The sequence below is a fragment of the Pagrus pagrus genome (assembly GCF_965226575.1).
Source record: "Pagrus pagrus genome assembly, chromosome: 9".
Taxonomy (NCBI): Eukaryota; Metazoa; Chordata; class Actinopteri; order Spariformes; family Sparidae; genus Pagrus; species Pagrus pagrus.
The window spans coordinates 19,513,679-19,584,213 of NC_140193.1; the positions used below are offsets into that span (position 1 = coordinate 19,513,679).

Consider the following 70,535-nt stretch of genomic DNA (forward strand, 5'->3'; position numbering starts at 1 on the left):
AAAATGCCTCATTGACTGCCATTCAAACCACATTTTTTAATCTCACTGCCATTACAGTATAAAACCATGCATTATCTAATGTCAGCATTTCATTTTGAAGAAAAGTAGTGATATTTCACATTTTTACTGTTCCACCAGATTCAGCCATTTTCCCATTGTAGGCCGAGGCATGAAATTCTTGTATTTTTGCCAGTTATATTATGGAGCCGTGTGACTACCAGGGGGCCCCAAGAGTGATTGTTTTTTGTGTGTGTGTGTGTGTGTTTAGTTCATTTCCAGCAGCAGACCAGCAGGTCCTGCAGCATGTGACCTGGTGCTCTCCACCTGGTGTGTGTGTGTGTGTGTGTGTGTGTGTGTGTGTGTGTGTGTGTGTGTGTGTGTGTGTGTGTGTGTGTGTGTGTGTGTGTTTAGTTAATTTCCAGCAGCAGACCAGCAGGTCCTGCAGCATGTGACCTGGTGCTCTCTACCTGGTGTGTGTGTGTGTGTGTGTGTGTGTGTGTGTGTGTGTGTGTGTGTGTGTGTGTGTGTGTGTGTGTGCGCACGCGCATGCTTGTGTGTGTGAGATAGTGTGTTTGAATCTGTAAGCACACACTGATCATTTCAGGGGTGAAAAAATGGCATCTTTTGAGGGATGTGTTTTTCATGTGTCTTTGAAGAGGTGCTTGAGTAAAAACATGGCCTCCTGCCTTTGCTGTACTCAAAAACAAAGCAAAAACAACTGTTAGTGTGTTTATGCACCTGCCTGCTTTCAAAGCCAAAGATAAACATGCAGCTTGGCTGAGGGGTCATTTCATTAGTGAGCAGAGAAGGAGAAAGACCTGCAGCCTTTATCTGCCAGCGAGCTGCAGGACTCACCTGAAGAAGACACAAGCTTCGAGGGGGAGTCTGACACGGAAAGCTCACTGGAGTCTAAAACTGAAATATTGATACCAGCATCAGCTACAAAATCCACGTGGTGTGCCATAATTTAAATGTTTTTCATATGATGTGAAACAGGCCTATATTGCTGCTTGACTGCTTAGCTATGCCTAATTTAATGTGTATTGAAAGTGAGGGTATTTTGTACATTACATAATAATAAGCTCTTAATTACATATTATATATATTTGACTTTTTATTTGCAGTAAATAAATAAATAAATAAAAAGCTATGGCTGTTCATTAAGTTGCTGTCTGTGTGATTGCAATATTGTGAACTATCTAGCAGTGAGGTGAGAGGTTTGTAAACACAGTACATCCTGGACTGTACCAAAGCCTGAGGGCAGTGAGTTGACAGTGAGGTCTTAATCTCTACTTTAACGCTGTTTGGTGAAAAACTGGTTTCTTTTTCGCCCTCGGTGAAAAATCAGCTTAAGCGATTCTTGTATTGACTTTTTTGACAACAGTTTGAAGACAAACAGCCCCTTTTCCAGCTTCAGATACCCCCGCCCCACCCCTTCTCTAACCAGGAAGTGAACCGCCCGGCTGCGTTCGGCTCTGAATCAGCTGAGTTTAAGGATCCCGCCCCGTCAGGACTGTCTCTCCTAAGTGGGGATGTTTAGTGACACACTCATCTTCAGGACAAATTACACGTTTGCTACTTATTTTCTTTGAGCCACGGAAGAAGCACCATGAGGACGAGGCTGTCGCTTCTTCGAGTCGGACTGCTTTGAAGCGAGTGTTCTCGGGCGCATCTTGGGCTTGTTTCGCAGTCGGTGAGTCATTGATGCACCTGATAGCTAGCTAATATTGTTTACTGCGGTGGTGTTAGCTCTAACGGACACGTTATATGTTGTCTACTTATAGCGTAGAGTATAATTATATTATTTCTTCCAAAAAAAAACTAAACCATGACGTTTCAATATCACGCTTACGGTTCGTTTGAAATGCATAGCTAGCAATATCACCGAATTCCCCTTGTTCAATCTTAGTATTGGCGAAAATGTGTTTAAGCTAGCTGTACAAAAACATATTTGATAAGCCAACGTGCTGTAAAAAATATCTTACGTGCTGTAAAAATATCTTACGCCTGGTCTCGGAGGCGATGATGTTATCATCCAGTCGGTGGTCTGAGGACGTGTTACATAAGTAGGCTCTACTGATGCCACGATATGTTTACAGGCCAAAAGCTGCAGTAGCCAACTGTCATTTGGCCACAGGTTATGTATTAAGTCTCCTCATCTGCTTTCTCACAGCTAAAACACTGCCACATTAAAGCCTGTGATGGTGGTGTCAGTCAGGTGACTCGTTGTGTGCCATAGTGCGTGTGTCCACCCTCAAAGCACACACTCCTCTGTCTGACAGCAGCCTATAGAAATGCATGATTTTATCACACTTGCTGTTTTGCTGATACATACAATGAGGAAGTGAGAATGTATATTTAGTTCTGCTTCGCCTACACCATTTGATTATCTGGCTGTCACCTGTGATTAAGCTCTTTTTTATGGATCTTCATTTGCTTGTACAAATAAGGTTGCACACATAAGATGAGTCCTTGCAGAAAGAATTGTGGTCCATCTGAGCAGGATCTGTGAGGAATACCATCACCTGAAGCAGGGGTAGGCTGCTGTGTAGTGTGACTTTGTTTTTACACACTCTGCCTTTAACCAGTCTAATATCAAGGCAGTCAATGGGGAAGAAAAGGGTGGATAGTTTAATCCTCTGGTGAGAGGGTTGTAGCCGGGATTTTACAAATACTGCTGTCACGAGTCCTGCATGTGGCTTTTGTGGATTAGATGTTTTTGATGTCTTTAGTCTGGTTTGGTTAGAGGTGGCTAACCAGTTGGCATACATGTTTACTAATTGATGACAGCAATGACACATGTTTTTAAAAGGGTCATGGTAGTATTATTATCAAAATATCTAAACTACAGAAGCTGCAATTTTCTGATGAAGGTAAAATGTTTGACAGAGCAGCATTTTAATGGAAAACTGTAGTGCTGGAGAGATGCTCCGGCCCACAGTTCTTGTTCTCCAGGTATAAGATAACATGCTTTTGGTAGAGACCTCAACAAATGTCACAGCAACCTGATATTAATAGGGTTTTTTCAGTGGACATGAAAATACTGATGCAAAAATGATCATTCCCACTTATCACAACTCATATCACAATCTTAATATCTGTCAAAATTATTATAATACGATTTACCGTATTGTGCAGCCCGAGGTAAGGGTGAGGGTACAGGTGGCAGGAGTCTTTTTTTTCTTCTTGCAGCTCTCTTACATATTTGTGATGTTGTTGTTGTTGTTGTTTATCCTGAGTACTGGTACAAATTCAATTTCCAGGCCACTAAAATGTGTTATTATTAGAGACTGATAGATACTCAATTTTTTGAGGGGCGATGCTGATACCAATATTAGGAAGTAAAATATTTTGATATTGATATATCGACTGATAAGCACACATTTCTGCGACGATTCCTCAAATCATGCATTTGTGACAAAGATAGGAAACGGGATGTTTTACATTTTACATTTGTCTAAAATGACAATCGGTGCACTCAAACAGTAATTTTACTGGGAATTAAATAATTCTAAATTATCCTAAGCATATTCTTCTGCACTCTTTATAAAACACGTTTTCATATATCAGGCAACATATACACTGATACCGATGTATCAGCTATATATTGGTTGGGCACTAGATATTTTGTTAAATTTGCTGTTTGTGTTGTGTTTTTGAGGTTAATCAATAAGCTGCCAAATGTCCTGTTCAGCACATTTAATTGTGTCTATAGTACAGGAGTGTAATTAGTTCATGGAAGGGCTTTGGGAATGACTGCTGAGGTGTACCTGCTGACAGTGTTAAAGGCTGATCCAGATGAATGAGCTACCTCTCCAGTTTTGTCTAACTCACTGACCGTCTTACCTTTTATTTTTCCCCCCACAAGAACTAAACCCAGCTCTTCTTCTGCATCATTTCTGTGGGTCAAGATCTGGGTTAGGCTTTGTTCCCACTTAATTATCCCATTAAAGATGTGCTGAGGCAGCATGATGCTGCAACTATCGCTGTTATTATTTTCATTGTGGTTTTAACTTTAACATATTCATTGTTTTGACGTTTATTTATTACTTGTTTAGTCTGTAAAATGACCACAACAAGTTACAGTGACTGAAGTGATGTCCTCACATTGCTTATCATTTTAACTGAGCAACAAAAAAAGCACAGTATTCAGTATTTAACGGTATTAGAGTACATCAGAAGATTTTACACATTTTTAAAACATAAACCGGCAAATGTTGAGTATTTGTGTTTCATAAATGACTCAAAAGATTAATCTGTGATTGAATTGATTATTTTTCTGTCAATAGACTGATCATTTCTCCAGTAACATAAAGCTGCTCTCAGCACGTGTTGTTGGGTTTGTCCACGATGGTAAAGCCCCTCTCAGCTCAGGCACGAGGAGTCCAGATGTCTGTGCTCCTCTAATCCTGCCCTCTTACTCCCCCCATCTCTCTGTTCAGCTTCATACAAATGAACTGCATGTACACACAGACAGACACACACACAAACACATCACCACTGCCCATGCCATGTGCTTGAAAGCAAGAAAGCTACTCTTTCTAGATCGAAGGAGATTGGTGCCTGTATTGTCTAAAAGTTTTTCTTACCTGTAATTTCTCCTCTGGACATTTTTAAAAGCTGCACGAATCAATATTGTTATAAATCAAATCAAATGACGAGACTAATGTGAAAGTGAGTGCTCGTAGTTCAAACCTACAGAGAATTATCACCCGCCTGCAACCTAACTGTTGGTTTCAGTCTCACTTCTTTAATTTACCTTGTTTCCAGCCACAGTAGGCAGCTGTTTTCAGAAAAGAAAAAAACTGTACACTGTATGCTCGGCACCAAACAGCAGACAGACCAACATTTCCCTCAGGAGTTGGTGGACACCAAAACAGAGCTAAAAGAGGAGGATTATTTCACTTATATCCATCAGATAGCCTAAAACACAACTCCAGATGAATGATAAGGTTGTAATGTGCCTGCTCTCCTGTGCCCATGTGCTATGACCACACTATAAGGTGATCTCGTGTCAATATTGCCCTAGATTTGTCCAAAAAAACTCATTAATGCTGCTTAAAATTTCAATGTGTCGACAAGAGAGACACAAACTAAATCTCTCTTTTCTGCGTGTTTGTGCCCAGCCCATAACTTGTTTTTCTGCAGGGCCAAAGCGTCACTCTTCAGGCTGAGAGACAGGTCAATCGGCCAAACACTGACCAGTTATGAATGAGGACATTTGTCTCCACAGCCTCAGAGCGTGTGTGTATCGGTGAACAGAGCTAATAGGCTAATTCTATTTGCCATAAACAAGCCTCAGAGGCAGAGAAATGTCCGACAGGTTGCAGACAGACAGATACTATCGTGGAGCTAATTGCTCTTGTGAGTTTGATCAGTGTATTTTCTCTTTCCTCAACACATCTCGTTTGGTCTCGCCTCTTTTCCAGAAATATTGTGCTGAACATGCTGCAATCAGACTGATGTATCATGGATCCCGAGGAGTTAGAACTGCAGAATGACTACCGTTACCGTAGCTATGCAGCGGTCATTGAGAAGGCGCTGCGAAACTTTGAGTCTTCGAGCGAGTGGGCAGATCTCATCTCCTCACTGGGCAAACTCAATAAGGTACGGTATGATGCACAGAGTGGAGTTGATTCAATAGAGATGCTGTAACTGCATGTTTACTTGTTTATTTTTTGGGGTTGATATTTAGTGAGTGTCAACTTCACAGCTGGTTTGTGTGTGTCAGTTATCTGTACTTATGAGGAAGTTCTTGTTCGGTGAGTCTCTCTCTCGCTATTGCTCAACTTTACTGCTTCTGGCCGTTTATTTTGGACAATAAATGTGCCACTTTTATTTCCACTTGCAGAGCAGATATTTACTTTGGAGTGTCTCTGTGTGTTAACGAAGCAAAATTGGCCCTTAAAGTACACAGAGGATACGAGAGAAAGAAAAATGTCATCTGTTTAAGCATGACACTGTACTACAAAATCTTTTCTAATGTGTCAGAAGAGTTTGTGTTTCATTGGATAGTTCTGCCAAGTTCTCATATAAAATGTTGGCAAAACCATTCTTTTTCTTTCTTTTGTCTCATTCTTTCAGGCCCTGCAGAGTAACCTCCGCTACTCCCTCCTGCCCAAGAGGTTGATCATAGGGAAGCGTCTCGCCCAGTGTCTGCACCCGGCTTTGCCGAGCGGAGTACACCTCAAGGCTCTGGAGACCTACGAGATCATTTTCAAAATCATTGGTACAAAATGGCTGGCCAAGGATCTGTTCATTTACAGGTAAAGTCGTAGGAAGAAGTCTGAAAGACTGCTTGCTTCAAAAAAGAGAGCTGGTTGGTCACGTGTGCAGCTTTTTATATTTGTGTGTGTTTTACTTGTTTTCAGCTCAGGATTGTTCCCGCTGTTGGGCCATGCAGCCATGGCAGTGAAGCCTGTGCTGCTGACACTTTACGAGCGTTACTATCTCCCGCTGCAGAGGGCTCTGCTGCCTAGTCTTCAGGCCTTCATAACTGGACTACTGCCAGGCCTGGAAGAGGGACTGGAGGTTTATGACAGGTATATGGCACATACTGTTGACATGTCCCTTCATGATGGGGAACATAGGCACTGTCATTTATTTTGAGTCGATCCCGCATGCACCGTTCTGCTGCTGTTAATGCTCACTAGATTACCAGATGTGTATTAATCCACAGCTGATAATCATCCCCCCATAAAATGTCCACTATTAACTCCTGCTTTAGTAACAGTCGTGGAAAACAACAGGACCTGGTTGTTTGAGAAAATCTATTAAGCCCTTTTTGTAAATGAAAATATACATTAGTGAGTCGTTATATAAGGAACAAAAGGGCTCTGAGCTGTGAACAACAGACAGAGAAGGAGAGTGGGAATCCATTAAGAGCTGGACAGTCATTGACTTTTTCCATAAGAATAAAATCCATAATCTGTTGATCTTTAACTATTTATGTATCGCTAGCTTACACAGTACAAGTGCAAGTAGACAGGAGGCTGCAACTTTGTATTAAAGAGTAAATCAGGAAGTGCAAAACCAGAGACCAAGGTATCATTCAAAATATATGAGGAAGACGCAGCTGAACATGAGTTTGAATTTACAACTTCCTAAAGATGTGTCAGTAATAGATTGGGCCACTAATGTACTGACAAAGACTAACACTGGCTGAGTCAGTCGACCTCTTGTCAGTACTTTTATACTGAAACAATCGATTGTTTCGACAGAATTGATTGGTATGACATCACTAACCCCAAGGTCAGACTGCCACTCAGAAATATAGATTCATTAGTGGATGTGTTGTTGAACACAGTCAGTTTCATTCAATCCATTATATCCTCTGTCCAGGACTGATGCGTTGCTGCTCAAGTTGTCCCTGCTGGTGGGTCAGCAGGTCTTCTATGGCGCCTTGTGGGGCACTATGCTGGTCAGCCCTATGGTGCGACTGCCCGCCTCCGTCTTTATAGTCACACATTTTGATCGCATGACGTCCCTGCGGCAGCAGACACACATGCTAGGCTACGACCATAGACTGGTGGTGAGTTACTCTGTTTGTCCTATGGTATGAATCATGTCTAATGATTAAGATCGTAGGGGGAAATATTTGTATTGTGGACACACTTCAGGCATGTTTCAGTTAAGTTACCCTCTGCTCCATCACCATCTTTTGTCATCTGTCTGAACTCCTTCTGAGCTTCTCGGTTTGTCTGTCTTCAGGTGAAGTCAGTGTGTCTTTCTCTACAAGATTCAAATGTCCTGGTGCAAAGGAACATGCTTGAAATCCTGCTCTACTTCTTCCCCTTTGCTGAATGCCTGGTAGGTACACACAAGAACACACTTCCTTTCTGTCTTTTAGGGTTTGATATGCCTTCTGTGATGAGATGGAGGACTCAGGGACAAAATCTTATCAAATGTGGGTCTGTGGTCTAATTTGTGTCAGTTTAGGCATCATGACATGAAAAAGTTTGAGGACCACTGATCTAATTGAAGTGTTTCTCTTCTGTGCAAACTGCTGTTGCTGCTTGAAAACATTGTGTATTGCTGTTGCGAGTTGTCCCCAATTCTACCATCCAGATTCCAAAAAAGTCTGGACTAACAAACAAAATGCAATGATTTGCAAATCCTTTTTTGACCTATATTTAATTAAATGCAGTACCAAGACAAGGTATTTATGGTTCAAACTATAAAATAGTTTTTTGTAAAAGTACTATCATTATATACCTGCAATATGCAAAGGGAGAAGAACCATATTGTCCCAACGTCCTGTTATTACACTCGCCATCTTTCCTGTTATTTCTCAGCCAACTGTTACTCTCTCTTTTGTGTTATTAGGACCCAGTGGAGTCCAGTATTGCCATGAGTGTCAAAGAGGTGATCACAGTGGTGTCTGCAGCCTCACTCACACTGCTGCGCAGAGACATGTCCCTCAACAGACGCCTCTACGCTTGGCTTCTAGGTGCTGATCATTAAAATACACTTCTGTATTGAACTAGCCATTCAGTTTCTCTGTTAACTCAGTGTTGTTTGCCTCTGGATATGTATTTTCAGGGACCGACATAAAAGGAGGAATGGTGGCACCACATCCCACCCTCTCATCTAGCACAGAGGATCATACATCCTACTACTTCACCACCTACTCTAGAGATTGTCTTGTGCAGGTAACTCACTCATGTGTTAACATTCAGCACCAGTGTATCCATTATCCGGTGATTAGCATTTTTTTACCTGGAAAATCTGTTGAAGTCGGTCATGTGGACATATCAATCACTTTGGTCATAATGTCCGGTGAAAAAATAATTTTCTTCTGCTCGTAACAAACATGAAGCAAATTTTTCATGTGGTGCGATTACATACAGAGTAAATTCAAATAAAGCCAGCGCCGACCTCCACTTCCAGCCATTCCCTGTAATGTACTGTAATTAGTCTCTGTTTGTTCTTGATGACTGCTGACATGAGGGGAAATGTACTTCATTAACATAGATTGAGAGTAGAGACTGCAGGAAAATAGCTCGGGCTGAACCGAACACAAACAGACACTCAGACCAAGTCGTCGGAATGAGACTCAACACTTCTATTCGCAGGTTGTCACATACTGACACTTTGGGTTGGTGTTGCAAGACATCAGCGTTCTCCGTGAAGTGTTTTTAAGCTTCATAAACACAAGGATTTCTCCCATTTGTCCAGGACATTGAGAACTTCCCAGGACATGTGAACCTTAAAAAAACATAAATACATGCATATTTTTAGTATAACCTGACAATGTTGTTAAAGAAAAAGAAAGCTTGATGTTTGGAAAAATGCTTATTCCCTTTCCTGTCAAGAGTTAAAGGTGAGAAGATCGATAGCATCAACATGTGTGTAGAAAGTTAGCTTAGCTAAGCATAAAGACTAGAAACGGGGAATTACTAGCTTGGCTCTGTCCTAAGGTAACAAAATCCATCTAGAAGCTCCTCTAAGCAAAGTGTGAAAATGACAAGTTGTGGCTTTATGGGGGGTTGTGCGTGGGACAATTCTCACAAACTCACATTTCATATCTCGGTCAGGTGTGTCTGTTTGAACTGTGCACCACTGTATGTTTGTCACCTGTTCTCATATTCTCATGTTCTTTTCCGTCACTTCAGGCTCTGATTAACATCCTCAAACAGAAAGATGTGGAGAAAGCCCCGGAGAATGTAATTGGATACCTCAGGCCCTTTCGTATCATCATGAGCCTGCTGGATAAACCTGAGATAGGTAGGCAGCACTGAGCTGTACATTACACAAATATGTCAAACAGCTGAAGAACATGATCCACTTAGTTATGATTCAGCTTTATTCTCAGCATCTTTTACTGTCACATTGACCATTTTTCTGTTCAGGCCCGGTGGTCTTGAGCAGTGTCTTGTTGGAGGTGGTCCGAGCCTTCCACAGCTACTGTCGAGAGATGCTGGGGGAGGAAAACATCACCAGCTCAGGGCTCTCAGGCAACCAGCTTGCAAGGTGAGAGCAATAGATCTCTGTTCACTGCTGAATACATATTTAACTGAGCATGTGACACAATTGGAACTGAAAAGTAGAAAAACAGACGATGCTTTCTTGTGTTTTCTTCTTCAACAGTAAGATAAAAGAGAATAAGAATGCATCAGAGATCATAAAGACGGTGAATATGCTCGTGAGCTCCATGAACAGCGAATACCTGTGGGAGTACATGACCCGACGCTTCTGCACTTCTCTCAGGTGAGGCACAATGACAGTCCACTCTAAAACTTCAACCTATCAGGTGTTGACGACATAAACTAAAAAAAATCCATGGAGGCACAATTTTCTTTTGGGCTGTCCATCCCATTCTTGTGAACCCAATATCTCAAGAAGGCATTGAGGGAATTTCATTAAATATAATACAAATGTCTGCTTGGACTCAAGGATGAACTTATTAGAAGTTAGTGGCCAGTTCTGACATTTTATATCCCAAAGGTCAGAGGTTAAATGCACTGCGGCATACATCACAAGGCGGTAATTCGAGTTATCTGTGTACAGAAGTACATGTGTAAAAACCAATATGGCCAAAAGATGTTGGTCCCCTAAAAACAGTAGTAGGCAAAATGTTTTTGAATACTCTGCCCCTTCTTCCTGGAATATTCTATAGAAAGACCTGAGATTCAGAGTTGATTACAACAGGAGAATTGAAGTCATTTTTTAGAGATTGCGCAATGTATTTGCTCTTAAATTTCACTGAAATTGTTTGAGAAATTGCACTTCCTTATGTATGAGAAGTGTCTTTTTTTGTATTGCATTTTGGCTGAATATTATGTTGACTCATTTGTAGTGTGTTACAGTAAATCTTGTGTTCGCATTGTCTTCGTTGTTGTAATGATGTTCATGTTGCCCTCCTGGCCAGGTCCCTCTTGAAAAAGAGACTTAAGTCTCGATGAGGCTTTTACCTGGTTAGATAAAGCATATATATGTATATATTTTGGGAAAGGTCAGCATTTACATAGTAAACAGCATTACAGGATTAAAAAAATTATGTTTTTTAAAAAAAAGGCCAAACTCAAAACTTGGCTTTTTATTTCTGTCTGTGCTCTGTAGTGACAAAGATGACCCACCAACGCCTCCTTGGCAGGACCGCAGTCACCCTGCTCCTTCTGTCGCAGAGATGTCCAATCTCATCATTTTCCTGCTTGACGTTCTCCCTCTGGTAAACAACTCATACTGTTGCTCACAATTGGTTCACTCAGTTGTGAAAAACATTTTTTTGGACACGGACCCGAAACACATATTTGGGAATAATTCAAAATATTTAGATTGACCTGTAAACCAGAATGCTGGAGAGTTACATTTTAGCAAAGCTTAACAAATACTACAAATTTAGAGAAAGAATAAAAAATAATGAGCTTTTTTTTTGTTAGCTCTGGTACTTTTAGTCACAGTTAGGTTAAAACAAATATTGACTATAATTCACCACTAGTTGACCCAATTCTGACTCCACACACACCTACAGAAATGTCTATCCACAAACAGTGTCTTGTACATGTTTGTGTTGTTCCCACAGGAGCTCCATGCTGACATCCAGTCCCAGTTCCTCCCTGATATGCTGAGCACCATGCTGCGGACTCTGCGCAGCCACATGGAAACAGTTAGCCTGGAAGATATCACACATGGTCTACGTGCCTGCTTCAAAGTCCTGAGTAAAATCCAGATGCCTGTGGCTTATATGGACATTGAGGCAGGGGCACACACAGAGGACATTGCGTTACAGTCACCAGAGGAGGAAAGCAAAAAGACTCAGGTTAGGGATTTTACAATTTCTGCCAATGCGTTTTCTTTTTAAATTACATTTTTGATGTTCGTCTGTGCCTCATCATGTCAATTATACTCTATCTAGGATCTAGAGATAGAGGGAAAGAAAGATGGTGGGCAGGTAAATGGTCACCATGGAGATGAAGAGCTGAACAGGGACGGAGGGGACGAGGCAGAGCCTGCAGATGGTGTTTACCCGACACTCCGGTCTGAAGACAGTGGACTGGGCATCAGCGCCTCACCATCAGAGCAGCATCTCCCACCAGGGATCGGCCAGACGGCTGAAGGAAATGGAGTTTTCAAAGAAGACGAGGGAGTGTGGAGGAGGGGAGGGAGTGTAGACACCATGACGCAGTGTCTGCAGGACATCCTTGCCTTCATAACCACAAGGTAAACTACTGAGTCTTTACTAAGTGCTATATCGTTGGCAGCTGGACTTGTATCAGCTCTGAGTGCTGTATTGTCCAGTTGCCTACGTGTGGCACTTAGAATTACCATGACCTGCATGACTGAGAACCTTTATCTACTGAGTCTTTATTAGATTATCTGTAACTTGCATTGGATCTTTTTTATTAACTGTGATTTCCAAATATTGTTTTCCCTCCTACTGTGTTTCAGATACCTGCTAGTGCAGGTGGAGGATGTGAGAGCACCAGAGGAAGTACCCCAGCCTGACCTAACTGCTGCCTCACTGGATCAAAAGACTCTGTTAACGGGCAGAGGGGGACGGGAAATAAAAGACAAACTGACTGAACTGTTCACCCCAAACAAACTTAAACCCCGCTCTACATCTGATGCCCAGCTCCCAGCAGCCCCCACGGAGAAGAAGAAGGGGCCTATGGGCTGTCTGGACTGGGCAGCTGGCTACATGCCCCGCGGCAGGGCAGAGATCTCTGATGCTTGTCGACAGGCCTTCACTGCTACCTGCCACCTGCTGCTGGAGTGCACCACCTTCCCTGTCTACCTAAGCGAAGAGGAGACTCTGGCTCTCCATGCAGACATGTTTGGACACACAGGTCAGCACACAGTTGGATTAGATTATTTTCTTACATTTTCGAAAGCTTCCTCCAGAGCCAGAGAAGACATGAAAAACAGACTGTTTAACAGAAGTGCTCCTCGTGACGATTTAAATGACCTTTATGTGTAAAATCAGTGGATTGCCCCTGTAACCCACAAAAAGGTAATAAATATTCGAATGTTTTGTTTTCCATAGGCAGTGACATGGACAGCCTGCCGGTGTGGTTGACGTCCTTGATGACGCTGTGTTGCCTGTCCAGGGACTACAACATCCAGCACACTGCAGTGGCCTCCCTGTTGGAGCTCATCAACCACTCCCAGTCCTTAGCACTGGTCATCCAGGACAAGCACAGACGCTACCAGACATCTGACTTTAACCCTCTGAGTGGGCGGCTGCAGATGGTCACCGTGCCGCCCATCTACCCTGCTCTGCTTCGTGTCATAGAGGAGCGCACAGATTTCTATAAGGTAAAGTTATAGAATAGAAATATGTTGTTTTTACTTGAAGCTGTAGTTTAAATGTGGTATTTTAAGGGTTTGTCTTTCTTTTGCTGTGTCTCAGAGGGTGTCCCAGGTTCTGTGGAGCCAGCTGGATACAGAGCGGAGAGAGCAGCACATTTCCTGTGTGGAGCTCTTCTACAGACTTCACTGTTTGGCTCCATCAGCATCCATCTGTGAGGACATCATCTGCCAGGCGCTTTTGCACAAAGACAAGGTGAATATACCCGCACACATGCTGAACCACAAGTTGTTTCACACATTTAAATGTTCTTCCCAGCATTTTCTAGATGTGTCACTCTAACTGGGACACACAGACCTACTGAGAAATGTGAGAAAGCCAAAGGTTTGCCTTGTGTTTGTCTGCCCCAGGCTGTTCGGCTGGAAGCACTACACCGCTTCACAGTTCTGTGGCACCTGACCCGGGAGATCCAGTCCAACAGGACCATGTCTCTGAATCGCTCCTTTGACCGGTTAGTACGCAGTGGAAAAGTGGTCAGACAGTAAACATGTCCAAGAACTGTAGCTTGATTATGACCATGAGACACAGCCTTGCTTCTTTGTATCTGTAACCCATTATGAGAAACTTTAAGTGAGTTCAACAGTTTGAAGTTATTTTGACGAGGGCATGATTTTATTTTTGGTTTGGGATCCTTTATTTAGGTTTTGTGACAACTTAATTCCCACCAGACTTAGCTTAAAGGGGCTCTTTGTAACAATTTGTAGTAATTTATAAATCACTTTTTGATTGGCCAAATGTGAGTGGATTGTAACATGTTGTCTCTCTTGGTTGCCTACAAGCCTGTGGACAATGTGTTTAAGATGTTTAGTGCTGCTGGACTGTGGATTTCTTTCTTTCTGGTCGGATTGTCTGCGACAGACCAAAGGATGTGACTTAATGTGTTCTTGAGTGCCTCGTCTCAGTGCCTCTCTCCGCTCTGCTAACAGAGAGCATTTGTTTAGAAATGGAGTCCGCTAACATAAACTAGCGACCGGCTTCCAGCACAACACAGAAGTTCTACAGAGCCCCTTTAAGTTTGGGATGAATGCGAACATTAAGCATGTTAACATGCCAAAGGTGCCAAATTTGTGTTGTTGTGTCCACTAGTGTTGAGAATTTAAGGACTGGTCTCTTCCTTTTTTATTTTCCAGTTTGTATAAGCATTACAGCCTCATAGGGTCAGACTATGAGTTCTCACTGCTGGCACTCATTTGATCCCCATTGAGCTTACTCTGACAAAGTGAAATTGTTCACAACTTGCTGTAAAAATAAAGAATGAAAACACTACAAGAAGAACAGTCACCTTACTTTTTAAGAATTACTTTTCCTTCTTCACTAAATCTGAGTCCGCATGTCTCTCTCTCAGGTGTCTGTGCGTTGTGGTGGACAGTCTGAGCTGTACAGATGGCTCTATTAGTGCAGCAGCTCAGTGCTGGCTGGTCCGGGCTCTTTCCCTCAGTGATGTGATTCGGATCCTGGAGCCTATTTTGTTGTTGCTGCTTCACCCTGCCACTCAGCGCTGCTCCATTCAGAGCGTTAAACAAAATGTTACTGCTGGTAAGTGTTGTGTAAATGATTTAAATTATAATTGGATGAACTTCTTCTGTTTGGCTGAACGTGTGTTTTGCTTCTTGAAGGTGCCCTGAGAGTTCTCAGCAGCAGAAGTCGAAGCTCCACCAAATCTTCTGGAACATCTACGGATGCCATGGCAACAGAGGTCACCACCTTAAATCTCATGAACATTGTGGACCGGGAATCCCTGTGGGCCGAGTTAGACAGTGGTGCGGATTCGGCCAAACTGCCGGACACTTTAGTGTTATCAAGGAGTGAGAGTGAAGAGACAGAAGAAGAGGAGGAAAGAGAGGAAGAGGAGGAGGAGGGTGAGAGTGAACACACTGAGTCAGCTGACACCAGTGGTGCCCAGGCGTCCACTGAGAACTCCAGCTCAGGCTCTGTACCCTTCCGTAGCATCGAGGAAGGAGGTGTACTCAACGGCCTGCGGCGGGCTGAGTCCGAGCACACGCAGGCATCTGATTCACTGTCGAGTGAGGATGAGGAAGATTTGGAGCTGGAGGCCATGGCCAGGTCTCGCCTGCTGAAACAGGAGCGTGAGAAGAGAGAGGCCATCGACTCTCTCTTCCGCCACGTGCTGCTGTATCCTGTGGCGGGCGGCTGGCGCCATCTGCTCCAAGGCTTGGCACTGCTAGACAGCCTGCTGAGGAGCAGTGCTGAGTGCCCTCTGGTGGATGCACTCTCCTCCACCTCTCTGGACACGAGCTCTGCTGCACATTTAAACCTAGTCTCCAACCTCCTGCAGCGCCACCAACAGGCTCAGGATGGTCAGGGCTTCTACGGATGCCTGCTCTCCCCGTCCTCCTCCCCCTCTGTGCCTCCATCCCTACTCATTGAACTGCTGGTGTCCGTGTGTCTGCGGTTCCTGCGCTCTCATTACCCTTCCTATCTGAGCTTGGGTCCTCTTGACCTGCAGGGGAACAGGGAGGTACAGGTGAAGAGTGTGGAGGTGCTGACCCGGATGGTGAACCAGCTTGGCTGCGTGGCACGGGGACAAGAGGGCAATGGGGCCAGTCTGGAGCCAATTCGCAGACTCCTCTCAGGATGTAAAGTGCAGCAGTATGCTCTGCTTACACTCTCTGCATCCATGTATGTCAGCCAGAGGGGAATGGACAAGGGAGCAGCCAAGGGTGCGGAGCTGCTGGAGGAGCAGGGAGGCCTGTCAGAGGAGAGTCTGGTGAATCTCGGAGCAGGAGGGGGTCCGGAACAGTACCCCTTACAAATAGAATTACTGAAACTCCTCCAGGCTCTCATCGTCCTTGAGTACCATGTGTGGCCCGGCGGGGCTGTCTCAGCCGCTAGCCAGGAGCCTCGTGAATCCCCGACTGCCAGCACCCCACTGGCTCGTGAGTGGCAAACTGCAATTCTTTTTCAGCAGTCCATCAAGGCAGCACAGTACGTCCAAAGCCACCCCATCACAGCCCAGGGGATGTTTGTTTCAGCCGCAGCCAGGGCTCTGCAGCCACAGTACGGCTACTCCATGCACCCCCACTGGGTGTCGCTGCTGTGCTCCTCCCTGCCTTACCTGGGTCGCTCATTAAGCATCATCGTGGCGCCGCTTATCAATCAGATCTGCAGGAACTTAGACGAGCTGGTCAAACTTTACGAGCATGATGGAGGAAAGACAAATCAGAGGTAGACTCGTCTAACATATCTTTGCAAACTACGATTTCGCAGCTTTAAGTTTGTCCTTTTTATTGTGTAGGGTCGCTCTCCTGACATGTAAGAATTTAAGTCAACAATAGCCAAACCTACAAAGGGACAATGTTAAAAACCTATATGTAAAAGTAAAGAAAGACAAGAAAACAAATTAAAAGAAGAACATTTTCTAATCAGTGTACGTGGGCATGTGTGCCAGTGTGTATCACTGTAAATGTTTAAGAGCCAGCAGCAGCCATCAGTATATTATTGCCAAAGAAGGAAAACAAAACAATAGTCTCTAAATGTTGGTAAAGGGTAACTCTACTCTAAAGAGTTCTACTGCATATGTGAAAAAAAGTAACATAAGGCCTTTTGTGGCTCCAGAGGAAGCTGCATGTAATCTGATGAATTTCATCCAGTGATTCAGTAGTGATTTCAGTCAGGGGCTAAATTGCATTGTGGGTAATTAATCTCCTTGTTTTGTTTTAGTTTTAAAAAGCTCTCCCCTGGTCTAGCATTGCAGTTATAAATTTGGTATAAATGATCAAAGTCCATGCAGCAAAACGAGAGATATCGCCTTTTTTTAGTCCACACTTTCTTCTTCCCATTCAAAACCTGGCGCCTTCATTACCCACAATGCAACTGCATTGTACTGGAGGCAGTTTATCAGATTGCATGCAGAGGTTCCTCTGGAGCCACAAAGGGCTTTATACTACATATGCAGCAGTACTCTCTGAGACCTGTACACATTTTACTGTGAAAAATTGGTTTAGTTGTGGAACACAGCCACTCACATATTGTGTCTTTACAGCTGGAAGCTAATTTCACATTATCAAAAATACAGTTAAAACATTTTTGTTTTTTAAATGTTTGACCCGTGTTTTTGTCTTCTGATCAGCCTGAGTGGTAGGAGGGAGAACATTGCTCCTGACTACCCTCTGACTCTGCTTGAAGGCCTGACCACCATTACACACTATTGTCTACTGGACAACAAGAGGGTTAGGAACAAAACACACACACATGCACTCAAAAATGCACCTCTTATATCTATGACAATTAAAAACTATTTTTCTCTCTCTTTCTTGGCCAGTCTTTGGTTGCCTGTGATCCTGTGGATGTCCGTAACGCACGCAGCGCTGTGATCGAGGCACTGCCGCACATGCTCAGTAGTATGGCGCTGTTATGGGGGGTGGTCATGAGGGAAGAGTTTCAGAGACGTGGACCTGACTCTGCCCAAAGCAGCAGACACTCGTCTACCTCTGTTTACTTTAAAAGCACCAAGGTGTGTGTTACATACTGAATTTCTTATGCCAGCAAAAATGTGTTTGTTGATCCTGTAATGTTCTTACTTAAATTCAAATATTTATACATGTGCATGTATATTTACGGAGTGCTTCATCCATTCACGGTGTGTGCGTGTTCAGATCTTGCGCCAGCGGATCCTGGAGTTCCTGCTCCCTCTAACTGGGCAGTATGGGGTTAATCTCATGGCTTCACTGGGAGAAGTGTGGAGCAGAAGAAAGAGTAAAAGACGACACAAAAACAAAGTAAGAGCTGCAGTGAGTCCAGAAACAAAGAAAGGACACAGTCACTCCTTCATCTGTCTCACTGACAGGCTTGTTGTCCTCTTTAGGTTTTACCTGTGGCCAGCGAGGCTCGTCTAACCATCGTGGATCTGGTGAAATCTTTGCACACCTTGCACACAGATACCATCCTGCACTTGGTCAAAGAGGTGGTGAAAAAGCCGCACCAGATCAAAGGAGAACAGGTACACAAACATACATACATGCATGAAAAAACTTGTACTCTGGAGGATTATAAATTAAACTGTTCCTTCGTTTTCATATTCTTTTATCTCCATCAGAAATCCAGCCTGGTGGATGTTCCCATGTTACAGTTCAGCTACTCCTATGCCCAGAGGTACGTAGGAAAATTCACTGCAAGTTCCCACCTCAGGTTTTAGAAGACCATCCTATATATGCTCATGTTTGTATAACCTCTTTTTTCTGTGTAAAGTATTTCAGCTCAGGCTCTGCAGGAAAACATTGCTTCTCTCCTCGGTCTGTTGCGGGAGTCTGTTCAACTCAACCTCGCCCCGCCTGGGCACTTCTTACTGCTGGGGTACTTATTCCGTACTCTTATTAGTACTTGTGCTTTACAAAATACTCCTAGGCAGTGCTTACACAGACAGTATCAGGGCATACACACCACAATTGCTCATAAATGCACTGACAAACAACCACAAGGGTCATATTTCATGTTATGAGACTGACAATTATTGACCTGCACATTTCATTACTAATTTCCTTTTGGAAAATATTATATTCATCAGCGATTTCTCTCTCGCAGCATTCTCAATGACTTCGTCAATAGGCTCCCCAACCTGGACAATAAGAAGGACACAAGAGATCTACAGGTATGAGATGCTTGATTTATTGCTATATTTTTGATTGAGATAGCCAGTGAGTGCATGTGAAACACTGTGGTGATATTGATGGTGACATCGTCGTGCAGGAGGTGACTCAGCGGATCCTGGAGGCGGTGGGTGGGATCGCAGGGTCGTCTCTGGAGCAGACCAGCTGGCTCAGCCGCAGCCTGGAGGTCAAAGTTCAGCCTCAGGTGTGCGCTGAAGCAGACGAACCTGATGACGTGGACGCGGACGGTGACCATGGTAACTTAAAATACCTCTGACGCATACATGCATGATGTCATCTGCCATTCTCAGCCACAAGTGGAGAAATTAACCCAGGATATCAAGATAGCCCCCCCTCTCTCAGATTGGACCAAGTAGAGCTTACAAATCTCTATTGTTGCCATGGAAACACTTCTCTTTCTATAGTACATTTAGTATTCAAGGACGGACACAGCTTTTTTTACTTTTCATCCAAATTTTACCTGAGAGAATAGACATGCACCTACATCCATGGAAACCCAGTAGCCCCAGCTAGGACCTGGAAGCAGCGTTGACAAGTGGTAACTCTGGTAGAGGGATCCTGCCTAAGAGGGAAGGATAACTTTAAATCAGCTCAGAGTAACTCTGAGTGATCACTTTTATTCTGTGATAAAAACGTCACAAGCTTGTTACAGTAACAGGTAAACTCAATCTTCTTTCTCTCCTCATCTTGTCAGAGTCAATGGCCCAAGCTAGCACCATGGTCTCCTCTTCAGCTCCCTCAGTTTACAGCGTGCAAGCTCTTGTACTCCTGGCTGAGGTAGGTTTTTTCTTAGGTTTTATATATAGTAAGGGAATGAATATGTGGTCTGTTGTGAGTTGGCATTGTTTAACACATTGTCTCGTTGTTTAGATCTTGGCACCACTTCTGGACATGGTTTACCGCAGCGATGAGAAGGAGAAAGCTGTTCCTCTCATTTCTCGGCTCATGTACTATGTTTTCCCCTACCTGAAGAACCACAGGTAAGTACTGTAGCTGGGCCAACTAAAGCTAACAGCTTTGGTCTTAAAAGACTTCTTCTAACGTGTGCTCTCTTTCCTCTAGTGCCTACAACATGCCCAGCTTTGAAGCGGGTGCTCAGCTGCTGAGCAGTCTGAGTGGGTATGCCTACACCAAAAGAGCCTGGAGGAAAGAGGTCTTTGAGCTCTTCATGGACCCCCTCTTCTTCACCATGGATGCCTCCTGTGCTCCAAGGTCAGTATGTTTCTTTGTTAGATAGGACTTTATTCACAAGCAATTATTTACCACTCTTCTACAACTAGGGAAGGAAAGATAAAAGATACATGATATTTTCATCTCATCCCATGCCTACACACATACAAAGGAGTCATAAAAAGTCACACAAAATAGCTTATCTATATATTTTAGCATTAAATAATAAATAGATGTTATTTATGGAAGTGAGCAGTGGAAGATGACAACATAAAAAGCCCCAGAGAGCTTGATGCTTATGAAAACACACAGAAATGGACAACACAAAAACATATTAAACAGGTATCTTCACCACTTTGGAAAAAAACATGTGCATTGCTGATTTCAGTCAATGCAGGTTTATTTGCACTAAAGAATTGAATACAAACAAACCAAGCTGTCCCAGATTTAGCTTCTTAGGCATGCAGAGTGAGTCTATTTTGGCGTTCAGTTGGAACCTCAGACGGACCCCCTGGGACTTTGCAGACATCTCTGTAATTGCAATGACATATCCCATAACATAGCAGAGCATTCATTCAGTTATTTACCTCTATTCCTTTGGGAAGCAGCTTGGCACAAGTGAATTTTTGCAATTTTATACATGTTAATTATACATAAAGACTATGAGTTACATTTAAATTAAAGCGCTGTCTCCACTGCCACAGTGAGAAGGCTTCCCCACTGCACCTCACAGTCTTGAACCAGATGCATACTCTTCTTTTTAGGTTCTCCCCAGGGTCGTACTTCCATGTCCGGGCTTTTGTCCAGCATTTCCCCATTAACCTTATCTGGACCCAGCTCATCTGCTTGGTGCATCTGGTGTTATCCTTTCACTCACGAGGAGAAGCACTCTCACTGCCACACGCGGTTCTTAGATCTTATTTGGCAAAAACATATTGTTTAAGTTTCTCAGAGTTATAAATCTTACATTTGCGTATTTCCCCTGGATGTTTACCCTTTATTCAGCGATACTCTGAAACCATTAAATCATTATGCTTTCCCAGTGCATAGGCTATAATGTTTAATGACTGAAACCAATAACTAAAATAAGGTACAGTTTACACAATTGCAAGACAAACTTCACCTTACAAAGACGCTAGCAAACATTAATAAAGACATGATCAAATATGTACAAAGTATACTTTTCCCTTCATCAACTGTTTCTCAGTGACACTAAAAAAGTTGTGCACACCCGAAAACACATGTGGACCAAAGAAAAACCAAACGTTTTAGTTCTTTTTCCGACATAACTTACAGAAAACTGACTTCAGTAAGTCACAAATCATGGGAACAACGAGAATTATTTGCCGGTTTTTGTCACTTTTTAGCATCCCCTGGAACAGTTTCCATTTTTATCTGTGCTGCGTACAGTGTTTCTGTGTTTGGTTTGATTTCTGTATTTTTGGTATTTCTCTAAATGCTGTATATGTGTTTTCCTAAGTTGTAATGTTGAACTCTGAAGGTTGCTAGAGAGAAGGTCATTGGTGACCATAGTGGTTAATTTGTCAAACAAATCCAGAGGTTGGCAGGGCTCAAGGTTGAAATTGGTAGAGAGAAGTTTGTGTGAGTAACCATATGACTCCTGAACCATAGCATGCTCAAACCAGTTATGGATTTGGGCTTGACGGGGAGGTGGTGACCTTTTTATTTGTAATGGTGGACATTCTGACCAGTGATTATTTTAAAAGTCTTTCAGAAATTAAAATTTGATATCAAGCACTGTATGCCATGGCCTGTTTAGTCCAGTATAGTTAAAATAGTGATAACTTCTGTGATAAATAAAACAGTTGAAGCTATTAGAGCTATTATTGTAGAGAGTGCATACCATGTATAAACTTATCTCACTGTATGTTTATAAAGATGTATTTTGTCTGTCAGGTGCATTTTGTGTTACTACACGGATGAAATTGAGACCACTAATGTCCTCTGCTCGACTGCCTTTTGTTCTCTTTAGTTGGAAATCCATTATTGACCACCTGTTGACCCATGAGAAGACCATGTTCAAAGACCTCATGAGTGAGTACAGCCTCTAGGAAATGTTTGTGGTGCTGTAAATATACAATGTTCATCTAAATGTGAGAGATAATCTGTGACACAGAAGGTTAATCATGGAGGTTGTTAAAATAATCAGTTAATTAAAAAGAGAATAGAGTTGAACATTGTCGGTTATCCAAAGATCGACAGGCAAAGTGGATCGAAATACCGTGTGCAGTTGAACTGTCACTTCTGGAGGATCAGATTCAAATAACAGAGACATTGATGACTGATTTATTGAGTATTGCTGTGTTTGGTTTTGCTGTAGGCATGCAGAGCAGCTCCCTGAAACTGTTTGCTAGTGTAGACCAGAAACCCATGCTGCTGAAGCGCCAGGCGTTTGCCATGTTCAGTGGAGAACTCGACCAGTATCATCTCTATCTGCCCCTCATCCAAGGTATGCTCCTGGATATCAATGTCAATTTTTATGTTCAGTGTAGTGGTACAAACAAACATTCAAACTGACTGTGTTCACTTCTGTCCCCGTCTTTTCAGAGCGTCTCACCGAGGCTTTGCGTATGAACCCTAGCGCTGCTGTTTCAGCCCAGATATTCCTGATGTTTCGTGTTCTCCTGCTGCGAATTTCATCACAGCACCTCACATCTCTTTGGCCAATCATGGTCACCGAGCTGGTAAGATCTCATCCTCTGAGAGCCTGGCCTATTACACAGGGTCAATTCTGTACAAGTCTCTGTTTTGATTATTTTAATGGAAACGTCTTGTTTTCCAGATTCGCATATTTGCACGTCTAGAGAAAGCTCTGCAGCCAGATAAAGACGTCTCAAAGTGAGTTCATTATCTTATTCATATTTCATTAACACGCTGCTGATGCTGTCTGTAAATACTCAACTTTCTTTTCTTGTGTTTTTGTACCACCTAGGTTGGCTAAAGTGGTGCGCGGAGCCCTCGACAGAAATGGACCAGTGAATTTCTCTCAGGCAGAGTTGGACATGTACCTGTCAGCCTGCAAGTTTCTGGACACCTCCCTGGCTTTTCCTCCAGAGCAGATACCTCTCTTTCAGATGTAAGAGAGCAATTCAGGACATATGAACTACAAAAACTCTTCATAAGTTGTAGTGTTGCATTAGCTGTTTTGAGTATTATTTCCTATCTTACCTTTTTACTGTGTAACTATCTGTTCCGTGTACAGGTATCGTTGGGCATTTGTCCCTGAGGTGGACGTGAACCGCTACAGCGGCCCAGAGACTGCACTGATAGAAGGCGAGCAGGAATGTATACCCCATGTTGTCAGAGTGCTGGAAGGCATACAGCAGCGATATGGGGTAAGAATTAAATTTGAATTTTAAACTTACATTCTTTGCTATTTAAAAGTCGACACTCTTGAATGTTCATCTTGTTGAGAAAAATAAAAATAACTGCTATAATGTTATAATATACACAAGTTTTATTGATAAATAAAACTACACACAGGAGGAAAAATATGTAATTTTTTGATTTTTGAACTGTTCCTTGGAGTCATTGTTTAACCATTCGAAATCACTACAGGATATGATAATGTAACTGACTGTGAAATGAGCACCATATTGCAATATGATGTGTTTAGATATACTGTAGAATATAAAGGGCATAAGTAATTTCCACGGTTAAGCAGTGTGGCATTCTTCCCTTCAACTCTTGTCAATTTCTTAAGCTGGGACACTTGGTCATACATGGTCATCATTTTCGATGATGATGTCATGCAAATCTGGGTCAAATTTTGGTGCAGGAGACTCTTTTTGGCATCATTTTAGTAAATATTCCATGTCCACACAACTTTGTTTATATTGTCTTACAAATGAACACACTGTCCAAAAGTCATGTTCATTGAGGTTTTGTTTTGTAAAAAGACCACATCTCACTCTGATTATCATATCCCGTCCTGTTGTTCCAGACGCTTAACGGGCTGAGTGAGGAATCTTCCACCGAGCGCTTGGAGTTCCCCCTCCTCACTCAGCGCTCCCTGTCCTCCATCACCCAGCTGTTGCCTTTCCTTCGCACCCTTTGCTGTTCCTTCCAGGGCCCTCCCCCTTACAGCAACCCTATGACCCACTTCCCAGTAGCAGACTACCCAGCAGCCAGTTCAGAAGCAGTCCTGAAGAAGCTGGAGTGCATCACTGAAGACGAGTTCCTGGACTCCATGGAGAATTAGAGCTCGAGCATTAAGCTTTCATAACTCGTCTCAAGCTTTTTGACCTGCAGCCATACGAGTGGGATACCTGAAAATAGGCACAACCGGTGATAATGTTGTATTGTGAACTTGGGGGGGGGGAGAAGTTTTAAATTTTGTTTTTTAATGTTTTAACTTGTCTGATCTCTTCATACGTTCATGTAAATTCATGTACCTCTAAGGTGCTCTCACACTGAATCTGTATGTTGTTATTTCAGTGGGCTTTTTGGATATCTGGAAAATCCTGGTCGACGTAATAATGACAAACTCTTGTAGATTAACTCTTCATCTCTCAAGGATCTCAGTTGCTGAACATTCACACATTTAGGTTGTGTCAAACTCTTTGCTTTAGATGGTCTCAGATGGTTTTACCACTAAAAACATTAATAATCTGAACCAATTCCAAATAATTACCTATTGTTATTATTATGCGTGCAGCTTATAATATCAGTAGTTCCAGTTGATATTTTTAGTTTGACACCGAATAACAGATTTCACTGTGAAGAACCTTATTAAGTATTGTGAATATGTTCTTTTGAATCATTCATAACCTCTGGTTAACCACACTCTCTGGTACGTTCATACGTATGTCTGACTGAGAATGTAAAGACTACAGTACATGTCTGTTGTAGAGGTACTTTGTTTTTCGTTGTTATTGGATTCATCACTATGGGACCTCAAAAGATTCTGGCTAAGATTTATGTTCAAGTAAGTTACTGAATGTGATTTGTGTACATCAAGAAAATCTGTTGAAACATTATTGGGTGTACCTCACTGAAATACGTACATGCTTGCCGTTTACTGGTGTTAAAGGGAAATCAGCCTTTCTTTGTGGTTGTTCATCGATACATTTGCCTCTTGTCTTTTTTCCAAAGTGCTGAATGCTTGAGTAATTTATTTTGGATGTTTAAAGGACCATGTCGAGTTTTGACTTAACACGAAGAAGACTCATTCAATAAAATGCTGAAAATGCTTAAATGCGGTGTTTTCACTTTACAGCTTTAGCTTGTTTTTCTGCATTTGGGTTGAGATAAAAATCTCAGGGTTGGAGGTACGAACCCTGGCTCCTCCTGCCCACATGTAGACATGTCCTTTTGACAAGACACTGAAGACTAACCCCTCCTTCCTCGCATTAGGGCTTGCTCCCATTGCTGCGTAGTTGTATGCTATTATAGTGTCTCTTTATATCTTACTTAAAGAACGATGCCCTTAGAGGAGGTAACCGCCAAAATCTTGAAACGCTGCAACTCACCAAAGCCTTTCAAACCATCCTCCTACTTTCCCTCCATTATTTGTCTATTAATTGCTCTTGGCTCTCTCAATACCTGACATATCACATACAAATGACAAATGACGTGATATTTGATATCACTGTACACAAATATGTTAATGCTTCCGTCTGTCCGTAAGTCCCATCCTTGTGGACGCAATATCAGAAGAACAGGTCGCAATGATTCATATGAGGATTTCGACATCCTTTAGCACAAATGTCTAGTAGGATAACATGGTTAGTGTGAGTTATAAAGTGTCGTATCCAAAAAGCCGAAGGTCAACTTCAGTGTGACATCATAATATTATACAAAATAGGTTTTTCCATTATTTAATGCCATTGCTCAGGAACAGCAACAACACAGAGGTACACAACCACAAGGCGGTAATTCTAGTTTGACTATGCTTCAACGAACACCAGAGGGCCAAAACAAGTCTTCCATATTAGTTTTCTCAAACTACAAATGTTGCAACAACATAAAAAATCTCTCAAGAGGATCTAGAGAATGTGGCTGCAAAGAAGGAAGTATGGACAACCTAGCTTAATCAGCTGCCATAACAAAGACATGTGAAATGACTCGACGCTGTCGTGTAACAACTTCTTATTCTTTGTTTGTTCAGAAGGTTTTTCAGAGTTTCAAAAGTTACCAAAACAAAATCATCAGGAGTCTTCCAAGCTGAGTGCAATATGTTTTATTGCAGTAAAACATGAGATCATACGGACAAAAGCCCATGAAAAAATGCAGCACAAAATGTTCTCCTTATATTCACTAATTCTCGCTTTGTGTATCAGTCTATGCATCAATCTTGATTCCACTGATAGGTGCTCATTCAATCAACTGGTGCAGAATAACACACATTTCATCCATCTATCATTATTTCTTCACAGAAATTATTGTCAATAACTACTTATAAAGGCTATATTACTCTACAACACATTAAGTAAAAATGTATGTGTTAATCTAGTTTTGCAAGAGATCAGATCAGGGAAAAAATATACTTGGTTGTTTATTGTAGCTGAAACTGCATCATTTTCACAAAGCTGTAAAAGCTTTTTAATGGCTCTGAGTTAATTTTATGTACTTACTCTTCCTGTCCCTCTGAAGGAGAGGGAGAGTGTCTGGGAAGACCCTACTCACAAGACTGTCTGAGCTGATTTGCATTGGCACACGACTGTTTCAAGGCAAAAGGTTAATTGAATACTTGGCTTACTGGGTAAAAAAGATCACAACTTAGTGTTAGACAGATGACTATTGTAATGAAGAAAGGCTAAGAGGACGAGCTTCTGGTGTGACTCCTCACAATATAAGAAAAGATTAAAGGTATCACATTGCTTTTGACAACATTGTGTGAAAATAGTTATTACCACAGAAAATGTGTGCTTTTATTTTGGAAAATGTAGAACCGGGAGCCATGTTAACTCAACATTTACTAGCAGCTTAAAAACAAAAATAGATAATATTACTATGACATTATTGTAATAACAACAACAAATATCTATAGTCCATATCAGTGATATTCATAGGAAAACTGAGCAAACAATGTAAAGAGAAAAGATGAGCAGACAGGAAGTTGCACTGGACAGTTAACTTACTTTATTTAGTTACATTTTTTACATATGGTAGAGTAAAAAATAATCAGTGAAGCCAATACTTTGTTAAAGGGGGGTCACTTTTATGCTAAAGAGTTGCATAATCATCTATTTCCCGCAACAGTTTCGGTTTCCCTTCGCCCACGTGACCTCACATCCTCCCTACCGTCATCCGTATTTGCGCCAAGATGGCCGCGCAAGCAGACCGCGGTGTCCCGCTCAGCACGGTGAGTCCAGTTTCCTCATCTGTTTTGTGACATGTTTATACTGTGACGTGAACAGTCAATGCACGGATAAAGTCGACTAACGTGGTTAAATATATCGGACGCGTGCTGTTTGAAATGGCATGCTGGTAGCGAGTCTGCGGAGGTCTGTGGTCTCCTCTGCTGCGTTAGCTAGGAAGTGAGTACCGGGCTGCACCACTCATCCTCCGGCTGCGGAGAGGAGAGCCTGTGAGCCGCTCTGCTCTTCCTTCACATTCGTGTTTACTCCACGACACATGGCAGTGTGTTATTATGTGTTTGTAAACAGTCCAATGAGGTGTGGGAGGTGATGACGGAGCTCCTTAAACGGCACGATACATTCACTTCTCCTGCGTATTATCATAACTTGACTTGAGATGTGAAGCTACATCTGTGTGAACCTCTAAAGAAGCACATTTCAAATGTTTCTGGGTAAATACATAAATACAGTACATTTATACATATATTTTTATGTGTATAGATTACACGTATAGATATACACTGTATACCTTTATTGACAATAATTCTCTTGGTCAATGTTTTTTGAAGTAAATCTAATCATTCAGTGGGGATTAAAGGTGCACTATGTGTTACAATGAAGTCATAAACTGAGTCAACAAACTGACCCTAAAGGATAACACAGTTTCATATTGTTGTAGTTTGTTTATATGTGGCGGACCCTGCCACCTTTCTAGCTTCAAACTGTGTTCTGGGACCTTATTTTCCTTTGAGAACAGCTTTTTTATTCAGTTGTGGGGAAAAAAGTATTTCTGAGTTTGTATTATTACCTCATATAGATATTGAATTTATTCTTCAACACTAAATGGTGCCCCTTTAATACATTGACCAACACTGTGCTTATATGTTCTAAAGAAATATCATATAAAAATGTATTTTCAAATGGTGCTTGTTTCTTAAATATTTCACTTAACAAATGTTGTGAAACTATCAGATTTTCCTTGGAAGAAGAGGGTAACAGTGACAATTGTATTTCTTGATACATCATCAGAGAGAACAAGTCAAAAACCGTCATGATGATGACGTCTGTGGTTTTTTCAACATGTATCACCCAGTGTCCTCCTGTTAATCTAAACATGTACCCGCTGACTGTTTATAATCATATGGATGCTGTTGTAATGTATTGTGATTTAGATCCTGACCCATCATACATCCTCCTGGAGAGTGACAAAGTTACGTGTTTGGCTCCAAAGTACATGTTTACATAATCGGCATCAGTAAACAGGACGCTGTCTGATACTGTCAGTCGCGGGGAGGGATGCTGTTTTTTGGGGGAAAGTTCACTGAAGTCTCGGTCAGGAGGGCTGACCGTTGCAGTGATTTTTTTCAAGACAGTAACTACAACAACACAATAGTGGAAGGCGAAAAACACATGGTGAGTTAAAGTTTTTTGGGGCAGAAGAGTCGGTAGGATAGACAGGATGACGCTTCTCCACGCTTTGCTGTTGAGGTGTGAGAAGTTGAGGGTGGGAAGGCGCATTACTTCGTAGGCGTTGTGTGTGATTCTGATTGAATTCCTTTATCATGGTGAAGAACTATAGAGGAGAGTTAATGAAGTTATCCTTTTGTGGAGCAGCAACAGACGCAGGGTGCTTTGAGTTAACAGGTAGCAGAGAGTCTTTTTTGGCAGCATCTGTGGGTGTCAGTGGTGTGTTGTTTAAAGCTCAGTTCATTGCCGAGATAAGTGAAGCACTCTATCGTCTCAACTGTTTCATTAGTCATACAGGTTTGGTTGTGGTTGGAGTGTGGTGGGCTTTAGTGTTTATTATCATTTCTTTCAAATCTATCACCGCTCATAGCAGCACTGTCTGCCTGTGAATCACTTCAAATCATGGGGTTTATTAAGGCCAACGTTAGCCTCTGGTTTGCTAGTTAACTACTGATGTCACTCTTGTTACTCCACTTAAAGGATAAGTTTAGCTTAAAATTAAAACTCTCATTATTGTGAGGGAAATTCCCAAATGTTTGTTATTCTGATATCTTATTCTTGCATATGAAACTTAACAAGTTAGGAAGATGTGTTAGGAGTGAAAACATTGTGTCTATGGGCCTCCCATGGTTTATGTCATGTGACAGTTTTATGGTTTCAGAGTGTATGTGATAGAGGGTTGAAAAGCCTCTATCACATCAGTCATCCTGAGGAGTATTTTGTAACCTTTCTGTGTAACCTCTCCTGGAAATATGTGTTCTGAGAATGGTTGATATATGAAATATAAACTATGGGATGTACGTGTATGTTAAATTTATGTTAACCAGTGGAGATAATGGGAGTGTTATTCTAAGTGGTCCAGATGTAACCTTGTGACCTCTACAATTGTGCATATTGGATTTCTACTACTATAAAAGCTGAAGAAAGACTGCCTCTCTTCAGTCAACATCTATGTGCTGCTGATGTGTGACTCTTGCTTGCAAGCATGAAAAGAACAACTTCTAGAAAATAAATATTGTGTCAAACTTGTTGTTTGACCAACTCTTATCTGCACTAGACAAGCGACGGGTTTTCAGTTGCCACGACATTATCTTCTTACCCTCGTGCCGATAGAAAGTTGGATGTTTTGTCATCCACTTCAGGAGCTTTATAGCCGAACAGCGTTACAGCATTCTCCTGAACAACTGAAAAAAGGTGAAAGAACGAATGAGTAAAAGGATGAAATGGCTCCATAAAGTTAATCGGGGGTAATCCAAGTCTCCATGTGCCCCGAGATCCCAGTCTGCTCCTGGACTAGCTTTATGGGACCGTTTTATGTTTTTGGTTTGTTGTTATTTTTGTGTAGGTTGTTTTTATACACAATCTACTTCAGTTGTTTAGGGAAATGCTGCAATGCTGTTTTGCTGTAAGGTGCCAGATATTTTTGTGGACTACGACACCTCACCTGACTTTCCATTGTAAGGGAAATTCTCCTTGTTGAAGTAGAGAGTTGCTAATTCTCTGAAGAATTTTAGCCTCAGTGAGATGAATCAGATCTTTGATGTTTTAGTGGACAGCAAATGTCATCCTATCTACCGTCCTGTTAACACCTCAGGCGAGGAGAACCGCCCCTCATGTGACTTCCTGACCTGTTCTAATACTAACAAACCTCCACACCTTAGGTGAAGGACAATCTCCCCTCCTCTCACATTCTGATGCGTTCTCTACCAAGTAATGATTTCTGAATTCAAAACTATTTAATTCCCACACCATCTGCAGGAGCCCGAGTAGAAAATGACTGTAACTGTACTATTTTTGCAGTTTATATTTAAGAAAAAAAATGTCTTGACATGTGCCAACAAACTTAAATCAAACTGCATTTTGAAAACACTAACTGCAACAAAACAAATATATAATTTAACTTTTCTGCAAAATGTTCTACTTTTTCATGTTTGTGTCCTCTATTTCCATTGGTTATTACACTGTGGGACAAAAAGTCTCGACACCACATCACATAAGTGTCAACAACAACAACATTTGTGAAAACAAAAAGATTTCACTGTTTCTCTGTCCAGACAACACAAGACATGAGCTTGTGTGTATTCAGCATTCAGAGTATAATTTTGTCGGGGGCATCGTCTGACAGGGAACCTTTTGTTGCATGTCATCCCACTCTCATTCTCTTTCCCCCCACATTTCCCGTCTCTCTTTACCATGAAATGTCAAATAAAAGCAAAAATAAGAAGACCACATAATGCATTAATTATTACACTTTAGGTCTATGAGATACAGTGATTGTTATTTTAGTTTTAGTTCAATTAGTGACAGCACAACACTGTATAAGAAAAAAATGACATGATTATTATTCTAAAGTGTAAACCTTTGAGAAGATGTTTAGTTTTTTGGTAGATCCCACAATGCTCATTCTGTTTTTGAACAATGACACATGTCTTTATTCATAGAAAAGTACTTGAGAGGAAATCATAAATCCTCTGCCTGTGTAAGGCACATGCAGCTGTTGGTGACTAATAGCCTAACTATGTATCTTCACCATTAAAAATGTTTGTGGCCTCAAAATGTTGATGCACTTAAGGCTAAAGACATCTTGATTTAATTTAAATAGACTGGGTTATGAAATTAGGTTTGAAAACCATATGTAACTATTGAGTCATTTTTTATTTGTTCCTCTTGCAGCTCTGTCCCAAGTTTCTTCATACAAATTCCACCAGCCACACCTGGCCCTTCAGTGCTATAGCTGAGCTCATAGGTGAGTCATCATCACATGGTTGTATATTCACGATAAACAGGCTGCTTAAGTTTCGATTTGACTACCATGTCCTCGGGTGATCTGCATCATTAACACTATTGGATTACATAATGATTCCGTGACTTCTGGATGTGCTGTTTATTTTTGTGAATAAATCCAGCTATGTTTAAGTACGTTAAAATGCAATTGGGATGCATTTTCTCAGTCACTGGGACAGATATCTGTGGAGTGCTTCCTCTGTAATTGTTTTGAAGCAGTGGTGGCAGGAGTTAATTATTGGTAATTGTTCCAAGTCCATGGCTGTTGGTCCTAGCTGTGGTTCTAGTTATTTTACCATGATTAAAGGTCTACTTCTATCCTGTGGACCTTATACTTATTTGTGTTTTTTTAATAATATATTTTCCATTTCATCTACCTGTGGTGTTAATGTTCTTGGTGGTACATCCACTCCTGAATGAAGGTAGAGGCAGCACTGTAAAACAAAACTGAAACTGAAAACAGACATTGTATTTGCATTAACTTGCAGCAAACATTTGAATTTAACGTTTCTCTTATAACACCAGACCCCATGTTTACCTGATAGCATCAACATTACAATGGCCTAATTCAAATAATAACATGTAAAGTGTATGGTCATTGATGAAATGCTGTTATAAGAACAGTCAGCTTACCACTTAAAAGATTTTCCAAACGTGAAACAATTTGTTAGTATATATATTTTTTAAGGAATTAGTTATACTGTGTTTTCAGTTGTCACCAATTTAATCTAAATAAATTGTCCTGTTATTTGTAAAAATCTACTTCAGAACTAAATCAAAACCAAAAATGCTGCTCTGATCTTTGTTCCTTGGTGTGTTTGCTGTAGTCTTATCCCTTATTAATGTATGCTTAAGTCACTTCTCTCACTGGTCTGTGAAAGCTTTTTAAATAGTGATGACCTCAGCTGGAGAGTGAGCTGATGTCTCACTTGAATGCTGAGGTAAAAGCAGCCACAACATGTTGTATCAAAAGAGTGCAGTGGTCAGTCAGTAGTTCAAATTCAAGTATGGTATATTCAGTTGGTACTTTGCTATCTGTTATCTGGTTTATTATCTGATAACTATTGAGGTGTAAATCTATTGAGGTGTGAATCTTCACTGGCCTCATGATTCAATTCAGTTACGATTCAGCTGTCAACGATTCGAATGCAAAGCGCTTCTCGATGCATCTCCGTGTATGGCATCCTCAATGATTTATATTACTGCACATGGCGACTTTTTCATCACTTAAATTCCCCTTTTATTTATAAAGTCTTTCCAATAATCATACTACAGCAGTCCTCAATATAAAAGCTGGATCTTTTCAATATATAAACATTGCAAAAACAAAACATTGATCCATCTGCAGTGACTTACACATTTGTTGTAATAATAATAATAGTAATATTGTTTTCACATGGCAGCTTTAAGATAAGGCATCTATTGACTCTGCTGCACACACCTCTCTCAGAGTTGGACAGCAAAGAGATATGCCTTGCAAGCAGTCGCTGAAACTGCGTGGCAAAACTCATTCTGCCCTGATAAGGCTGTTTTTTTATGTTACCATTTACATCTTACTGCACCCAAAAATCCTGGGAAAATATCAGTCGGTCCTCTGTACAGTTTTAGATCAGTGCAGTGTGAGAGCTTTAAACGCGGGAGATTTAGATTTTCATGTGAATTTAAGTTGCCCTTAAAAATGTTTTCATTTTTCAGACAATGCCTATGACCCAGATGTCAGTGCCAAACAGTTCTGGATTGATAAGACTGTGGTTCAAGAACAAGAATGCCTCACCTTTATGGATAATGGAAATGGACTGGATCATGAAACGATGCATAAGATGCTCAGGTAAGGACACTGCTGCTTGATACTTCATGTAAAATCATGGACAAAGCTGTGTTACCTTATACTAACAAATATTCATTTTGCTAACAATTGAATGTGGATATTTGTTGTTTGTTGTAGAATTTAATGATCCACTTGATTTTTACATTGCACTGACATACCTCATAATGACTACTGAAACCCTTTAAAAACAAATTCTATATGTGATGCTTTATTTATGTATGAACAATGATACGATTCATATACTCACTAAACCACATTTTTCCCCCTCAAGCTTTGGGTACAGTGACAAGACTGCTATAAATGGTCTAGAGCCAATTGGTATCTATGGCAACGGTTTCAAGTCTGGATCCATGCGTCTGGGCAAAGACGCCATCGTCTTCTCCAAATCAAAGAATACCTCGTGTGTCGGGATGCTCTCTCAGACTTACCTAGAGGAGATTGATGCTAAGCAAATAATCGTACCTATCGTCTGCTTTGAGAAGGGAGAAAGAAACCAGTATATCCTTTACCTACTGCGGTAAGACATATTGCGTCATCTAAATAAATGAAGTGTAAATGTATATGTCGTCCTGATTGATTGCCATTTTTAAACAATCATGTGTTGGCTGGTTGGCGGCCTTCTCCTGTTTATAATTACCCTGTTCTGATTCACCTTTTAAAGTCCTCCATGTTTGTTTGTGGTTGCCTTCATGCAAATTTCCTGCCTGCATTTGTGCATTGTGGAGGAATGCAAAGCATCATCCAAATGACGGCCCTACCAGGCAATCTTTTTTCCATTTGTCCAAGTGCTGTTGCAAGTTGTCCTTAACTTCAGCTTACTCAGGGTAAGAGAGGAGCACAAAGCCAGTCTGCAGGACATCCTGTGCTACTCTCCTTACAAGACACAAGCAGAACTGCTCCAAGAGATCAGTGCCATCAGTTCCTCCTGGTCCTCAGGGACAACCGGCACACGGATCATCATCTGGAATCTCCGCAGGTCTGTCTTCAGTCCACACCTACAAAGATGTTTACTTCTTCCTGGAACAACAAGATTTGATTTTCTGTTTTCCCTTTTTGCAATAGAACATCTACCGATACAACAGAGTTTGATTTTACGAGTGACCGTTATGATATCCGAATTCCATCTGACATCTACGAGGCAATGAACGACAAATCTCCACATCCAGGGGTGACGTCACACACTCCTGAGAGTGTTTACTCACTGCGGGTGAGGAACAGTAATACATGTTTCAACATTTCCTAATCATATCATTTATATGCTACATCCACACACAGTCACGACACCAAATTCTTTTTTTAACTTCCTGTGTCTTTAATGACTGCAGGCGTATTGCAGTATTCTCTACCTGAAGCCTCGGATGCAGGTCGTCATACGTGGTCAAAAGGTGAAATCTCAGCTCATTGCAAAGAGTCTGGCCTTCATCCAAAAGGACCACTACAAGCCCACTTTCCTGGTATCCTTTCATCACAGGTCCTCTTGTGCTGTGCCTTTTTTTTTTGACAATTCTCCCTCTAGTTTAAAATGTACGCTGAGTGTTTATAAATGTGTTTATTTGGAAAAATTATATATGTGAACCCCTCTATGCTCTTGAGTTTTCCTTAATGTTATTTCAGACCAGACGTGTTCCTATCACTTTTGGTTATAACACCAAAAGTAAAGACCAGTATGGCGTTATGATGTATCACAAGAATCGGCTCATCAAAGGGTATGAACGTGTGGGCTGCCAGCTCAAGGTGAGTGTTGTTTTGGTAAGTTACACACATTTCCAAGTGCTTCGTAATGTCATCATGCAGTGTTCTTATGAATCTTTGCCCTCTCCAGGCCAACAACATGGGTGTTGGGGTCATTGGAGTCATAGAGTGTAACTTTCTGGATCCTACCCACAACAAACAGAGTTTTGATCAGACAGATAAGTACAGGTAAGGGCACTGGTGCCATACTGAGTTTTGCTCACATTGGTGTGATTATATTCCAAATGCATTTCTGTGAGTTTGGATTTTCCACACAAAAGTTAAGTTATCTATGTTTTGGTTCAGGAAAACTATAACCACTTTGGGGACCAAACTGGAGGAGTACTGGAAAGAAATCCGCCACAAGAGAATAAAAGAGAATCCCAACTGCCTCCCAGTGGAAGATACCATGTCAGTACATTTTGAAATGACCGCATGAATTCTACACCTACATTTTTCTCACCATGTTGTCTACATGCTCTGATATTTACCTCTTTCTGTGTCCTCAGGAAGCGACCAGATCAAAACTGGGCACAGTGTGATAAGTGTTTGAAATGGCGCAAACTCCCTGATGGGATCGACTGCAGCAGGCTGCCAGAAAAATGGTACTGCGCTTTGAACCCTGATCCTCAGTTCAGGTAAGCAGAGCATTATCCAACAATCTGCTGCAATAACCACAGTGTGGTGTGCATGGTTCAAACAGGTTCTGGAAATACTTGAAAGTGTATGAATTTTAATGTGGTGTATTCCAGGTCTGAAAAGTGCTTGGACTTTTGGTAAAGTCCTTGAAAATGCTTGAAATTGTAACTGCATTACTTTCATGAAAATCCCTACCCGGCTGAACTGTTACATTTGTAGAAAAAGGAACGCTAATAAAAGCAAACAACAGACTGGCCCGGGCTCACGCTGCTCTCCCTTTCTGGATCAGCTAGTGATAGAAAACTGATCAAAACTGAGTTTTAGGTTGCGCCCAACAAATGCTAGATATCTATTTATGATACAGGATACTTTATTTTATAACTAAAAATGCAGGTTCACAGCAAAATGCATTGTATTACATCCTAAGGTGCTGGAAAAACTTGAAAATGCTTAAAAACTGCTAAAACTTGAGTCTTGAAAAGTGTAGGAACCCTGGATGTGATCAAATAAACAATTACAAGATTTTCCTATATACAAATCTGCTCTTCTGTAGAATAATTTCTAGATCTGCACATACATTTGTAACTGTTCTGTAATCAGCAATTTAGTTAAATTTTGGGCCTATCTTTGGTGACACTGCGACTAAATTACTTGAGCTAGGAGCACCTGTGCAACACCAGGAGTAATATTTCTGCTGATAATGTTTTGGCCTGGCCGCCACTGCAATAAAAAAAACGTAAAAAATCAAGAAAGTAAACAAAACATTGCATTGCAGTCAATCAGCTGATCCACTTCCTCAATATATACACAGTTATTACGGTTTGTTACTTTGCCCGTAAGGCCTGTGCTACCTTCTTCTCCCCCAAGGACAGGATGAGGTGACCCATGACCAGATTTTAATAGTAAATGATAACACAGCATTGTGAGGATACAGCCATTTCATACACAAGACGTCGCCTAGAAAAGGTGGATCTACTGTGATCAGCTGTGACTCTGTCTGTCTGTTATAGTGTGTAGTGTTCTCCAAGGGGCATGATTCATGAAAAGGTTCCCATACCAAAGAGTTATACAGTGATAGTAAAGTACTGAGCTGGCAATGGTATTCTAGTGGCAGTCTAACCCAAACATAGCTCGGACTCAGTGGATGTTTACTTATGTTTTCAATGTGCTAATTCTCTAATTTGCCCTCCCAGGAGCTGCGGGGTAGAAGAGGAGCCCGAGGACTCAGATGATGAGCAGCCTTCATACCGCAAGACCTACAAACTACAGTGAGTCCTGCTTCAGTGAAAAACACTGCCACAACATTTGCCCAAAATTGAATTGAATAATTAGACTCGATAAGAATAGCACATCTTTGTTTTAAACGTTTTAACAGGTTAACTGGGCATTAGAAATGATAATAACTAATAAAAAAGTGATTTATTTTTTAACAGGGAGCGGGAAGAAAAAAAGAATAAAGAGATGCAAAGACAAAGGGTAAGGACACATCGTCTGCTGTAAATCGTCTGCCACTTTTCTGCCTTCTGTTACCTCCTTGTGATTTGTATTAAGTAGTTTCTGATATTAGTGATTTTTGATTCCATAAATGTTAAAATGTGATTAATAGCACTTGGGGATTGTTTTTATAGGAAGCGGAGGAACTGAAGCGCAAAGAAGAGCAGTCGCTGGCTGAACTCAAGAGGCAAAACCAGGCCCTGAAACGGCAGCTGCGTCAAACTGTATGTTTCCCATCTGATACCAAAGGAATAACACTGACACTAATGATAATGATTGTGTTAACAAAATGTTCTCATTGGAGAAGTGGGTGTGGTTTAGGAATATTAATTATCACAAATGAAAAAAACCTGTCTTCTTTTTGTTGTTCTCCTCAACAGCCGACCGTTTCCCCCGTCACCCCCACTACCCCAAGGAGCAGAGTTAACACTCAGTTACCAAGAGGGGGTGCTGTAAGAGCTGAATCCTCCACCATTTCTCAAGCTGGTATGAAAACTTGCTCTTAGTGTGTATGAGAAAGAGAGAACGTTTGACAGAATAACAAATGTCTTTTTTTCTTCTTTTCTAGCTTGCAGCCCCTCCAGTAACAGTGGCCTTCCAGTAATTTCTAATGTGTGCTCACTGTCAGCAAGCATCCCAAGGTATGTTTTTGTGTTTGTGATCTTAAGCATACCAAAAGGAAGGTTTAAACAGTCTCAGTGTGCTTTAAATATATACATTTTAATGTGTTTAAGAGTCATATTAACTGTGCTTTGTGTGCACTGCAGGGGGAAAAGAACACAGCCTTCTACTCCGCAGAGAACACCCAAAAGACCAAAAGTTAATGGACGTCTTTTCGGCACCCCTAGTACGTCCAAATCAGTGGATGTGAGCCCAATGAGCTCGCCATCAGTGCCTGTTGATAATGACGGTGATGATACTGATGATGATATTTTCATCTTGGAGACTGACAGTACCCCCAAGCCAAAAAAGCCAGGCTTTGATTTGACTAAAGTGAAGGCAGAGAAGGAGCAAAGTGAGGTCGGCATGTTGTTGGAGTGCAGTGATGATGCTGCTCTGGATGACCCCTCAGAGACGAACGCCGCAGGTACGGGCTCTGCAGTGTCGGTGACAGCTGTGGGAACCAGTCCGTCCCCCCCAGCACCACCTGCAGAGGTGGCCAGCATCACCACCCAGACAGATCTAGCCAAAGTGAAGAAGGAGGAGGAAGACCTAAATCAGACTCAAGGGGAGGAGATAGCAGGGCAGAGCGACACTCGCGATGAGAATCAAGGAAAGCAGACTTTGCTGAAAGGAGAGACAGATCATCTTCGTCGCGAGGACGATGCTGGACCTTCTTCTGCAGATGTCAGTGACAGGAGAGACTCTCCACTTCACTACCCCAATATGATAGAAGTACAGGAACAGCAAAACCAGCTCTTAGATCTCATGGAGGCTACAGCTCTGGAAAGAGACGACTTTAAAGAGCAGGTCCGAGCACTTACCTGCCAACTGCAAGACGCTCAGAGCAGACTACAAGAGCTGACTCAGGTCAAGAAGGAGTGCTCTCATCAGGCCAGCCAGACAGAGGAAACGGAGGGAGGGAAGGACTACAAAAGTCTGTTCGAGAAGGCCAAACAGAAAGTCAATGAACTGATTAAGGACAAAGAATCTTTACTGGCAACTGCTGAGATCAAACCCTGTCCTGCGCAAGAGATGGAAAAGGACATTGACGAGATCACACTACAAGTTGACCGTCTGATACGGGAACTGGATCAGAGGAACAAGGAGAGGGATGAAATGCGCTCACAGGTCAGTGTTCCAGCTGTATTATGCGCTCAAGGTAGAAGACTGGCAATACTTCTTCTACTGTATTTTTCTTAAAGAAGTATTTAAAGCACCATTATGTAACTTGTTTCCTTTAAAATAACTTCAAAATCATGTTGATGGTATAGTGTCACATAATAGGGTGAATGGTGTCTCTGTCTCAGCCACTCTGCCACCCTATCTCTTGTTTCTGCACTGTGTAACTTCAGTGAGAGGTTAGGATCACAGCGTTACATACATGTTTACTTCAGCGTACAAGTTTTCAACACATAACGAATGATGGCCCTTGCATAAAACTGGGCTATCCATGCAGTTGAAAGGTACAAATAATTTTAGATTACTACTACATGAAAGAGAAAACAGAGAAAAAGGGCTGTGGTAGGTGGTTGGTTTTTGCCCGTTGTTCATCGTCTTTTTTTTAAGCCTCTGTTTTCACAGTACAGAAACAATAAGGCTGCCACATCCAGTTCACAAACTTTCTCTATTGCAGATAAACAGTCATTATGTTTCTAAGTATTTATGGTAGTGAGACAGTGTATATGGGATTGACTCCAAATAAACTACAGTACCCATGTTGGCTGTAATGAAGGAGCTTGTCACAAAGTAAAACAATGTGGCTCACTGATGTGTTTGCCATAGTTTTCAGACAAAATGGAAAACCAACAGACTTATCTTGTAATGCATGATATTTCCTTTATTCTATCAGATAATGAATACAGCAGGGAAATGCTGCATGAAAGCTTGAGTGTGAAGTTTGATTCTTGACCTTCGGGAACATTTAACTGAAATGAGTAATCGATTAGTTGTGAACTATTAAATATTTGCCAACTATGTGATACTTGATTAATCTGTTTGAGTCATTTAAGGAAAAAAAGTAGATTCTCTGATTCCAGCTTCTTAAATGTGAATATCTTCTAGTTTCTTTTCTCCTCTATGACAGCAAACTGAATAACTTTGGGTTGAGGATAAAACAGGGCATTCAACAAATCAATTAATGTAGAAAACAATAGATTAATAGACATTGAGAATGATCATTAATTGCAGCTCTGTGTTAAACGCTTGTTAGTCCACTTCCTAGCTTTTCTGAGCTGTTGTTGCACATTCCTCCTTTGCACTTCATGTAAAATAAAGGTAACTATAAAAAAGGAGTTATGTAAGATGCCACAGTTATATATGATCATTGTCTTTTGCATTTGTTCTTTCTCTATACACTTTGTTTGCTAGACCATGTAGGTTTTTGTCAACCTGTTTTATTGATGTTGACCTGCTCGCCCTTCCTCTTTTATTCATTTTCTTTTCTCCTGGGGTTCATTGTTTGCTGCGCCACCAGTTGGACAGTCTGGAGGAGGAAAGGGCAAACCTGGCATCCCGGTGTGAAGAGCTCAGGCTGAGCCTGCAGCAGGAGAGAGAGAAAGCACAAGAGGCACACAGAGCCACTGATTCTTCTGCTCAAACAAATCAAGAGGAGTCGGGAGGAACAGCATCAGCCTCTGGCACAGATTCAAGCTCAGATACATTCAGAAGGTTGGATTGTTTGAACATTTCTTGTCTTTCATGTTGTATGAATTACCACTAATTGACAAAGCCATGTATGAATGGAACAGCAGAACAACATTGTAAATGTTTTTTCTGTTATTTTACGCCTTGTGTTTCTCTTTTTGCCCACAGTTTGAAGGAGCTTCGGTACAACATCGGCCGCCTTCTCATAAACCGTGTGCCTGCACTGGACCTGAACCAAGTGAACTACGAGTGTAATGTAATCGATGAGATCCTTGAACAGATTCTCTCCAGTGAAGAGTCTTTCATGTCAGTAGGGACGTAGGACAGAGCAATAAATGAATAAACAAATCATATACAGTAACCCTGGATGCAAGTCTGCCACTCCACCTGTAAATAAGAATACAGACTCTTATGAGTCTGGGACATTAAGTCAAGTTTATTTTAAGGTGTTAAACAACCATATTGAATGCATTTAAAAGTTAAACAAATATGAAAGACAGAGACATGGGTGATGCCATATTTGATCCATAAAATGGAGAAGTGCAACTAAGGGCTGGTACTTGAAGGAACAGTTCAGTTGCTGTTTTATAGTCCACAAAACATTTCTAGAGCTTCACAGCAAAACAGTGTTGCAGCATTCTCCTTAACAACTAAAGTAGACTGGGACTTGCTTTAAAACGTAAACAAACAACACAAAAAAACCCAAATGGCTCCATACAGCCTGTGTCAGGCGTGATCCAAGTCTCCTGAAGATCTGAGATCCAGAATTAATTTGAAAAAAAATTATTTACACCATTAACAGGGTGCGTGCTAACAATTTTAGCTTAGCATCAACAGATTTCGACTGAAAGGGTTTAAAAGGGTCTTTTCAAATCAATTCAGGGTCTCTGGGCTTTGTTTTTTTAAAGCAAGTCCCCATCTACTTGAGTCTTCTTAGGAGAACGCTTTCCATCAGCATGGGGATGAGTAGATAATGACTGATTTTCATGTTAAAGTTGAAGTTTAAAAAAGCCTAAACCTGGAATGTGCCTATCTGATGTGGCATAATTTCAAAAGCCTGAAAAAAGCTACAAGATACATTATAATAAAAACCTCTATGAAACAACATAAATGAGAGTAATAAAGTTGTTCTATATATGCTTTACAATAGTTGCTTCTCCGTGCCCCTTGGAAGTAGTCTTGAAGTCTTGCCCTTAAACTCCAACTCTGAGGTGTGCACATGTGTACAGATTATGTATAGATACAGTAAATGCAGCACACTGAGAGCTAATTTGCACTATTTATTCATCTTGAAAGATGACAGTTGGAGAAAAAAACATGTAAAAATACAATGACAGCATACATAAATGAATGTTATAATAATCCATTTACTTGTCAGCTGCTTGATGTGTTACTGATCATTTAATTCTAGTCATGGTGTTGACTTGTGCTTTAAATAATGTTATCATGTTTATATTGGAAAACTCCTGATGCTTCATCTGATTCTGTTTCACAATGACAGCTGACTGTTTCCTCTTTGGTTTGTATTTAAGCATATTTTGTATTGATCCTGTCAGATATATTTTTATATTTGCCGACTTTGCTCTGTGATTAAATGCTCTAAATTCTTTGTGGGACATTGTCATTGGTATCCTTGGGAATCCTCCTGATAGGAGAAACACTATTGACGATAGGTCCGGTAATGAGCCTTACCGTATGTTTCTGAGTGATACAAAGTGAAACTTAACTGAAAGGGTTATGAACTTCCTTCTAGATTCTTAAATTGGCTGTGCTTGCTTGAGCAATTTTTAATAGGCAGCCATGATAGAGAATTGAATCTACATGTTGTAGCTGCAGGAAAATAATTCTTTAAAATCATCTAATGTTCACAAGCTTCTTCACTGTCAACTAAGAATGTTGAATATCTTTGCAACGTATGTAGCAGTGCTGTACACTGTAAATACATCCCATTTTATATATTAAATAGGATGGTTGAATTGTTCTTGAATGTACCAGCTTTTTAGTTAAATAAGACTGTGAGGGACATTGAACCAAACAGTTGGTGTGGGACTGACCTGGAAGAATACATTTCATCACACGTTAAAATTGTTAACTAATGCATTCATCTTGTGAAAATGTCTCCCCAATGTGAGTTCAAATAATTTACTGTAAAGAACATATCTCAGATTGACAGGTAAAAGCAAATGTTTGTATTATGTAATCACATTTGATTTTTGAATAAAACATTTGCATGAGGGCATAAGTTTAGGTAGTTTTCTATGTGACTGTTACGTAACTAAACAGTTTCTTAAAAGGTAGATAAGGGTAAACTGCCACCAGTGATGACGTTTAGGTTTGTTGAGAAGCTGGTGCCAAACTGAATGGTTGGTGTTAAATTTGAAGTTGCGTTTGAAGAGTATGAAGCGTCATAATAGTGGGGTGAGAACGAAGGATTCAAAATGTATTATAAGCTGTGAGCCAAACTTCAACGCTGAGTTCAATTTGTGTCAAGAAGCAACTGATGGAGTATGAAGAGATGTTACTGTGGTAATGTGTCATAAACTATGAATGGGACTGAAATTTAGAATAAATCTCATAATGTGTGTGTGTGTGTATGTGTCTGCACGCACTTGTGGGTGCGTGCTTAAATACATGTATTTCCCTGTGTTGGTATGTGTTTGTGTATGTGGTCATGTATGCACACTCACGTGTGTGTTTCAGACTGCACTGATGAGCAAATCTGTCTGAATATCTGAACAAACCCAAAAATATATGAAAAATGTGGAATATTTTAAGGTTTGTTGAAAATGTAGCTAAAAAAAAATGCATGTTTGAACTGTGGCTGTGCAAAAAATATGATGGTTATGAAAACGTTGAGTTGATGTGAGAAAGTCTGAATCTTTGTGAATATTTCAAAGTTTCAAGGTGAATGTATGAAGGGGTAAGAAGAGTTTGAAAATGAGCGGGTTTGAAGTGATTTCTTATTGACTTCCATTATAACTAAGCTTAAAAGAAAGTTGAATATTTTTAACGGTTCAAATGGGATTTGAAAGATGTATTATAGCTTGATAGCTTGAATGTAGACCATTTTAGGGATATTTCAAAGTCTGAATGGAGTTTCTAGCTGGAAGAAGTGATAAGAATGAGTAGACGTGTTTAGAAAAAGCTTGAAAAGGTGTCAAAATGTGGGGTTTTTGATCATTCTGTCCATATACATGAGTGGGTAAAACTGTTTAAATATCTCTGAAATTGTGAATGATATCATTAAGAAAAGTAATGGCACACCATTCTCAACTGAGCTGAATATTTTGATGTTTGAATGGAGTGAATATGTTGAAAAATGTGGAATGAGTTAACGATCAGAGGCTTTGATCAGAGACTATCTCATCTAGTTTGTTTTTTAACCATCCATAATGAATCCAACAGTGTCATTGGACTGCATTTCACTGCAATGGACTGCTTTTCAGAACCTACATCACCCACAAACTTAAAATTGGTGATATTTTCACCACTCTAACACTTCTGGAGTTCAGATATCGAGAAGGTTGGATGGTAGCACGCAGCAGATGGTCACCTCCCTCTTCCGCGTTTTCGTCCAATCAGTGCAGCCTACTCGACCGGAAGTTTTGAACGAAGCGTACGCGGGAAATTACAGTTCGCTCCAGTAGGACAACAGAGGAGGTAAGACGCTGTGAAATACTTCGAGATAACTCCATTTTAACGAATAAACAGAAAAAAACGAATTGTGTTTATAGCAAACATATCTGTTAACTACGAGTAAGTTGTGTTTGCACGAGCCTGGCTGTGTCGTTTCTCAATAACGACAGCCACAAATCATCCCAACAATCCCGCTAAGTTTATTGCTAACGGTGTTAGCTGGTTGTCGTAGCCGGTTCCTGTGACTGTGAAATCAAATTATTTTCTTCTATATCCCGTATTAAAGGTTTCATATTGTACAGCAGGTAGAGTTAGCAGTCTGTGTTTGCTGCTAAGGCCAGTGTCGGCCTTGTTTTGTCCGAAGCTTTAAATGTACATGTTTTTTCTCTCTCTTAAGGTCGGTGTTAAATATACAATATGAAGGTGGTAACGTGTGAGATTGCATGGCACAACAAGGAGCCAGTCTACAGTCTGGACTTCCAGCACAGCTCGGATGGACGCATCCATCGGCTGGCCACAGCTGGAGTGGACACCACAGTCAGAGTGAGTGCAGAGGAAACAGTCAAGATATCAATACACCTGGTTAATGCAGTGATGAACCAACATGCCTTTGTCAGGGAAAGGAGCAGTGTGACACACAAAGCAAATGTGACTTTACTCACTATATGCATGAATTCTCACAGGAAAGCAGACTCAGTGGTTGTAAGGGTAAATGTGCTGGCGAAAGAAGTGGGATTCACGCTTTCTGTTGAAGAAAAAGTAATCTAACATCAATAATGATATCTTACAGAAACAAATGTAGCATTTTCAGATTTTGGATTAACAGGAAATTATCACGGCCATTTTTTCCAGGGCCTAAATTGGTTGAATGTGTCACATACAGGCAATGATGGAATGAAACTAAGTACATGTAATCAAGTACTGTAATTAAGTACCTGTTTGAACTTGAGCATGTACTTTACTTTAGTGTTTTTTAGCTACTTTATACTTCCACTCCACTACACTCTTGGAGGCAAATATTTTACATTTTACTCATTATATTAATTTGATAACTTGCAATATGTAAGAATTGGCCACCTGTTTAATTCATATTCAAAACAAGTAGGAGGCAGTATATCACCAGAGTAACTACTAATTGCAGCTTACTCTAGCTGCTGAAAGCTAGTTAGCTCAGTTAGCCGTGCTGCTAGCGGTCTGGACTGTGAGAGTGATTACACTGGAGTTTTGGACTGGGATGGACTGAGGCTGCTGGTCAGCATGTCAGCTTCAGTAGAAATCCCTCCAACATAATACACAGACATAATTATGTCAACTGTTATTTCTTCATAGTCTGTTGATGATTTTTGTTAATTTTTGAATGTTTTCAACTAAAATCCTTACATATTGCAGATTGCATGCTACATCAGAGCAAAAGCAGCACATTTTAAAATTGATTTATACAATACAATGGAGCCCTGGTGGAAGAGTGAATAACTTGCAATACACACCATATAGAAGTTTGCAAAATATTATATTGAGTAAAAATGTAACTGTGTAAACATGTTTTAAACGGTGTGTATATTCCTGCAGCTGTGGTATATAAGTTGTTCAAAATGTACGCATTTACTGACTTTTTGTGCTGATGTTGATGCAGCTGTGGCGGGTGGACACGGGCCCTGATGGGAAGGCAGTGGTGGAGTTTCTGTCTAATCTGGCTCGACACACTAAGGCTGTCAACGTAGTGCGCTTCAGCCCTAATGGAGAGCTGCTTGCCTCAGGAGGAGATGGTACGTGAGACATAATACACGGATACAAGGCAGTGGTGGTGATGTTATTCCGAACAGATATTTTAACATACAGTGGCCTTTAGTAATGCTTTGATTTCTATTTGGTACAGATGCAGCGATTCTGCTGTGGAAGCTCAATGACTCTAAGGAGCCTGAGCAGGCCCCCATGTTCCAGGAGGATGAAGATGCTCAGCTCAACAAGGAGAGCTGGTCTGTGGTCAAGACACTCAGGTACACAACTCTGCCAGCTTCAATCCCTTTAAGTTAGGATGTTTTCCAGAGGACTTGTATCTCTTTTCCTTTGGTTCTAAAGACTCTTGGACTTTGTTCTGACTATAGCTGAACATTAAAAATGCAGCCTCTTTATTCATTTTGATATGACCACTGTGTTGGCACAGTATGGGGTCCTGTTAAAACAGGTAAACCTGGCTAAAGTTTTGCCTTTACACAAGTCAGTGTCATCTGGCAGGTGCACTGTGTTGGCCAATAAGTAATGCAAGCGCAATGATGACACCCCGGATGATATTTCAAAGTTGTAAATTCCTGCATTTTCTATATCCTGCAGTATTATAAGCCACTGTGCAGCCACCAGATCATATTTTATCCTCTCTCTGCTGTCTGCCTCAGCCCATTTAGCTCATTTCCAAAACCGACAATTATACTTATGTCAGACTTTTCTCAATATCTTGGTCGGCACTTAAAATCCCCATGATCAGACAAATGAGGCAGACGCATTTCAGAATTACAAGAGAACCATTACTTTGTCATGAATAATTTTAATTACCCTGAGTATGGAGACCTTCTTGTTCTGTCCATTTTGCAATTTGCTGTCTGATTGCTTTTATTCTGTAGCAACAGTGGTTTTAACAAAGTGATTTCTCACTATTTGATTTGTCTTCAGGGGACACATTGAGGATGTGTATGACATCTGCTGGACACGGGATGGAAACTTCATGGTGTCTGGGTCTGTTGACAACACCGCTGTTATGTGGGACATCAACAAAGGTTTGATTAGACTCATAGATATCTGTGTATTCCATACATTTTCACTTTCATCTGCTATATTTGCTCAGTACTTTAGTAATGCAATTCTACAATATACTGTAAAATATATTATATCTTATATTTGATTTGTGTTTATTACATTTGTTGCAACTGTTTCTGTGTTTCAGGACAGAAGCTGTGTATCTTGAATGATCATAAGAGCTACGTGCAGGGGGTGACCTGGGATCCTCTGGGCCAATATGTAGCAACTCTCAGCTGTGACAGGTACAGAAACAAACTTTCAGACCACTTAGAGATCTAATCTTCATTTAAAGAGTGTATGTGCTGTTGTGTAGTTGGTCACTGATGGTGGGGTTTCAGCAGTTTGATGCTTAAGGTGTTTTTGTTTGTCCTCCCCTTCAGAGTGATGCGTGTGTACAGCACTCACACCAAGAAGAAGGCTTTCTGTGTCAGTAAAATGAGCTCTGGGCCACTCGCAGAAGGAGAGGTCAGTAGAAACTTTGCTTTTGATGACATTATGTTGTTTTGGACATTTGTTCCCTTACACTTGTTTATGAAGCTTCTTAATATGTGTCTTGTGATTCCATTTATTTTGTATTAAAGTGAATTAAATTTACTCTGTAATATGTTCAGAGACCCTCTGCCCTGCTTTAAGTGAGTGAGACATGTGACATACATGCTCTCGGTGCTGCATTTCTCTTTATGTTTGCAGGTCAAGCAGTACAGAATGTTCCATGACGACAGTATGAGGTCGTTTTTTCGACGTCTTTCATTCACCCCAGACGGGTCTTTCCTGCTTGCCCCAGGTAACCTACTCAGCAGGCTCCAAATGTTGATTTCACCTGTTGAAATTTAGTGTATAATATCATAGTAAAGATGATGTCTATAAGCTAAGTTCCCTCTTCTGCTGCTTCCTTTCAAATCCTCAGCTGGGTGTGTGGAGATCGGAGAAAATATCATAAACACCACCTACATCTTTTCCAGGAAGAGCCTCAAGAGGTAACTTTTGTGACACGCTGTGGTATTTATAGAGAGTGAGAGTTAGTGTTGAATATATTTACGCTGGTAATTCTCTGTCTGTGTATTTTAGGCCCATCGCTCACTTACCTTGTCCAAGTAAAGCCACACTGGCTGTGCGCTGCTGCCCTGTCTACTTTGAACTGAGGACCAAGAAGGGAGAAGGCAAGGACATGCACCCCATTAGTTAACAGACAAGCATGATAATAAAGCCCTCCTTTTATTATGCACCTTCAATGTTTTACTCATAATTTTTGTCCCTTTCTCTTCTACAGATGGCTCTGTTGAGCCTCTTCCTAATGTTTTCCAGTTGCCGTACCGTATGGTGTTTGCTGTGGCATCTGAGGACTCCATCTTTTTGTATGACACACAGCAGACCCTGCCTTTTGGCCTGGTGTCCAACGTCCACTACCACACACTCAGTGACCTTACATGGTAAAAACTCTCTTCTAATGTCCTCTTCTGTAGCGCTCTCTTGTATAGAGAAGCACCTTATTGAATAGTTGTCGTTTGTAGAAATAATTGAGTTTTGAGTCCTGGTCCTTAGTGAAAATCATTTTATTTGTAAAGAACTTTTCAAAAACCAGAGCAGCTCTTTCAGTTAGACAAGAATATATACATACAAGAGGACTGATATGTAAAAACAAATAAGAACAAAAGATTACTGAATGTTCTGTGTGTGTCATTCATCCGTCCAACCACTGACATTTTTTTTTTCTTACATCCCCTTTAGGTCTCGTGATGGTTCCTTCCTGGCTGTGTCCTCCACAGACGGCTACTGCTCCTTCCTGTCCTTCTCTCCGGGGGAGCTGGGCACTCCACTGAAGGAGCCCCCCACCCTGGAGGTCTTTGCCCCAAACAGTGGTGTAGAGAAAAAGGGCAAGAAAGCCAGGACCTCATCTCCTGTGACCCAGTCACCAAGCTCAGCCCCGACTCCCATGTCCCAAACCAGCCTCGGCAAAGATGCCCCCTCTGTCACCCCCCCTGAGGAGAAGAAGAGCACCCCCAGTGCCAAGTCTAAACCCCAGCCCCGTAGGATCACCCTCAACACCCTGGAGGGCTGGGGGAAGCCCTCGACCCCCAAAGCCTCAGCTCCTTCAGCACCTCAGACCCCGACATCTGCAAGCACAAGCGCACCCTCGACTCCCCAACCCCGCGCAGCCCCTCTCACCCCAACCAGCTCGTCCAAAACACAGCCACGCATCACCCCCCTTACTCCCTCCACCCCTAAAGTCCTCAACAGTGCTAATACTGCTGGACCCACTACCCCGAAGGGTACAACCACCCCTAAGGGGCCCACCCCAAGGTAAAAACAAAATAAGTTATCATGACTGATTCTGACAGAGTGAGCGACTTGTGAACGTTTGTATTGGTACAGCAATGCATTGATCATTGGCAGGTGCGTTTTTCAGTGCATGTGAGGCAAATTGTGTTTGTTTTAGGGCTGCAACTCAAGATAATTGCATTGTTGATTAATTATTTGATTCATAATATTTCAGGAAATAATGACAAATTCTTATCACAATTTCCTCCATCTTCAAACTTCCTGTCTCTTCGAAATTTACATTGATATAAAACTAAGAAAAGCTGCAAAAAGTCACCTTTGAGAAACTGGAAACAGATTTTTTTTTTTTAACAAACTGAAAACATTTGACTATCACATTAGTTGCAATTAAATTACTGTAATTTCAATTATTAATCATCAATCATTTTAGCCCTAGTATTCAGTGAGTGTTACTCAGTCAATGTTCCCCTCTTGTTTTTGGAACATAAGTAAAAAGTATGTAAACATTTAATCTAGGGCTGCAACAAACAGTGATTTTCATTGTGAATTAATCTGCACATTATTAAATGATAAACGTTTAGTCTATAAAATGTTTTTAAAAAATGTGAAAAATGCTCATAACAATTTCCCAGGGCCCAGAGTGATGTCTTCAAATTGCTTCTTTTGTCCAACCAAAAGTCCAGGACCCAAAGACTCTTCATCTACTGTCATATATATATCAAAGAAAGGCAGCACATCCTCATGCTTAAGAAGCTGGAACCAGTAAAAAGTTGGACATATTTGCATGAAATATGACTCTTATCAAAATAGTTGGCAGTTGGTTTTCTTTCACTTGATTAATCGATTTATATTGCACCTCTACTTTACTCATGTAGCAGTTTTCAAGAAGAGGGTTACAAAGGTCACAGTTGCCAAAATAAAACATAAAACAATATTTAAATCAAAGATGAGCAAAAATAGTAATACGAGAACAACTCAACAGACTTTTCTGAAAAGCTTGTGTATTGCTTTATATTGATAATGCAGCAGAATTATTGTAAATAATATACAGTTAAAGGTATTTAAACCTCTGTTCAGATGTGCTGTAGGTGGTGTGAACAATGCAGGTGCTGCCTCACACAAGAGCACATATGGTAATTTATGGAAATACTTGAACTATTCAAATGTGTTGTGAGTCAGACTGAGGAAGTAACCACACACAGAGCACACTGCATCCACCTCCCTGCCCCCTAATGGTTCAAGTAACTAAGCTGATTACCTCTAAAGATGCACTTTACAGAGATCAATACTGGAATTAAAAGAATGGTTCTTTAAACTGTGTGAAATGCTCTTTTAAAATATACATTTAAATGTTCTTTTAGCAACGCAGTAAAAGTATAAATAGCTGTAATGGGCTGGTGCTGTTTGTGGTGGTGTCCAGTGCTCAGTGCTGGCAGTGAGAACAAAGCCCTGTCTGGTATGAGGGATTCGTTGGACCCCCCACTGACTATAAAATAATAATCACTCTGACAGACTGTGTGTAGACAATGGCAGGTCCACACATGCTTTTGTATTTGCCTTGTATCTGTAACTTGGAACGTTTGCCTTGGCTAGTCGTGACTAGTTGTACTAGTGGGCAGCGACTGAATCAGAAGAACAAAAACAGGATAAATGAATTGGAACAGTAATTTTCTTTGTTCTCTCTAATTTATTGTCATTTTAATGCCTGTGTGCGTTTTTTGTTGATCTCATGCTTGAAGAGTCTTTACCATTCGTGTCTTTTCTGTTTGTTTACAGGAGAGTATCTCTGACTCCTGTTGGAGTCCGATCTCCAGCTGTTGGTTCACTCTTCTGCACTTCTTCCACTGAGAAGGCCAAACATGGTTAGTGAGGGCAGCTACCGTGGATCCAAATATCAACAACACAAGTTTTATGATTGAAAATCATGTACAATACTATTCGAAAACTAATCTGCAGACTCAGTCCCAGAGTTTGTTTTGATTAGGGATGCACCAATCCAACTTTTTTCTCTCCTGATACCAAAACCAATGATCCCATACTAGTGTTCTGTTTTTCCGCTTATTTAAAAACTGTAGTTTTCACTGCGTCAAACTTTCATGGAAGGTAACACAAGGCCAGGGGCTGCTGAGGCATTAAGATAGTAACTGATAGCAGAAACAAACTTTTAATGACATTACTCAAGAAACAGTCATGTCCTGTTCCATTAAATCAGGCTAGAATCGGTGCATCTGTGTATATGTGTATATGTGTATATATGCAGAAATTGTGCTTTGGTTGTGCCTCAATATACAGTATTTCATCCACTGCAACACTTAAATGACATTGCTATATTCTGTACTTATGTAGCTTGGTGGAAAAACAAGAGCATAACTTTAGCAATGTTAAGGTTAAAATCTTGGGGCTTATTTTCTTAGTTTTGACCATTATTTCCATCAGGTATCATACATTTTAATCACTAAAGTTAACTGCTAAAGCCTGTGAACACCGCGATGTAGTGAAAGCCCAATGGAGCAAGAAATAAAAGCAGCGAGATGACAAGTTGTAAACAAAATAAAATGATAGCCTGATTACCCCAAACTCTTTGTTTAGAGGGAAAAGTTGACAGTTGGGGCCCTCAAAACGTTAATCCTTGATTACACAAAAAAAAAAAAGTACATGAAGTTGAACATGGGGTCGGTCTGTAAACTAAAAAAAAAGAACAAGCCACTTGGGTTTTCTTTTTTGTTAAGCCAACCTGAGGGTTTTTTTTAAAGCCTTTATTATTGTCTTTTCATGTTTCTTGCCCAGTCTGACTTCTTTGTAGCGATATAGTCATGTTCAGGGATCTCAAAACAATACCCAATTATCAGAGCAAAGTGGAATTATTCTGTAAATTTAATGAGATGAAACTTAAACTAGCAATAGACAGGTTTTTTACTTTAACATATCCTTATAAAGTAAATGATTGCACAATGTAATGGCTATAGAATAATGACACCATCATTGTTTGGATTGGTTGCTTATAAACCTTGATTTCATTATGCATCAGGTCAGACTGGCAGCAGGGCACCGTTTCCATCTGCTTTCACTTGTCCATTTTAGACAAAATGAATAAATAAACTCCCGTTTTGTCCTGTTTTATTGGTAGTTGCAACTTTGAAGGAAAATGGAAACAATCTAGTTGTCTTTGCGACAGCAGCTCCAATAATAGTACAGCTTACATGTTACACACAGTTCCTTACATTTCAGCAGAAGACTAGAGTCATCCTGTGTCACTTCATTCCTTCATTTGTATTTCTCCAGAGCGTCCCTCTCCTCCCACCGATCCAGTGTGCCAGCCTCCAGAGTCCAAACGGCCTAAGACCAGCAAGGCCACAGCAAAGACCAGCAAGGCCTCACCAAAGACCAGCAAGGCCTCACCAAAAACCAGCAAGGCTGCAGCAAAGACCAGTGGCATGAAGGCTTAGTGGTTTCTGGGAACGTCGTGGTGCTATGATATCAGAACGGAGTACATACAGCAGAGGGTGACCGTTGAAGCCCTAGTACAAAACCTCTGAGGTTGCCCATGGATGTAACACAACAGTGCAATAGCATTGTGTTTTGGGTTGATATAGTCTGTTCTTAAACTAGATAATGCTGAAACCTCACATAATGTACTCAGTTATACAACAAACTGCATTGCAGTAAGTGTCCTTGAATTAACTCTTTTAGTCATGTGTTTTGTATCATACAGTAAACAGGTATTGAGGTGATTGTATTATATTTTATTTGTTTGACATTCAGATGCTGATGTGCTATTGTAAAAAAACAAAAAAAAGGAAAGTTGTCTCATTTCTTTAAAAAAAAAAGTGTTTGTAAAACTAAAACTGCTCTAAAAGAAATCTTTAAAAAAGCAAGTGCTTCAAGGCTTAGTTCCTTGTGAGAACTTCATATACAATTTAAAGACTGAACCTCAAGACTGTTGGGTGAAAAACTCATCATTGTCAAGAATTTAAGGGTCATTTTCTTATTGTCTAATAAAGGATTTTCATATAAGGTTCCTGTTTAAGTGGTTTGCAGTAAATGGCTGTGGGATGATTCATTCTTTCTTAACGACAAGCAGCTGCCGGCTGTGTAGAATGTTATTTTCTATTAGGAAATTATCATTCATCGGCTCTTTGTGTTAAACCTAAAGTGAAACGGCATTTATCTCTTGAAAAAGCTTCACATGTATACGGAGGACAAGGCCAGTTGGGAATTAATGCTGCAAGGTTTGCTGAGAAAGACGGTCATGGTTGTTTGTCACCATGTATTCAGGACTAGAAAAAATCTGAGGTCAGAAAATTGTGACTGAAAATGATAAATAATTCCTTTTATTTATTCAGTTTATTTTTACATTATCATTTCTATGGACTTTAATTCAATACATGATGCTCTAAATGTTCTCAACACTGCCAAGAAAAACTGATAGAGAAGAAATAAACCTTATTTCTTTTTTTACTCACCACCTATAGGTTTCACCACTCAGGTTCATTTAAAAAAAAAAAAAACAACATGACTGCCGTGTCCTCTAATAGTAGCCCTGAGTATTTTGCAGTACTTTGATATTGTTTTGGCTCAGGGCTCACTGTGCAAACACTTTCATTCAAAGAGCCAAACAGCCCTGAGTTCTTACCTTTCAACACAAAATGCTGTATAAGAGCAAAACTAAATCTGGTGCTCTAAATACACTTTTTTTTGCACAAGTCTGCTGTGTCTTAACGACTACCACCCTGTGGCTCTCACCCTCATTCTGATTAAATGTTTTGAGAAACTGGTTCTCCAGCACATCAAAGATACGTCCCTGCCAGCCTGGACTCTCACCAGTATGCATTCAGAACCAACAGATCCACAGAGGATGTCATATCCACTGCCCTCCACTCAGTCTTCACACACCCAGGTAACAAGAACAGCTACTGAATGCTGTTTGCTGACTTCAGCTCTGAGGCAAAGACACACACCCATGTCTACATCAGTGGAGCTGAGGTGGAGCAGGTGAACAGTTATAGATTCCTTGGAATTACAATCATTGAGAACCTTCTTATCTTATTACCACCCTGGATAAAAAAGCACAGAAAAGGCTCTTCTTCTGACGGAAACTAAGAAAGGATAAATTCTGGAGACAGATTCTGGTCAACTTTTATAGAGGACCAATAGAAAGCACCCTATCAGGAAACTTCACAAACTGGCATGATTCATGCACGGCCCAGGGCAGGAAGGCCCTACAGTGGTTTTAGAGGATGTCTGTACACTTGAAAGTGATTGACTTTTACCATAATTTTTGGTGTCTTGAATTATAAACCAACTGACAGGACAGATGCAGTGACAGTCATCATGTAGTCTTATATGAGTGTAGGATTTACTGCGGTGTTAAGTCAGACTCATGTGTCTCATTAAGTACAGCATAATCAATTAATAAAGTGAAAGTTCTCAAAAGTCAAGGTTGGTCTACATCAGTTCAAACACTGAAATGCAGATTTTTCTCATTACTCTTTGTGTAATCTTGAGGAATTTACCACGACCACTTTGTTTTGTTGAAGATGAGTTACTGTTTGACAGCAGCTTTTGATAAGAACATTTTTATTTTATTTTTTAAAAGATGATTTAAATTCAGTAGCCTAACTAACATACACAATGTAGGGATGTTGACAGGCTACTGGGTGATATATTCATTTAAAGCAGAGGTTTTAATTTTCTCTTCCTTGTGATCTTTTGAAGCAAAAATTTAGATTTTGTATTTTATGTTAAAAGTTTTGAAAACTGACATTATTTTGTGAGAATGGAGCCAACGCTACTGTAAAATTAATACTGTATTAAAATATTAAATCTGAAATCATTTGATGGTGTTTGCCGAAGCTAAATGATCGAAATAATGTAAGGTGGTTTCCGAAAAATGAAATAATGAAAAACATTCACTTAATAGTATCTGTAAATAGGTGTATCACGTTTAACTTGGCTGTGCAGCAAGTGAAGCAAATACTCGAATACTGGCATCGTGTGCGAGCAACCTACCTTGCTCCGAGGGGAAGCAAACTAACATGAGTGGCAGCTGCACCAGCCAATCACATTCCGTCTGGCAGAGGCTCTTTAAAGCTTCTGCTAATGGCCTTTGTCTGAAGGCGGGGAGGACTTGGCTCGGTTAGGCTGCTGATTAGCAACAAACAGAAGGTTACGAGTTTAAAAAATTGGACTATTTGGCCGCTAGACTGGTTTTGCGGCAACGGGAGCGGCATGAACTATGTCGGGTGTGTAACTGGAGCTTGTTGGGCCGCTTTTGAGAGGACCCGGCAGTGATTTTTCAACATTTCTGGCTGATAGCGGAGGCAACCTCGCTTTTAGGTCGTTGAAGTGGCGATGCTGAGCTGATAGCTGCGTCATCATGTTGCTTCCGACTCGAGTTGGCGAAAAGAAATCTCAAGTTAACGCCAGCGGTGAGCCTGCCTGCCGTCATCCAGCACCCGGAGGCCACTCCCGGCCCCTGAAATAGATGGAAGACGGACTGCTGGTGAGCGGTGAGCGGTGAAGCCTGTTTACGTGGTCGCCGTGAAAGTGGTGACTTTACATCAGTTGGCTCGGCGTTGTTGGCGCCAGACTCTCCTGGGCTGCATGTATTATCTAACCACACTTGGATGGACGGGCAAACATTTCTGTTGATGCCGCGCGGCGTTAAAAACCCGCACAGTTCTTCTGAAATATTAACAAATATTATCCGAACATAAAGTGCGAATATATGAATATTTTAGGGATGTTAGCTACTACTGTTTGGATAGTGAGAAGTGAAACCCTCACTGACAGCTAGGGTACAAAGCAGGACCCTCCAGTGAAATGCTGCTGACTCCCATCTGATGGTCTCCTGTAGAGAAAAACACGCTTTTATAAGCCATAATGAGAGACCTCACGGCTCGTTTTAGCTAAGTGGCTTTGTAGCCGTCCATTAGGATATGTCAGCCTGTTAGCAGGGTGTCAGAGAGTGTTTGTCGGGACTTATTGTTGGGTCGGTGGTCTGTTGTCTGCTGTCACCGTATCCACGTGGACTTTGTTTCAGGTCGGTGGGTAAAGTTTGGCACGCAGCTCCCCGCCGTGAGGGGAAGGGGCGAGCAGGAGAGGGAGCTGACTGTTTACTCACCGCAGAGAGGAAGGAGCTGTTGTTCCCTCAGCTTGGACAAAGTTAGACATCACTTCAAAACCGGTTAAAATGGCCGGCGACTGCACCCACACCAACAATCATTACGCGAACGCGGAGACGTTTTGTCCGTCCAAGCCCTGGTCGGATGGAGATGGAGAGATGGAGTCAGCCGGGATCTCCAAAGGGCGTGGACCCCCCGCACGATGCTCGCCAAACTTTGAGATGATAGACGGGCTGCTGTACCGCAAGAAGCTGGAGAGGGGCTTCATCAACTACCGGGAGGTTCTGGATGAGGACCGGAGGCATGAGGCCATCTCCACCTTTCACCGGCGGCGGCGGCCTGGTCAGGGCCACCTCTCCCTGGAGGAGACCTACAAATGTGTGGCTGAAAACTACTGGTGGGAGGGTATGGAAATCACTGATTTCATAGGACAGCATGGTTCCTGAGTCTATTAACCAACTACTTACTACATCTATACATATCTAATTAGACTAATTATTCATATATTGTTGTTAGGAGATCAGAGACCAAGTATCTTACATAAATGATGGCTATTATTTAGGGCCCTGGCTTTGAAGTTGTACCAAAAATCACTTCCTCTCCTTACAGGGATGTACTTCCAGATCAGAGATTCTGTCCTGAGCTGTCCAGACTGTCAGAGTCAACGCACCAAGAAAACAAAGGTAAGTAGCAGGCCAGAGTCACAGAGGCTGATCTCGCACGTAAAACTGTAGTTTTTATTCACTCTCCTCCTGTCAAACTTTCATTCCCTCTTCGTTTTTTTAATCAGTGCCTCATTTTTCTCCTCCTCACACATTTTAGTTCACACTTTCTTGCTCCCATTCTCAGTCCTGCTCTCACACTTCGACGTCTCCTTCAAGTGCTTTCTCACACATTGTATTCCACTAATGATGCCTCTCTATCTGCTTGTGTCGTGATGTCTTTGCCTCTCAGGAGCTGGGCAGCAGAAGATGTGTCACAAAGACGATGGCGTCACACGGCGCTGACATGCTAAGCAAGCTGAGGAGTCAGCGGGAGGCGGGGCTGTTCTGTGACATCACCCTGCGCACGAACGGACAACCGTACTTGGCCCACAGAGCTGTTCTGGCCGCCGTCAGCGATCACTTCCAGGAAATCTTCACAGAAATGGACTCAAACATGAAAGCAGATATAGATCTCACTGGTAAGAGCAGATGACAAGAGACTAAACTGACACTAGAAAACATCACTGCCTGAGCTCTGTGTTAGTTTAAGGCCTGAATCTGGATGTAATGACCTGGCTGAGCCTGCATATTGTTCTCAGATGAGTCAGTGAAGCCCCAGAGACAACAAAACAATATGTTAAGACTTAAAAGTGTTCCTCTTTTATCCTGGCGTACCTAGTGAATAATAGAGCTGCGACACCATACTCCATCAGAAGTGCTTGTCAGGTGGTTGAACAGATTCAAAACTCCCCCTCCCTCCACACCTTTCCAATGTCAGAATTGAAGGGACTGTGTCCATCAATGTTTGCAACTTTTAGAAATTAGAAATCTGTCATCCACACATAGTTTACACAGCAGTTGGCCAGATGTTCGGATATGAGAATGTAGCTTCACTTCAAGCTCCGAGACTTTTACATTTTTGTCCCCATATTTAAACAAATACTCCGTCTCACCCCGCTATGACTTTCAGATTTTCACCCCACTTTTTAGTGGAGTTGCAGGCGCCACGTTAGACAAACTCATTCTTTTCTTGTATAACCTGGGGCCTCATTTATAAAAATGTTTTTTGAATTAAGGTTTTAAGAATGCTGTTGTAACTTACGCACCTGTCATTGCCTCAAATCAATTTCAACTGACAGCCTTTAATGCCCCTTTATATAATGCAAGCACAAATGAGCGTTTTGTCAGAAATATCCACGGACAAAAAGAGAAAATCAAACTTTTTGGAAGATGAGGTCACAGCGATGGTACAGGGGATTGAAGCCAGGCAATACGTATAATTCAGTGGACTTTGGTGAACAAACAAAGCCAAACACGCACCTTAGAACTGTGTCGCTGCTGCACATTCATAAAGCTTATGCAAAGTTCACCACAGCTTTGGACGCACATGCACACAGACAGCTTCGTAACAAGCAGGACAATCACTGTCATGAAGTCTAGACTTTGCTCAGAGATAAGATCAATTCCACGTCAATCCACCAAATACTTGGCATTTATACTTGAAAAATTATTGAAGCGATTATTCAATCATCAAAATAGTTTCTGATATTTTTTTGTTAAGTGAATAATCGGCTAATTGATTAAATCTAGCTAATTGTCATTATCATCAGTGTTATGTTCTTTGATTAATACATCCAGCAACACCCAACAGAGGAGCTAATGTCTTGGTTTCTGTTATGTAGCTTGTGCATACATGCATACATTGATCAGTCATTGATCCCTGAATGCAGTCACAGGACCATTCCTGATTTGGATTTGACATGGGTCATCTCTTGTTGATTGCTCTGAACTGATTGCTTCACAAGATACAATGGTCATTTAGACAAAGGGGAGGCTGCGTTCCTCAGCTGCATTTCAAGGCCCATTTGAAACGGGTCTGGGTTGTCAATTTGTCATGACATATTTGGTCTAGAAATCCAGAGCTGGAAGGTCCAGACCCTGACTGTTACAATAGTTTCTTTACACAGGCTGTTCAATGTTGTAATGTTATGCGTTATTCTGCCGAGCTGTTCTATATAAATCGTACGAACAAGGAATGGAGGGGGGCACTGTCGTTCTGCCTTTATGGTACAGTCACACATTGAAATGAAGTTAAGCACGTGAGCAAATTTGTCTTTGCGTCGCGTAGAGTTCAACTTTGATGAACTTCGATTCAAATTTAGCTTTGGTAGGTGAGAGTTTTTTGCATGAATTTGTGTATGTGTGAATGTACCCTTAAGCTGGCAATGGAAGGAAGTAACAAAACTAAATTAAGATTTGTGTAAACGGTGGAGCAGCAAGACGGGACACATGCTGTTAGGAGTACATTTGTGAAACACATCACGCCTCTTTCATGTCTGGACCACCGGCATACCATCTAAATTCATACACTGGGGTAGCATTATACTGGCATGTTTCATTCAGTGTAAAAAAGCAAAGCAGGTGTAATGATCGGCCTTTTATGGCAGTATTGTTGGATCTCTTTTTTAAAAAGGGCGACCCGTCTACACCATCATGTTTAGACTTTGCTCCCACTCTGCCTGCTGTCTCTCTGATCCTCTATTTACACCAAGTCACTTTAATCTCACACATCTCACTCACTGATTGACCAGGATTCATCATATCTAAATCTCTTTCTTTGTCCTCAGGTTTTAGAGAGGAGAGTCTTCTGTCTCTGCTGGATTTCTCCTACTCCTCCACTCTGTGTGTTCGTCAGGAGGACCTACCTGAAGTCATCGCCATGGCCCGCCACCTGGGCATGTGGCCTGCAGTGGAAGCCTGCTCTGCTCTAATGAAAGAGCAGGAACAGCAACTCCATCCTGGCAAAGGTTTTACCTCAGCCTCTGCTGGTGCATGTCATGAGCGTCACCGCCAGCAGAGGGAAAGCAGACGGGAAAGAGTTTTCGGATTACAGGAAAATATGAACAACAGCTTCAGTCTGAATTTGGATGCATCGGATGAGTCTTTAGAAGACAGTCCAAGGCGAAATTTGCGCAGGATGCCAAAATCCCAATGTCATAATGGCCTCCCTCTAAGTCCCTCAAACAGGATGAAGCTCATGGACTTCAAGTCTCCCTCTTCCAAGAAAGCTGCTACACCTAGACACAACATTGCCACCCCACGGTCACAGAATTACTCATCCATGTCACCATCGAACACCCGTCTTCTTCGCTCCACTCCAGGGGCTGCCAAGGAGGTTCAGAGATTGCTCCCCATGCCAGAGACCCCTCGACGAAACAAAAAACCTCACCCTATCAGCCGGCTCTCATGCAGCTCCAGATTGAGGCCTGGCACTGTGTGCAGCCCTGTGAGGGTGAAGCAGGAAGTAGAGGAGGTTGCAGAGGATGAGCTGGATTATGCGAGAGCTCAAGAGAAGTACAAGCTGATGAATGTTCTTGGGTTACAGAGGACCGCCCTCCTCCCCAGACCAGAAGATTTGATCGGCTGGAGACAAAAGAAACGACTGAGGAAGCTGAAGGCTAACAACTATTCACTGACCAAGCGGCGGAAACCACGCTCCACTTCCCCAGTGCTGCCGTTTGGAAAGGTGACGCTGGCACTTCCTCTCTGTAACCCCATCAACACTCGCCTCCTCAACAAGTCAGTGAAGACCAAGCCTGTAGTTGCAGTCAGCACGGTGCAGACAACAAAGAAGTCAAGGACTGTCCCTCGACTTGTCCCTCCAAGTGACAGGAGCATGCGTAGTAAAGGTGTGTTACCAGACATGTTCTTGCCGTCCTTCGGGGGAAGGGAACTCAGACGCTCAGTGAGGATGGGTGACAACGCCCGCCTTCCTATCCAGCAGCCTCTGCGACGCAGCACCAACAAAAATCTAGTGAGAAACACCGTAAGGATCAAATCAGAACCAGTTGAATACTGTATCTCAGGTCCCCATCTTCCATCAAACAATCACCATGGCCACATGCTTAACGAATCCCCGCCCTCACAGGCCAGAAATAAGATCACTGTAGAGACGGTCAAAACGCTGCGCTACAACAGCGGTCGACCAGCAGCAAAGGCCAAGCTCAGACGCGGCTCCACAAGGGAGGTGGAGAAGACAAAGTGTAAACCTAGAGAGGACGGGAGGAAGGTGGGAAGTCAGGGGCTGAGAGGGGTCATGGACACTAGGCCGAAGGTGAAGGTTAATGAACCCACTGGGCTCCAGTTTTCAGAACAGGCACCGCCTCCATCCATCTACAGCCACCCTCTGTACAAAGTCATCAAAAAGGAGCCAGCAGATCCCGTGCCAGTTGGTGGACCTTTCTCTGACCCTCCCTCACCAGACCTGGGCAAGCGCCAGAGCAAACCCCCCATTAAATTACTGGACTCAGGCTTTCTGTTCAGCTTCTGTCGGCCAGCAGGGGGGGCGATGGCAGTACTGAAAAAAGAGGAGGAGAGTGTGGATATCTGCTTAACGCGCTCCGTGTCACAAGTTGGGCAGCAATTTGGAGCGGACGAGTCCCCCCACAGGGCACTGAGAGCCAGAGGGCCGCCCACCCTGCCTGTGGTGAAGAGGGAGAGGGAGGAGAAGGCCGTGAGCCAAAGCAAGGTTCAGAGGCCCAGGCCAAAGTCCCGAAACAACACACTTCACCTGGCCAAATCTGCTGGGCCAAAGGCGACACGGACCATGCCAAAGGTAGGTTAAAGGGAAGTTAGTGATTGATGGTAATGACCGCAATTTCTTTAGAGACTATAATTCATCCAGGAAAAAAGGCAGCAAAGGCGGAACTCACATTTTAGCTTCTCTTTGCTTTCTCTTCATTTAATCAGTTCAGTTTGCATTTACAAAATTTTGATAAACTCATCTTTTTGTCTTTTTCCCGCTTCTCCAGCAACAAGGTAAACTCCCTCGGAGGAGCAGGAACTGTGTCAAGCTGGATACCATTCATCGGGCAAGGCTAAAGCAGCTTCGAGGGCCTCGTAGCCAAGCTCCCAAAGTTCCAAAGGCGGCCCATTCCTGTCTTCAGTGCTCAGCCTCCTACAAGGACTGCGATGCTCTAATCATGCATCGCCTCAGGCACGTGGAGGGCAAGCACTGGCCATGTCCGGTAAGCCCCACACTGGTCTAAGGGATAGACAATCATGACATGACCTCGAGCAGATTTTGTTCCCAACAAGCAAGATACCACGTGATTTAGAGGGAAATCTAATGGTGTAGTGAGACACAAGACGGGTACACTTCCTCTGAGTCAAGTAAGTGCTCTGCTGGTGGTTGTAATAAAAGTACAGACCTCTGAAACTCTTGCACATTTGCCAATTCCTGGTATAGACTCTGTAGTGTAGCACGTCTGCCCAGCGCGGCAGAGATTTGTACTTCTATTAAGTTGTGTTTTTTAAGTGACAATACACTTAAGAGGTAAATGCTCTTTCTCCCTGCAGTGTTATGGAAGAATCACCGCTAACAAAGCTTGGCAAATTCAGTGATAAGCATGTTTCACTTACTTTTTCTTTCCTTTATTCTTCACAATAAAATGGCCACTTTATTTAGTTATTTAAAGGTTAAGAATTTTGTAGCATTTAGTGTTGCAGAGATGTGTAGTTGGCATTCTACCAGGACGTCCCCACTGCTCTTAGCTCCCAGTCCGGCCCGCTACCTGCCCGGCTAACTAACTAACTGCCACTACAGTGGGCAGCAGTTGGTGGTTATTCTAGTGATCCGGGGGGGGGGGGGGCTGGCCAATTCTTTTATATTAGACCTTTTTTAAAAGCTAATAATGAAGCCTCAAAATTAGGAAATATTGGGTTTTCACCAGCAGTATATTAACAAGAATGTTGAATAGGATGAAAGTAAACCCAAAGAAACGGCAAAATAAAGTAGATGTCTGAAACTTCGAACCACAGAGATTCAGTTGGAAGCCAGAAAAGATGATATCGTGGTTTGACTTGGCTTGGCCAAAAGTGCCAGTGGAAAAGCCCCAGTTGTGCACTTGAGTACTTTTCTACTCTAAACGTCTACAAACTACTTCTATACATGTGAGTGATATATTGTACTTTTTACTTCATTACTTTTATTTGACAGCTGTAGTTGATGGTTACTTTGAGGATTGGTTTTACAGACTGAAATATAATTGCTATAGATGAAAGTACTCAGTGGTTTATGATGTAATAGCAATTCCTATAGTTATACAGGCAAACTGATTGTTTGTCATATAATTTCTACATAATTCTACTTTTTATATTTTACTGCCTGATAATACTTATGTACTTTTAACATGAGTACATTTTTTAATGTAGGACTTTGGTAGTTTCTAAATATACCCTGCTCGCTTTCTTAGTTAGATGAGAAGATTTAAACCATTTTCATGAATTAAAGTTGTATCAATCTTCTCGTGTAACTGTTGGCAAGAAAGCTAATTTCTCAAAAATGTCGAGCTCCTCTTTTTAAGGGAATAATTCTTCCTCCACCATTGCAATGGCATCACATTTATTTGTAGCTTCTCCGTTGTCCTTTTCAGTTTATTTCTGTGCTGTTAACCCTGTATTGTACCCTCTCTGCTGTGCAGCTCTGCAGTAAGACGTTCTTTCGACTGAGGAATGTACGGAGCCACATCCGCACCCATGACCCCAAGTTGTACAAATGCCGGAGCTGCATTATCGCTGGTTCTTGAGGCAGCTGGAGAGTCTGCTCAAGCAGCGACAGTGAAGTAGGTGAAGGGGACAACTTTCAAGACAGAGCCACAGTTATCTAAACAGCTAATATGCTTCATGCTTGTTAATTGCTCAGGGCATACAAATGAGCGTTTATTCTACTGTCACTCTTCATACTTCTTGCAGAGGCAGCTGTCAATACATGTGATCAACATGTTGTGATTGTCTTTAGAGTTCCTCGTCTGCTTCTTTACACTGATGTTTGTATTCCAGGATGAAGGCTGTCAGTGTGTGACCCCAGCGAACAGACTGAAGCCAGAGGCACATGATCGATCAGCAGCTTGTACATAATGCGTCCGTCACACACAAGCACAACGGGCTGTGGAAAGGCATAATTACTCTGATTCTAATCATTGCCCTCGTCAGTGATTTGCTAATGTAATTTAAATAACCAAACCGAGGTTGCTGGTCCTGTTTGCTTCTCCGTAGCTACAGAAGGTTAAACTTGAACATTACACTCAGGGGGCGGGGAATGTGATGCCACGGTATAAAGTGATTTAACGTCACGGTTGTGTATAAAATGAAATGTAAAGTGATTGTTATAACTATTACTGCTACTTACTGTTATCATTATTTTTCTATGTATAGATGACTTTTGAGTGCACTTATATCATGGCTTATGTTATAAACCTAAGAAGTGGTATTTGAAATTGAAGGTTTCCACGGAGGGAATACTTGAAGTGATTTGAGCGCTGGAGGGAATACTTGAAGTTGGAGGGAGTCTTAGGAGAGAGACTGTCCTTTGGGTGTTTCGGTGGCTCTTTGTTCTTTGGTGTGCTAACTTTTTAAACAACTTGACTAGTCTGTCCCTCCTCCTGTATTGATCTGCTCATCTCATGGTCCCTGGGTCTGGGATTTGACTCTGGTGACGCCACTGCATGTATATCTGCAGGCTGTTTGTAGTCCAGTGTCTTTTCTAAGGCTGCCAATTTTGAAAAGGGAAACATGTCTCGTTCTTAATGTGAATTTCTGAATATTAATCAACACAGCTGTTTCATTACAGATGTTTTATTGATTTCTTCTGATTGAATCCAAGACACTCGGTAGTCTTGTTCTACTTCAAATTCCCCTCCTACTGAGTAAATGCAATGTGTTCACAGGAAGAGATGTTTATGTTTCACAAATTGATTTTAGAAATAAATGAGCTGTTCTCGCTATCTGTTAAAAGACTGAATAAATTTTTGCTTTTTATATCTTGTTATTCTTGCTTTAATTACTTTTTTTCCCCTTTTAATATGTTCTGTATCCCAGTGGTTCTCAAACTTATTGACACAAAAATCAGACCCCAGATCCACATTTAGTAAGAAGTTTGTACTACAAAGTGTACGAAACCACAACAAAAATAGTAACTAATTATGTCATTGAGTTACTTAGATGGAATTGGTGTTAATAAATTGTCATTTTTGCTGGGGATCCAATGTAACTCCCCCGAGGACACCTAAAGACAAATCCCAGGTCTGTAACATTTTGTCAGACATAATGTAGGCGCTAACTACGAACAAAACTCTTTGCATCATAACAATGTTTGTGTTGAAAAGTTGTATGTTGAAGTAAACTTGTACGTAGCGCTGTGATCCTACCCTCTCACTGAAGTTACACAGTGCAGAAACAAGTGATGGGGCAGGCACTGTACCATCAACATGATTGTGAAGCTGCTATTTTAAGGTAAAAGTTACATACTGTTGTGTTAAATAAGGAATGTTTTCATGATTTAAACTATAAAGAGTTGGGAGTTACTTTGCAACAAATGTCGCCATGTTCCAATAAGTGCCATCTAAAAGTTGATAGACTTGTTGCCAAAAATAAGCACCGTCTTCCTAACCAGTGATTATTTAGTAATAGACGGTGTCACACTCTAAAACAACAGGTATCATGTTTTGAAATGCCCATACAGAGTATATAAAGCAGGGATTGGACAATAAAGCTTTTATTATGGATCCCAATAAAAAACACTCACAGAAAGGTTGATCATGGTGAATTTTAATCATCTGGATAATCGTGAGTCAAGATGATCGAAAATATCCTCAAATGAATTAATTGAAAAAGCTGTCTAGCTGGCTGACATACAGTCCTATATTGGTTTTCTGATTTATTTTAATTTGCCTAAGCCTGTCACCATGGCTGAAGTCATGGCTTGCGCTTCGTATCCCCCACAAAAAAGTGAAATGGGATGTGTGTAAAGTCTACAGATTCTAAACAGAAAAACTACAGTGAGATGAGGTTACCATCATTTACTAATCCTTTATTCGTGCAGGAAGACCTCGTGATTTATGATTACTCATTGATCAAGATTCTTTGATTTTCACAAAAGAAAAGTGTCCTATTGATAATGCAGAAAAATATTTGTTTCTTAACAACATGTAAGGTTAAAGTAATTCCAGTATGTTTTAGTGCAAGTTTAGTTTTTATTTGAAAGTTCTAATAATGTTTTGATTTTTAGGATAGAATTGTGAATCACAATTTTGTTGGATAAGTTAATCATGACATCAGAATTTTTCACATCATCTCATGCCTATTAAAGAGTAGAGCTGAAGCTATTAATTATTGTAACGACTATTACTCAACTATTAGTATTTTCTTTGTCTTGTGATATAAAGTTGGATACTGTTGGGTTTTGAACTTTTGGTAAAGCAGGATGGAAGGATTTTTTTCTGACCGAGGATTGATTGAGAAGATAATTAGCACATAAATAGGTCATGAAAATAATCGTTACATGCAGCCCTATACAGGAGATTTTATTTAGAGAAAACATTTCCATTCACAATCATAAACTGAGGCATCTGCAGTGGATTCAGTGTTGTGTTTATCCAGTCAGGAGGAGGATGAGGAGTTCTGTCTGGGGAGGTCGTGATCCAGGAGGAATGAGGAAGAGCTTTAGGCATGAATCACATCTCTGCATCCTCTCTGACTGACTCATCAGCAGTGAAAACTGAGGTCTTTGTATTATCACGTGCATCAAGACGAGACAAAATGAGTCGAGTTCAACCAGTTATAGATGAAACTTGACATGTGACCATTACAGCGATAGAATGGGACAGGGAATGTCTGACGATGTTAGGTAGGAGGAGGAACTGTCAGTGTTAGGAGATCAGGCATTTTGAGGTGTGGAAGGAAAGAGCGAGCGTTAAGTGAGGCGATAAATGCATAAAAGATATGGAAATAATGTGTTAAAATAAAAGCAATTGAACAAATTAAAAGGAATGAATTAGATGATGTATGGCATGAACTTGGGGGAAACTATGTGGGTGTACAGCATCATTCGCCTAAATAAAATGTATATAAACTGCAGATGTGAATCACATGTAGAGAAATGAAAATGACCTTTGCATTCTTGTCCTTTTCTCTTCAATATAAGCATAATAAGAAAGTAATGAAGGATCAAGAGGCAAGAAAATCACAATGATTAACCAAAGAAAATAATCATAAATAATGCAAAAGCATTTAAAACATAGGGTAAATCCAAAGGTGAGAATGGGAAAGTAGTCCAGGATGGATCATAAAGACAGCGCAGACATCCAGAGCTAACAGACAGGGTGTGTGATTAAGGAGGATTTGATGTGCTGTCAGTACAAAAGATCATCTAAAGTATAGGGGGAGCTGCAGGCTGAAGGTGGTGCGAGGACTAACAGCTCATTATAAAGGGTGGAGGTGTTGTCTCAGGTGGAGTTAAATCTCGTCCTCCCTCAGTAGCTGTCTCTGCAGTCTGTACTCATTTGTACATCATTTGTTTCTCTATGAAGCAAAATTAGTCTTCGTACCAGTGAACCATGCGTGAATCATGACTAAATAAATGTCAATATTGTGATAATTACAAAGTTTTTTAATCAGCAGAATGATAAAGATATTGTGTTGTAATCAGGGATCTGATCTGACCAACAAATGACTCAAGACACTGGATCAAAATTACTCTGACATCAAAGAACACTCAGGCCGTGTGATTTCCTCTTTATCTCCTTGGCAGTTGAGGAGTTTTTTGGATTTGTGTACTTTCTTGCCTCCGATTAAGCTCCGCTTTAAGATCAAATCAAATCAAAATGAAAAATCACATGACATGTTGCAATTATATTAAATAAGTGATGGGAATTCCTGCTCTCTGTAGTGAGCCATATCATTTGTCTCAGCTCAGGGTAAAGAAATGGCTCTTTCAGCTCCCAAATGGCTCATTCAGTGCCACTTTGGGCTTTTACAATTCAACCAAATTTAACATTTTGAACTATAGTGGGTATGTGTACTCACTATTTAATCATACTAAACCTTATAGTTTCCTGAATACCATTTGGTTTGGTATAAAACCTAAGATAATGTAAAATCATCAAACACTATTATGTGTATTTAATGTTTTATTCATATTGAAATATGTTTTGTATGTTGGCAACCAGCGCAGCATCACCTTGCTTTGTATTATTCTGTCTTGATTTTGTTTATTTAAAATTTAAAGAGAAGGCTCATTCAGAAGCTTTTCAGACATTTATTTCAGCAGGAAGAATTTAAAAATCAAATGTTATTAGAGATACTTAGGGCGGGGAATACCCGAGCGGAATACACAGCATTTATTTAAAGGTCGCCTTTGTAAAAATTCCCAACTCATCAAGTACTGATGCTTCAGAAAGGTGGCTGAGCCAACCTACAATCCCAAAGTGTCAGTATATGGTGAGTTGGGAATGAGACTCAGAAATCAACTCTCTTACAAATGGGACCATTAAAGGACCAGTGTGTAGGTTTTAGTGGCATGTAGCAGCAAACACGAAAGGTGCTCGGCTTGTCTGTTCTGGGCGACAGAACATTGCGGAGTCAAGCCCCAAGAACAGCACCAGGCTTTCAAGGCAATTTAACATAGTGGCCATTACAGCGTCACGTGATGCACATTCACTCTCATTGTACAAGAAGCTGCTGTAAATTTTGGATTCATGTTTGTGGCATCACGATCTTTGCAAAATGACTCGTTTCACTATCACAATTTGATCCATTCATTTGGAAAGTCCAGTAGAGCTGCATTGTTAAATCCCATTCAAGTTGTCAGCTAAACCGGAAGTTAGGCTGTTCGGCTGGTGGAAGTCTCGCACAATGCAAAAGCGACGCACAATGTGAATCTATACCCAGGAACTTGGAAGTTTTTGGCTTCAAACGCCACTGAGCAGCTTTCATAGGAATGAATAGGGCTTCGCCTCTGCTGCTGCAACCAGTTCTCATTAAACATCCATGTGCAGACACCATGGAAGAAAATAAAACTCATTATAAGGTAACAAAAACACAAAGATTCTTAATGTAATGTGATTATCCATTTCTGTTAATAGATCCTCCTAAATCCTACACATTGGATCTTTAAGGCTGGGAATCCATACATGGAATACTTCACGTTTATTCAAGTCGGGTCATATTTGTTATTAGAATGTATTCACAAATTGCCATACACATTTAATTTCCCTCTGTACTTCCCCCTCCTCACTGCGTTTCGAGCACAGCCCACATGTTGAAACCTCAGCATTTGCACAAGTGTCTTTGAGGCAAGTTGCTGAAACCCGAACTGCTCTGCTGCTGCTGCTGCTGCTGCTGGATCTCTCTCAAGCTGTGAAGGGGACGAGTCAAAAGAGAATTTTTCAGCAGAGGAATCTCACTGGTGTATTTGCTGTAATGAGAATGCTCATCAAACCAGGCAGACGGAGGAAGCAGAGACTTCTTTGTCGACGATTCACATTCATATTTCTCTCTACTTTGAGTTTCTTTGATTATTCAGGCTTCACTGCCAGTGTATCCATCAGACAACACCACATACATAACACTGTCTCTGTATCTTATCCATATCTGATTTCAAGTGCATTAACAACCCTTTTTGCTGTTACGTTTGAAGTGGTGCTTGTCAAACTTAGAGTCAGCTTTGGTGCCGCTCTGAGAAAAACATGTTGCTTCATTAAATTAACAGTACCTAAAGCTGACACTAGATGACAGCCTACACTAGTGGATAACAATGGCCGCTCTCTAACAATACAATGCAAAATGGTTCCAGCCATATCAACAATTACTTCTAGAGAGACACCCCCAGTGTGGAGTATCTGGGGATGAGAAGTCGATTTATGTCAAAACAACAAATGATGACCAACGTGCTAAATGATGAAACTCCTCCATGACTTCTGACTGGAGATTAAAAAATAAAAATTAATAACCTTCACGTTGTAAGTTGAAAAGCAGGCAATGATGATTATAAAGATGGTGACAAAATGGTAAATGACTGTGGTTTAAAGGTGCAGTATGTAGAAATTTTAATCAGAAGAGAAAGTTTTTTGTTATGCCTAAACAAACTAAACAAACAAATTCTCTTTGTTTTCACGACTGAATAAACAAACTGACTTTAAAGGACAACATAATTTCATACTGTTTTACTTTGTTTATATGTGGCGGACCCTGCCACCTTAAATGGCAATATCAAAATTCTGAGTTTGAATTTCTTCACCAAAACTACAAAATCCCCCCTTTAAGCACTCTTAAATTCATTAACGCAAACACAAACACATCATTAGTAGTCTGAATCTTCATTTTGCACGAGTAATATCACCCTTATTCACAAGCAGGGGTCGCTCAGCGTTGACCTTTTGAGAGTTAAGAGGCCAAAAAGAAACCAGGTTGATGTTAACCCAGCAATACCATTAGCCTCGGTATCTGTTGCAGCTTATTATAGAGTAAAACTCTCAGTGCCTTC

At 41.2% G+C, this 70,535-nt stretch overlaps 4 protein-coding genes across 6 annotated transcripts; all 4 read left to right on the plus strand.

Moving 5' to 3' along the window:
* Window positions 1–1,490: 1,490 nt before the first annotated feature.
* Window positions 1,491–25,324, plus strand: dop1b (DOP1 leucine zipper like protein B). The gene is made up of 38 exons (XM_084361948.1): window positions 1,491–1,693; window positions 5,430–5,607; window positions 6,085–6,266; window positions 6,372–6,542; window positions 7,342–7,531; window positions 7,711–7,809; window positions 8,326–8,449; window positions 8,542–8,651; window positions 9,615–9,726; window positions 9,852–9,972; window positions 10,090–10,209; window positions 11,062–11,170; window positions 11,525–11,761; window positions 11,858–12,162; window positions 12,391–12,788; window positions 12,986–13,257; window positions 13,352–13,504; window positions 13,660–13,760; window positions 14,655–14,845; window positions 14,926–16,495; window positions 17,400–17,499; window positions 17,592–17,783; window positions 17,926–18,048; window positions 18,135–18,269; window positions 18,366–18,421; window positions 18,518–18,622; window positions 18,851–18,917; window positions 19,016–19,172; window positions 19,631–19,713; window positions 19,807–19,916; window positions 19,999–20,148; window positions 22,100–22,161; window positions 22,448–22,576; window positions 22,675–22,811; window positions 22,910–22,965; window positions 23,060–23,203; window positions 23,330–23,462; window positions 24,071–25,324. Exons 2-38 carry the CDS (start codon window positions 5,470–5,472, stop codon window positions 24,326–24,328), a joined length of 6,900 nt encoding a protein of 2,299 aa, XP_084218074.1. The 5' UTR covers window positions 1,491–1,693; window positions 5,430–5,469; the 3' UTR covers window positions 24,329–25,324.
* Window positions 25,325–27,370: 2,046 nt separating this feature from the next.
* Window positions 27,371–42,286, plus strand: morc3a (MORC family CW-type zinc finger 3a). Of its 2 annotated transcripts, XM_084362894.1 has the most exons (19): window positions 27,371–27,433; window positions 31,569–31,641; window positions 33,375–33,507; window positions 33,779–34,005; window positions 34,327–34,483; window positions 34,570–34,714; window positions 34,833–34,961; window positions 35,122–35,241; window positions 35,330–35,427; window positions 35,545–35,649; window positions 35,748–35,876; window positions 37,071–37,145; window positions 37,311–37,353; window positions 37,506–37,595; window positions 37,752–37,857; window positions 37,940–38,012; window positions 38,139–39,162; window positions 40,508–40,701; window positions 40,846–42,286. In XM_084362894.1, exons 1-19 carry the CDS (start codon window positions 27,395–27,397, stop codon window positions 40,997–40,999), a joined length of 3,114 nt encoding a protein of 1,037 aa, XP_084219020.1. In that variant the 5' UTR covers window positions 27,371–27,394; the 3' UTR covers window positions 41,000–42,286. The 2 variants fall into 2 exon arrangements, with proteins under 2 accessions (XP_084219020.1, XP_084219021.1); XM_084362895.1 differs by lacking the exon at window positions 31,569–31,641 and having other exon boundaries at window positions 27,407–27,433.
* A 1,984-nt stretch (window positions 42,287–44,270) lies between these two features.
* chaf1b (chromatin assembly factor 1, subunit B) lies at window positions 44,271–53,402 on the plus strand. 2 transcript variants are annotated; one of them, XM_084361685.1, is made up of 14 exons: window positions 44,271–44,337; window positions 44,711–44,856; window positions 45,947–46,079; window positions 46,190–46,310; window positions 46,981–47,084; window positions 47,252–47,348; window positions 47,487–47,571; window positions 47,797–47,890; window positions 48,014–48,083; window positions 48,175–48,266; window positions 48,377–48,536; window positions 48,835–49,407; window positions 51,163–51,248; window positions 52,669–53,402. In XM_084361685.1, exons 2-14 carry the CDS (start codon window positions 44,731–44,733, stop codon window positions 52,830–52,832), a joined length of 1,905 nt encoding a protein of 634 aa, XP_084217811.1. In that variant the 5' UTR covers window positions 44,271–44,337; window positions 44,711–44,730; the 3' UTR covers window positions 52,833–53,402. The 2 variants fall into 2 exon arrangements, with proteins under 2 accessions (XP_084217811.1, XP_084217812.1); XM_084361686.1 differs by lacking the exon at window positions 44,271–44,337 and adding an exon at window positions 44,414–44,433.
* A 2,095-nt stretch (window positions 53,403–55,497) lies between these two features.
* Window positions 55,498–65,032, plus strand: LOC311263034 (uncharacterized protein). The gene is made up of 8 exons (XM_084362879.1): window positions 55,498–55,888; window positions 56,429–56,915; window positions 57,120–57,193; window positions 57,465–57,693; window positions 59,842–61,829; window positions 62,026–62,241; window positions 63,697–63,837; window positions 64,055–65,032. Exons 2-7 carry the CDS (start codon window positions 56,579–56,581, stop codon window positions 63,799–63,801), a joined length of 2,949 nt encoding a protein of 982 aa, XP_084219005.1. The 5' UTR covers window positions 55,498–55,888; window positions 56,429–56,578; the 3' UTR covers window positions 63,802–63,837; window positions 64,055–65,032.
* Window positions 65,033–70,535: the final 5,503 nt, after the last annotated feature.

Excerpts from the sequence above, each read along its gene's own strand:
- dop1b (XM_084361948.1), top strand. The coding sequence starts at position 5,470 with ATGGATCCCGAGGAGTTAGAACTGCAGAATGACTACCGTTACCGTAGC. Across the intron at positions 17,784-17,925 it reads TTTACTTTAAAAGCACCAAG|ATCTTGCGCCAGCGGATCCT; the intron begins GTGTGTGTTACA and ends GTGCGTGTTCAG. Across the intron at positions 19,714-19,806 it reads CTCTTGTACTCCTGGCTGAG|ATCTTGGCACCACTTCTGGA; the intron begins GTAGGTTTTTTC and ends CTCGTTGTTTAG.
- morc3a (XM_084362894.1), top strand. The coding sequence starts at position 27,395 with ATGGCCGCGCAAGCAGACCGCGGTGTCCCGCTCAGCACG. Across the intron at positions 34,715-34,832 it reads AGAGTGTTTACTCACTGCGG|GCGTATTGCAGTATTCTCTA; the intron begins GTGAGGAACAGT and ends TAATGACTGCAG. Across the intron at positions 39,163-40,507 it reads GGGATGAAATGCGCTCACAG|TTGGACAGTCTGGAGGAGGA; the intron begins GTCAGTGTTCCA and ends CTGCGCCACCAG.
- chaf1b (XM_084361685.1), top strand. The coding sequence starts at position 44,731 with ATGAAGGTGGTAACGTGTGAGATTGCATGGCACAACAAGGAGCCAGTC. Across the intron at positions 46,080-46,189 it reads GCTTGCCTCAGGAGGAGATG|ATGCAGCGATTCTGCTGTGG; the intron begins GTACGTGAGACA and ends TATTTGGTACAG. Across the intron at positions 49,408-51,162 it reads CCTAAGGGGCCCACCCCAAG|GAGAGTATCTCTGACTCCTG; the intron begins GTAAAAACAAAA and ends GTTTGTTTACAG.
- LOC311263034 (XM_084362879.1), top strand. The coding sequence starts at position 56,579 with ATGGCCGGCGACTGCACCCACACCAACAATCATTACGCGAACGCGGAG. Across the intron at positions 57,194-57,464 it reads AACGCACCAAGAAAACAAAG|GAGCTGGGCAGCAGAAGATG; the intron begins GTAAGTAGCAGG and ends TTTGCCTCTCAG. Across the intron at positions 61,830-62,025 it reads CGACACGGACCATGCCAAAG|CAACAAGGTAAACTCCCTCG; the intron begins GTAGGTTAAAGG and ends CCGCTTCTCCAG.